The sequence below is a fragment of the Anolis carolinensis genome, chromosome 1 (genome assembly GCF_035594765.1).
Source record: "Anolis carolinensis isolate JA03-04 chromosome 1, rAnoCar3.1.pri, whole genome shotgun sequence".
NCBI lineage: Eukaryota > Metazoa > Chordata > Lepidosauria > Squamata > Dactyloidae > Anolis > Anolis carolinensis.
In genome coordinates, this window is record NC_085841.1 from 173,300,174 (window position 1) to 173,372,262 (window position 72,089).

Sequence of the window (72,089 nt, forward strand, 5' to 3'; positions counted from 1 at the left end):
ATGGTCAAAAAAAGGTTGGGAACCACTGCTCTAAATAAACTGCACTCCAATTCTATTGATAGCCACATTCAAATGGTTACAAAAGGGCTGCCCTTTTTTGTATTCCCAGCATACATAAACCTATTACCAATAGCTTTTACTGTTTACCTGACAGACACTTTGCATGCCTCCCACATCCAATCCTCTTTCCCCCTTTGCCCTCTGTGAGTGATCTTGAGTAAGAGGGAACTTACACGCACACACATTAAATGTCTCTACACACACAAAATAAAAAATAAAAATGTTGCCCCCTCCTCCTTGTGAGGCAAGACATGAGATCAACACTGAGGGATCAGAGAGTATAACTTGCTCAGGGTCACCCAGTGGATTTACTGGTTGAGCAACTATCTAAACTTTGGTCTGCAGTTGCAGTCCAGCGCTCAGACATCTATACACCATGCTGGCTCTTGTTTCAGTAAGACCTGCTTTGATTGTGCTTTTCCTGCATGTCAGTAGATTGGACTAGATGGCCCATGTGGTCTCATCCAACTCTATTATTGTTTGATTCTATGACCTTTAATCAAGATTCAAAGAAAGCAGTTTATACCAGATGTGCAGATATACTGTAGTATAACGTATATTTTGTATAATTGTTTGCACACAAATAATACTTCTTAGACAATTTTAGAGAAACATGTCTTGTTGAAAAACATTGTATTTATAAAGATCATATTCCAGCCAAAGGCCCAAATGAGTTGGGACAGTCAGGAACGTACTGTGATATCCACATGATGCATGGGGACCATTCGTCCAAACTCCCACCAAAGATGGTTAACAATGTCTTGTCTGGCATTTTAAAAAGTTGTGGGATGCTCTGGAGCTTCTCTGAACCTGTCCACACTTGGTGCTGGTATGAACAGTTGGGCTGGTTTCCATATGGAATTGGCCACAGCTGCTTAAATGGCCATCCCACTTTCCCCAGGATCCTGCAACTCAAGGACAGGAGATGGCACTTACTGTTTCCCTCTCTTTTGCTTCATTCTGTTCAGTGTCAGAGAATGCAGTATCATGCTTGGTGATCACTGCTGAGCCAAGGACAAGAGGAAGAAGGTAAAGGTGCTGGTCCAGTGGGTTTGGCACTGCTGGACTGTATTGACTGCAGCCAGCCAGCGGGGTAGTTCAGTGGATACAGTATAGACACCTTTAAGTTGCTGAACCAGCTTAGTTTCTGGCTGTGTGAACCCTTGTGGCACTGATCCAGAGTACACCAGACAGTGCTGCCTTAATGCATAGGCAGACAAAAATTTAACACTAAATTTCTGATCACACACCTAAAAATTCAAATCTCATGCTACCTTGGTAGGAGAAAAGTTATTTGTTGGTTTGTTTGTATTTGCAAGAGAAACTTTACTGTTTTTATTGCCTGCAACATTAAGGAAGCACAATATTGTAATGGATTCACAGGAGGCAATTGACAGCTGGAGACAATTGCTAACAGTGTGCATTTTCATTATTGGGAGCAGAGCCTCCGCTGTTTGTGTTCCAAGAATTCTAATAGTTTGATAAATGGTCAGAGGAAATTTAAGAAAATGAAGTGAGGAAAAAGAAACTGTATTAGTGAAGTTCATAACTAATCACTGAGCAAAAATGGAATACGTTTTGAGTGGGGCACAAAAGAGGAAATGAAGTGCAGAGGAGAAAGAGAAAACGAGCACTGATTTTGTTGAGGTACCAATAAATATAAGTTGACTTTAGCAAAAAATCATTTTTATTCCTGTGTGTAGTTGTGTAGGCAGGGCCCAGTGCCTTGGGGGGGGGGGGGGGCTATAATGCTGTTAAGATGACCCTGATCCTGTATTGGCATTGACGTATGCAGTCTGTCTATATGAGCCCTCTAGAAGTGGAAGTCCAATGCAGTCATATCATATCTTCAGAATATGCCCACTACTAGAATTTTGATTCATGAAATTCTAGTAGTGCTCTCTAATTCATGAGACTAAACTACACATACTTATTGAAATCTGAGGCCTCTACCTTTCTCAAAATCTTCATTTTTGAAATGCATAGCATGGCTTGGAATGTTTTCAAGTTTGAAGCATGTTTTCTATTAAGGCCAGTTGCCTCTAGCAACACAGATTGTTTCTAAATGGCATTGTTACATGCATTTGATTTAGTGGGAGCTTATTGTGTTATGTCTACTGTTTATATATCACATTTGTATCTTACTCTTTTCTAAAGAGCTCAGAATTTTTAAGCTGCTGCATGACATTGTTGGCTCAATGTTTAACTTGTTGTCCATGGGGACTCTTAAGATTTTTTTCACACACACTACTGTCGAGCCAGTCACCCCCCATTCTGTATCTCTGTGTTTCATTTTTTCTGCCTAAGTAGAATATCTTGCATTTATCTCTATTGAACTTCATTTTGTTAGTTTTGGCCCATCTCTCTAATATGTTAAGATAATTCTGAATTCTGGTCCTGTCTACTAGAGTATTAGCTATCCCAATTTGGTGTAGTCTGCAAACTTGATAATCGTGTCTTCTTACCCTTCCAATGATCATTCCAATCTATATCAACAACAAATCTGATAAGGATTAAGGTAAGAGGTAATTAGTTCCTCTAATGAACTTTATGACTCTGTAAGGATTTCAACTTAAAGCCCATAAGAGAAAGAAATGCAACATACAAGTATTTTTTTTTTAAAAAAACAACTTACCGTTGTTTCTCCTGTTCATTTTGGTAATTCTGATTAGGGGAACTCTACAGTTACATTAAGTGTACAAGGAAACATCAATGTTGACTCACCAAATTCCCATTTGATTAACTTGTCTACTCCAGTTGAATCTAAGAATTAGATTTAGACTGAAGTGTCTTAAAATGTGCTTAATTTTATTGTCATCTTAACATATTCTATTTATTCTGAACTTAGTATTAAGGGTTTTTTTCATATAAAGAACCATATGATGGCAGCAAAGGCACCATTACACATATATTTGCATAGCAAAATGTTGTTCAAGGCTTCTAAGGAAGAAGACCATATCATGTAAGCTACCAATGTCACTTGAATACAATTGACTAGATGAAACAATTTCTCCCACTTGTCAAGTGCTGACAGAACTGAATACAGTGCATATTTCTAAGGCCCTCTGCAACTATGAGAATGAGGCATTATTCACTCGAGGATAATGCACCACTGAATGTCATGTGCACCTCAATTCTGAAGGTGTGCATTATAAAAAAGGATCTGCTGTCAAATGTAATACAAGGCGGTGGTGGTAGCCACAAAAAGGCTGATGGGAAGCCTTTAAGGAAGTACACAAATTGAAAAAGAAATTGATTAAAGATTTCAAATTGAAAAACCGTTTTATTTAACAATTTATATTTTCAACACATTTAAAATAGTGTACTCTATTTAAATATGACTGACAACACTATACAAATATTTCTTAAATATATTTAAGAAAGTGTTTTGGTCTTCAATCTGAACAATAAATACAGGCACTTCTACATATATAATGACAGTCACTGGTTTGAATAACTGTTTGATGTAACTAACACAAATGAAGATATGGCAGGTAAGAATTAACAGTGTTATTCTCTGTCATTTTAGGCTTCACTTTAAAAGTATAGAGTTGAATAATCACATTTTCATGAGGCTGCAATCTTAGCCTCTAGAACAGGCCAAAATGATTTCTGAAAGAAGTAGCAATTCTTCATGTGTTAAATTGTCACGTTGCCATTTAAAAAATCACTAGAAAATACAGCAACAGACAAATGTTAAGCCGAACATTTAAACAAGAGACTGTGCAACTCTGATGCCGGTTTAAAAGGCTAAAAGGTTTGTCCATTAGTGAATCCATCAATGAAAGAAAAAAATTACCTCCAAAATCACAATTCAAGCTTTAAGTTTTATAACTTCTCAGTAACAGGCTCGTCTGGACTTTCAAATGCACTGTCATATGTAGACGGCATAATTGTCTCCACCATATTTAACCAAATACTGCTTTAAAAATCTTTCAGTAATGATTCATCATGTTTATGTATGTTACTTTCCAGAATTTTGAGTAAAAACAGTGTCTCAAGACAATGAAAGCAAATAAATCAGTGTTGATTCTACTATCACAACTGGTTACTAGCACTAGAAACAATATAACCAATCTCACAGGATAACCAATCATTTAATCAATAATTAGTTAATCACAATGTCTGAAAGCTATGGTTTTTCAGTATTTTATTATGTGAAAGCACTGAGAGTGTGACAGTTGAAAGGTAAGTACAGTATTTCCGTGCCATATCCTCATGGTGTGTGTTCTGGTATTGAGGAAACCTCACTTTAAGTAGTACTGGACAAACTATTTTAAGCAACTTCTGATTTAGAAAAGAAGCCACCAAATGAAGTCAGTATACTAATAGTTAAGCCAAGAAATTTAAACTCAAGTTTGGAAAAATCCTTTGGACAGATATATACTTAACAACTTAAATGTGGATTCTGCAAGTTTGTCCAAATCTTAATCATTTCTTGAGGTTTCCTACTGTGGACTAACATTAGGTTTGTGTAGGAGCAAATATTATTCCTTTGCTTCTCTTCAATATCAAATGTCTTAAAGCCTTTGTGTTTCTCTGGAGCAAGCCCAAGTTTCTGAAGGCACATTCCAATATACACATCATCAATAGGATAGAGAAGGACTTGGTCAGATATATTGGTTAACCTTAACGCTAGATCACCAGAATAGAGAAACCCACCGCCTCCTGCATATGGAGGATAAGAGCCTTCATAAATACTTTCAGGAATGTAGTATTTCAGTTTCTTATCGCGATGAGGTCCAGCATCTTTGATAACGTCTCCTATGAACAAGTCTTTGGCTTTTTCCTTGGTCAAACTTTTCAAGTAATCCAGGATCTGATGAGTATTCACAAAAACATCATCATCTCCCTTAAAAATAAATTGGGCATCTGGACAGGTACTACTGACCCATTTCAAAAACAGTACCTCTTTCAAAGTCAAATTGAAGAAAGTGTCTCTGTAGTTCCACAGAAGAATGTCTTGGTGGGTTTCACTCTCAAATTTCAACATATCTGAGAGGTCAGGATAGTGATCCTCTGGAGGGGTCAGGCCTAACAGAAATACCCTCACAACAGTCATGTCTCCGGATTTCATTTCTTTTCCCCAAGACTCACGGATCGCTTGTCTTCTATCAAAATGTGGGATGAGCGATTTGATAGCTAGGAGCAGAAAAGGTTTATGTTTGCATTTGTTTGGTTGGTCCATCAATAAAGAGTAATTTCTACACCTCAAGTAATGAAAGAAATCTTTAAACCGATCTGGCAAGTTTGGAAAACCATCAAGCTCTGAAGCTACAAATGGGTCAGCTTCACAGTAGTTTGAAAAGCTACCATTAGAAGATAACCTTTCTTCCACAGTCATGTTGGAAAGAAATGCAAGAACAGGATTGTACAGGCGTTCCAGTTTCTGCTGCTGTTTATTCCAATAGGCCTTGTGAGGAGTATATTTTTTCCAAAATCTGCTATCTGGTAATATAACATTTCTTTTTGAATTTTTCTCTTGGCCACTGCTCTTTGAGACTTCTACTATCACATATATGAAAAAGTTGACCATCATCAGAATTCCCAGCAACTTTAATCTTCTGCGTCCAACACTCATGTCTCATATCTAGAAAACAAAAAGTATAATTAGTAAAAATGTAAGAGTATATGAACATATTGTTGCAGATGAAAAAAATACAAGGATAGAAGAATTCAAAAGTCCACAAAAACAAAATCTCATCAGAGATCTCAGAACGACGGAATACACCAAGAAGCCAGCAGAGAACATGCAGGTGACCTCTACCAAACATTATGAATATTAAAGAGCAATGATAGTCTCAAAGAAGGGAAATAATGAAACTTTAAGGTTAATCACTTTAGAAAACATACTTCTATCTAAATAAGAGTCCCTTAGAACAAGAAATCAAACAAAACCAATGGAAATAAAATAGCTATATAAAAATTAATATAAGATTTGATACAGCAAGTAAACTGGTTCATTATATTGACATAGTACCACTTGTAGTTTTCATTACATGGTTCAAACATGGGACTAAAACCAACTGAAAGTGCAATCCAGAATAGACTCATTGAATAAACTGCTGAGTATAATTACTAGTGGTTCACTGAGTATAACTGTAGTTGAACTAGTAATAAGATTAAAGTGTTAGATTTTAAAAGGTCCATGTGCTGCATTACACAGTCTGCAATAACAATCATAGGATCATAGAATTAAGAGAGATCACAAAGATTTTCTCGTATTTTCAATATGAAATAAAAGGGCTGGCTGCATCCATTCTAATGTGATCATTTGACCATACTGCAGCATGTGAAAGAACTAAAATATATGCAGTTAAGAGGGAAACTACAAAAGTGCTGCTGCTAGGATATTCCACATTCTCCAGAACTAAATTTCACCTTTGGCTTGCTGGCATATTCCAAAGGTCCCGAGAGTGTGAATGGTTAGAATGGTACAATATTGCTTTTGCTTGTTGATTGGAAAAATTAGAGCATGTCTACTGCAATAAATGTAATATCCAGAGATTATTTATTTACAAATGCTGTGTTGATAACGTACAGGCCTTTTATCTATCAGAACCAACTCAAATATATATAAAAGGGCTGTGTGTGTAACCATTTGCTTAAAAGTTCTGTGCAAAGTTCAAAACTAGTGCAATGGATGAAGAATGAGTTTTACCTTCCTCATTTACTGTTGGTTTGCTTCATTCACATAGACCACAAAGAAACAACACACAAACTGTTTATGATGTGTGATAAAGTCATCCCCTAGAGCTATTACATAATATCTTTATAACTTGTTAAGCAATGCAGATAACAGCAGGTATTTAGATCAGGATTGAAATCTCTCTTCAGACCATTATGCCGAGGATGGGTCAGTCACTCAATCTTTAATGTCTTTTTATTTCTCTGTACTGTTACAATTGCTAAAAGAGACCACCAAAGTAGGAGCATAATAATACCTTTTGCCAAAATTTGCATGATCAGTCTCTAGATCAGCAGAGGAATCTAAGTAGGTGAAACTATAAACAAAAATGACCAGGTACAATTTTTTTTTTTTTTGCATTTTAGAACACTGACCACATGAAGCAACGAAAGCTGTATTACTGGTTTTGATATTCTAAATCCAGTTCTACTGCATAGTGCTAGTTAGAGGACAATTTTTACTCATGGTCCTGAGAAGATATGCAAGGGCGATGTTTACTATTTCATTTTTTATTAACAGTAAAAAAGTTTCAAGGATTTACCCTTTGACTATTTAAAAAATATTTATAAGCAGCTTCCCTGCCTATTCCAGTGTTCAAATCTGTTTCCACAATATCAAAAAAAGATATAAAACAGTAAAAATAAATCTCTTTTGGTTCCATAAATTGCACTTGTTCTTTAAACACATGAAAGTTATTTGAAGGCTGACTTTAGAGTACTAAGAATGTATCTGATAAAACAGATTCTAATCCTGACAGAAAAGACTCTCTTTCCTTGGCCTAAAATGTTAAGGGATTAATGGGGGAAAAATTGAGCTGAATCCTAATAACTGAGAGGATTTTGTACATTCTCCTAGGCCACCAAAATCCACTGTGCCCACTTCGAAAGGCTGATCCAGAAAGCCACAGCAATATTAGCAATGTCATAAGATGTTATAGCTGGAGGGGGAACAGTCAATAAGCATTTCCCTTTCTTGTACAAGTGACTGTTGGATCCAACCTATATCCTGCAGATAGCAGTAGCAAACATAGTGTTATGTTGATCCCTTCAGTTGTTCTATCTAGAGATGTCTTGCCTGGTAGGAAGAAACTAGAATGTCTTCAATCCTTTTCTTTCTCTTATGTCCTTCCTTCCTTAAATATCCATCAGAGAAGGAACAGGAAAGCTCCATGTTGAACCATGGAGTACATATATGATCCAGCCCAGAAACAATAATTCGAAAAGCTGTAAAGATACTGAGATAATTGCAACTGCAAGTGGGCAAACATCCTATATGGGCAAATAGCAAGAAGCTGAAAAGCTATTAAAAAGTACTCCCATAATAAACATGTTCAGATTTCTGAATCAACATCTTCCCAGAAAGATGTACAGGGTACTGGAGTGTGCTAGCAAATTATTATATGTTAATAATGCACTACTGCAATCCAGTTTGAAGAAGTCTTACAAACAGGTTTCCAGAAATTACTGACCCATCCAGTTCTACTAAAGTTAGTCACTGTACTATAGTGAAGAAATAGAACTATTTTTTTTATAAATATATCCCTCCTTGCTGGGCAATTTTTACTTGTCACAGATAAATGGACACATGGGTACCAATAAGTCAATCAAAAAATCACTATGAATATATGATTTATCAAAATTATACATGAAATAATACTGTGTCACATCAACTACTCTATAAAGTATTTAACCATCTATATACATAACAAAAGTGAAAATGTGTATGTGTGTATGTCACATGGGTGTCTGCTCACACAGACAGAGTCCCACCTCCACAAACAGACTATAGTTCCCACTAACCAGGAGACACCCATGTCCCTCCTTGGAAGGACATTGCAGGTTAGAGAGAGTGCCATGAACAAAGTGCCCTGCCAAGGTCCTCTACAAATGCCATACTGAAGTGAAGGCTTTAATTCGTGGACTATTTCCTCCTGGGTTTTCTGCTTTTTCTCTACCAAAGACACCTCCCAGGGTTCCTTTCTCTTTCCATTGGTATGGAATTTGCATGACTCCATCCACTGCCTAGACCTAACACAGTCAACTTTGCATACTGGCAGGGTTTGGAAGTGATTGACATTGGCATCAGGAAGTTATAGTTCACCTGTATTCAGAGAACACTGAACCCGGCTGATGATAAATCTGGACCGAACTTGGCACACAGACCCAAGATGGCCAACTGTGAATACTGGAGGAGTTTGGGGAGGATTTATCTATGATTTTGGGAATTGTAGTTACCCCATATTCTTATGCATTTTGTAATGGAAGCATTCATAAAATACAAAAGTAAAGCAAAGCAAGGTGTTACAAATTACTGAACTAATATTACCTAACATCAAAAAACAAACAATGCCTTTTTCAAATAATCTGGGTTCCCAAACTAGTTATTTCTAAAACCAAGATATGTAGTTTTACATACTGATATTTGTGCTTATGCAAAATGCTATACACATGAACACACAATCATTAACATAACTTACTTGAAGAGTCAACTGTAAATAGAAACTGTAGTTTCATGGGCAAAAAGATTAAATAAAATCTCCAGGAAGGCACTCCAAAATCATGCCTGCTCAAGTAGCTACTCTCAATATTTAGGGTTACAGTGTTCATAAGATAGGATAGGTAGAAACTGATGACTTAAAAAAATAAGGAAATCCATAGTTGAATTTGTATGTAAGCCAGAACAGACATATTTTTAAGTGTAACTACAGTTTGTCTGTCTAAGCTTTGGATAGCACAGGGAAGGGTTCTCGCCCCTGTGATGTTTGTTTTACTGTCTATGTCCCTGTTCAGAAGATTTCACATCATATTCTGTCCTTGCAGATTTTGAAAAATGTAGCTTGTTGTGGAAACAAGGATTGGCGAGAAAGCTTCTGTGGAGACAATTTTCCCCCATGATAATAACTCTTTCAAGAGTGAATTTCCGTTTTCAGGGGTAGATTTCTACCACTTCCTGTTGTTTCACCCCCATTCTTAACTAGGAGTCATTTGTAAATCAGATATTTGTTACTTGGGGACTGTATGTATACTGATTTTAAGAAGGTTTTAAAGATTTGATAATTCGTTTAATATTCTTATTTATGTTTCAGCAAGGATTGGCATTTCATTTGCATCTGATGAAAATGTAAACTTTCAGTCTGTATCAGCCATTACTTCAGGCAAACACTCACAACCTGCTTTGTTTCTGCAAAGGCAAGCCAAGCCAAGGAAAAAATGAAGCAAAGCAATAGCCCTGGAGAGAAGATGAAAGTGCCCACAGCTCATTGTCCCATATTTCCATACACATTTTCATAAAACCTCCTGAAAGCAGTAAACTGAGACCGCTGGTAAGAGTGACTTCTTCCAATGGCAACAATCTGGGTAAGAAGAGGGAAGTGGAATGGGGGGATATGGTGTGTGTGTGTGTGTGTGTAGAAGTGACCCAATCATATGTAGCTTTGACTTGACACCCTGCTGGCACAAGGCCCGCACAGAGTGCTAGCATAACAGTGTGCTCCCACACCGAGAAAAGGCTGTCCACCTCTGCTATATGGCAATGTGTTAAAGATGTTACATCTACAATCAATAAATTTAAAAAGTATGAATACTGTGTAACACACACAAAGAAATGATTTAGTACAGGCAGTCTCCAAGTTACAAACAAGATATCTCTGTACGGAGAGAAAAAGCGGGATCTAAATAAATGTAATAATAATATTCCTTTCAAGAGTTAGATTTCCCTCACTCCCTGTCGTCTCACCCACATTCTTAACTATCAGTCATTTGTAAGTTGGATGTTTGTAACTTGGAAACTGCCTGTAGTCATATTGATGTTATTAGGGAATATGTATGTAGTCTGCACAAGAAAATGTGATTTCAAAATGGTTTGAAAAGTTCTTTTCTTGCTAATATGAATCATGAATATAGGAGCCTCTCAGTTAACCAAAACTCAAACAACTGGCCAAAAAAAAATCAAATGAAGTAACACTTTAAATAAAAATCAAAATAATTTTTAAAGCAGAAATCTAGGCCTAAACTCGGTGGGCTGCACTGTAAGCCACATGTTACTGAAGTTCATTAAGTTTAAAAGTTTATTGACTACAATTTAATTAAAACTGCATACTGCATTCGCAAAGCTGTTACATTACATTTGTCTATATTGGTTTTAATTTATTTTAATTACAGTATTTTAATATTAATAACAAGTCAATACAGAGTTTACGGTACGGTATGGGGTATAATGAAGCCCCCGGTGGCGCAGCAGATTAAACCGCTGAGCTGCTAAACTCGCTGACTGAAAGGTCAGCAGTTTGAATCCGCAGAGCAGGGTGAGCTCCTGCTGTTAGTCCCAGCTTCTGCCAACCTAGCAGTTCAAAACCATGCAAATGCAAGTACATCAACAGGTACCTCTCTGGCAGGAAGGTAACAGCGCTCCATGTAGTCATGCCGACCACATGACCTTGGCGGTGTCTACAGACAACACTGGCTCTTCGGCTTAGAAATGGAGATAAGTACGAGCATTGAATGAAAAGTAATGCCTCCACCTTCGTAACTTCTCAACAGATGGCAGTACTGGTATGCGGCAGGTACTGACTTGTTCAGTAGACTCTCCTCTATAGTTCCATTTGGTAGGAAGCCTTAGCATTGAACGGTTGTGTTGTTAAAGTGCAAAGTATGGAACCCTGCGCTGACAGTCGGTTAATGCGACTTGAGCAACGCGCAGTCATTGAATTCTTGACAGCAAAAGGTTTCACCCCAAAGGAGATTCATCAGAGAATGCAAGCTGTTTATGGTGATTGTGTTGTGAGTACTGTGCGACGCTGAGTAAGTTTAAAGATGTTGAGTTGGTAACACTTGACTTGCGTGACAAACAAAGAGTTGGACGTCCTGTGACAGCAACTGAGTTTCACAAGCAAAAGGTTGACAGATTGATTCAGGACGATCGTGGCACAAAAAAAAGATGAAACGATTCAACATGTCTCAGCAATTTTTTTTATTCAAAACTAACAATATGCACATGTGAAATGAATCAGTCAGGTCTCCTAAGCCTTGGATAAGTAAACAAAAACATTTGAACCTTTTAAAAACCTTACAAAGGGCACCCAGGACAGAATTTTTCTTTTGCCATGCTCTACTTTTCTTACGATTCCCATTTTGATGGATAGATTGATGGATCAATACTTCTTTTCTTTTGTTTTTTAATATGCTAGCGATAGCTGGCCAAGCAGGTCTATCTGCTTCTCCCACTTTTTCTTGCTTTGTTATTCATGCATGCACTATAAGAATGTCTGAAGGCAGCAGTTCACCTTGCTTGTTTGCAGTACACTTAGCTACAGCAGGACTGGCTAGAGTAGACTCCTCACTTTTCAAGATCAAACTTTCTTTTTCCCACCCTTGACCTTCCAGATATATAAACCTCCCTTGCATAGTTTCCAATATACCTCACAACCTCTGAGGATGTCTGACATAGATGGGGGTGAAACGTCAGGAGAGAATGCTTCTGGAACATGGCCATACAGCCCAGAAAATTCACAGCAACTGACTTTCTTGCAATGTTTACAGGAAACATATTGTTATAACCCAATCCTGAAAGTCTCTTTCTCTAGCCCTCCTTTATCATCTTCTCAATGCCAATGCTGCTAAAAATGTTTCTAGCTGGAAAGAGAACAAAGAGACAAAGAAGATGGATAAACATAACAAAACTTTGTAAAAAGTAATTTCTTTTTCAGAGGACTTGTTAACATGCCTTTGCTGGTTTTCGATAGTAATCCTAAAAATCCTTTAAGGGTAATATGATTCTGTATGTATGTACCATATATACTCGAGTATAAGCCGAGTTTTTCTGCCTCTTTTAGGGCTGAAAAAGTCCCCTTCAGCTTATACTTGAGTGAGGGTCCTGGTCAGCTTATATTCGTGTTGGCTTATACTTAAGTATATAGGTAATCAGAGTTGGACAGTCTTATCTTAAATTACAGTTTTATGTAAATATTCAAAAACATTTAACCTACTGATGCCCCAATTGATGTAATTTTATTGGTGTCTATTTTATTTTTCAAATTTACCAGTAGCTGCTGCATTTCCCACCCTTGTCTTATACTCGAGTCAGTAAGTTTTTCTAGTTTTTTTGTGATAAAATTAGGTTCCTCTGCATATATTTGAGTATATATGGTAAGTATTATGTATATATAGCTCCGTAAGTTCTTTACTTTAAGAAATAAATTATCTAAAATGCATGGATTTCTGTAGGCAACCGTTTCAAAGTGACCTTCAAGTTTAGATCCCCTTTAACCACTTACCTATCATATGATCAGTTTATTATTTTGTTTTCTCCCCCACATGACTTCCTTGTCACTGCCTATCCTGCAGTTTAGTAGAGACAATCACATTGGGACTGAGACTAGAAATGCTGTCAAATGTCTGGTCTATTTAATGGTTCTATTCCTATTTCCAACTAGCAGAGCAGTGAAAAAAAAGATGAGGCTGGAACACAATGTTGGTGATTGTGTTTTTAACCCTATCCCTATTTGTGATGGTCCTGGGGAAATGCTGGCCTCCCCAGCTGCTATTAATAAAAAATGTCAACTTCTGCACAGTAGCACACTCTTCACGTCAGATATATTCAGAGGTTTGGGTTTTGTTTTTTTTAAAGTAAGTATTCATGCATTTAACATTACAGTAGAGTCTCACTTATCCAACATAAACGGGTCGGCAGAATGTTGGATAAGCGAATATGTTGGATAATAAGGAAGCATTAAGGAAAAGCCTATTAAACATCAAATTAGGTTATGATTTTACAAATTAAGCACCAAAACATCATGTTATGCAACAAATTTGACAGAAAAAGTAGTTCAATACGCAGTAATGCTATGTAGTAATTACTGTACTTACAAATTTAGCACCAAAATATCACAATGTATTGAAAACATTGACTGCAAAAATGGCTTGGATAATCCAGAACGTTGGATAAGCGAGTGTTGGATAAGTGAGACTCTACTGTATTTCTGTTTCAGCCTTGACAACTAATCTAAAGCATAAACCATTTATGATCTTTCCACAGCAGTTTTCTGTACACTCCAATTTCTTCTCTGCCAATCAGAATAACCTCTTCCTTGGAGCATAACTATGGGCCGTCTACAGAGACTACAAACCTCAAATAAGGCCAGAAGTCTTGGATATGCAGATAACATCTGGGGACTTCTAGTCTCTAACGTGGTGAGAAACCAGTTAACCTGATTTTGTCCCCATAAGCAGAAGTCAGATTATACTCTGGAGGTTCCCTGAAACTCCAGAGCTGCCTGCACTTTGGGGCTGGTGTGAAGAGTTGAACTGTTTCTCCCTGCGCTCTGTAGATATGGGACTTACCTGGGCGCTCAATCGCTACCACTGTGGTAGCGATGGAGCGCCACAGAGCTCCAGAGCTCCTGCCCATCTTCAGGTGCCTTTGCTGATGTCACTTTTGGTTTTTAATTTATATGTTTATTTTACCTTTTTTATGTTAAGCAGCATCAAATTGCTGCCTATTTGTAAAGCCATTCTAAGTCCCCTTTGGGGTAAGAAGGGCGGGGTAAAAATGCTGTAAATAAATAAATACTAACATTAGCATGGGTGCGCAGCTATGACAAGGTCTCCAGAGCTTGTGGCAACCAAGAATACATAAGCCAAAGTCGACCATGCAGCAGGGCCAAACTGGGTCAGGACACTGCTACCGTGGTTTAGCACCTCAGGAAAATATGAGGCCATTCCCTAGCTGCAGTGCTTCAGACCAGCTTTGGATCTGGATACCAGTATAAATGAGCCCTATGCTCCCTTGTGTAACCCTTTGTCAGTGTCACCCCAAGTGTTCATGGGAACAGTTCCCTTAAGAAATGCAAAACTTTCACCTGAATCTTCTGAATCAAATAACCCTACTAATGCATATTTAAAGAATGATAATGGAGATCAAAGTTAGGATGGTCAATATCTGCTAAACCATCAGAACTTTTTTCATCACATTCGCCTCCTCTCAACCCTGCATGACATTTCCTCTCACAACGTTTCCATAGGCTCACCCAGCCTTGTAAAGATGGATTGAATGGTGCTAAGAGGGCGCTGCAGTGGGACTGCTGCCCCCTGGCTCCTCCGAGTGAAAGGTGTTCCATCCACAAAAACACTCCACTGGATCTTGAACATAGTAGACATTACCAGTGAGGGGCCCTTTCTCACCACACAATAATAGCACTATGATTCCTTTGCAACTGTCATAGCAACATCCTATAGAATTCTGGGACTGCCAGTTTAGGGAGGGGGGTCTTTCAAATTCTCAACTTTGGAGCTCCTTTCGCACCTTCAACAACAGGATTTCACAGGTAAAGTGGAATCACAGTGATATAATTTTGTATTATGAAGTAGTCCATGCAATTACAACTCTTTTCAGCTAGAAAAAAGGATGTATTCTCACACATTTGTAGCCTTGGCTGCTGTAGCACCCTGGCTATTCAGTGCCCCCCCCCCCCAAAAGTCAGTTTGATATCAACAATGACCTCTTTGTGACATCAAATTAAGCCTGGTTTCTTGCCAAAGGTTTAATGGCCTAGGCTTTTATTGTTTTGCTATCTGTACCATACTTTAGATGTTTTGATACATGGCAGAATATACACATTTGGGTAAATAAAAATAAGCTCAGTTCGTAGTTGCAATTAACATTAGATATATATTTTTTAATATAGGCCATAAGCTGGATCTGCTTGCATTCCTGAGTGCAGTAATCTTTGGGAAACTTTCTATATACTTCAAGCTGTAAACTTGATTTTTTTTTGTAAGCAGCACCAGATGTTTTCTGAAGTAACTTCAAAGCATGTGAAATAAATTAAATGACTCGCCTTTTCAGTTTTAGGTAGAATATAAGATAAGTTTTGATCTCCATTTTACAAGTAATAAAGATCACAACAGACTTTAATTTAATTAGATTCATCCCATATTTAAGAAAACCTTAAATATTTCAGCCTTAAATGTTTAAGAAAACCTTAATGGAGAATTGTAATGATCTGATATTTTAAAAACAAAAGATGTGCAAAATTCTGGCAGCTACACGCCTATGAAAAATAAACAGAGAAAAATATGTTCTACTAGTCGATACAGAATCCATAGAAAATCTATCACTAGCTACATGGCTGACTTTCAGATTTAGTTAAAAATTCCACCTTCTTTGCATTTCTGATAAAGAAAAAGGATGTTGATATATGCAATGCATGTGTGCGTCTGCTTTCAAGTTGGCTGTTGCTTTATAGTGACCACATGAATTTCATAAGGTTTTCTTAGGCAAAGAATACTTACTGGAATATACCACCACCTGAAGAGTTTCCCAAAGATTACTGCGCTCAGTAATAGAGGGGCATGTTGTTGCACCTTTAGAACCAACAGAGGTGCTATAGCATGGTTGCTGTTATTTCCCATCAAATTAACTTTGACCAATGGATCTGCCATGAACAAGAGACCCCTTAAGAGCCCCAAGTCATCAACAGCCCTAGCCAGATGCTGCAAGCTCAAGGCCCTGGTGTCTCATGCTGAGGCCATCCATCTGTATGATGGTATTCCTTTTTGCATGCTTTACATGGTACTGAAATCTACTTCTCCATTGGCTGGCTATTGCCTTCATTGAAGACAACCCACTTAATAGTGATAAATTTAATCTCCCCTTGAGAGTGCTACAAAGGGGGTATCATTCTGCTACAGCAAATATACACAACTCATGAGCCATGGCTCATTTTGCCCTATCCAGGGTTCCCATGGATGCACATAACAAATGCAGCAACTGAATTTCTGAGTACACAGATGCCAAGACATCCAGCACACCACAGGGTCTGAGGAAACTGCATGCCTCTGTGCTAGGGAAGCACATCTGCATCGACCTGGAATGAAGCCTTTAGATATTTTCTGTGAGTAACTTCCAACTGAAAATAATGACAAGAAATACTTACTCATGTCTAACTAGGTTTGCATTAACCTACTGCTGATGAAATGATTTCATCAAGTTTGTGTCTAAAAAGAAAAAAAAAAACAGACAAACCTACTAACCTCATTGGGACTTATACAGTTAAGTACTAATTGCCTCTCAAGGGGGTGCTATTTCATTTTTGGTTAAAAATATAATAATCCAAACTTTTATTTTTCAGTCATCTTGTTAATAACATTTTTTTCCTATTGATACTAGTAATGTTGCAACTACTAAATGAGTTTTTCATTAATATTGAAATGATGCACTCTATGAATGATTTTGAAACATTATTAAGTGTGCCATTCAAAAACAAGTTGTAATGTAACTTGTAAATTTGCAGCTGAACTGTATTTCAGAAAGTAAGTTGAATAGTCATGTTGCTGAGTAGTCTTTGGTATAAAAGAACTTCACCAAATTAAAAGCAATCATGATATGTATAAACTTCTCTATGACATCTAGTTTTCAAATTATAGTGGTGGGGAGGGGAGTTGCAAATCATGTACGATCCAGGACGGTGTCCCCATCTCTGCAGAACCAAAATACAGTAGAGTCTCGCTTATCCAACGTTCTGTATTATCCAACATAGTCTGCCTTTTAGTAGTCAATGTTTTTGTAGTCAATGTTTTCAATAAATTGCAATGTTTTGGTGCTAAATTCGTAAATAAAGTAATTACTACATAATGTTGCCATGTATTGAACTGCTTTTTCTGTCTATTTGTTGTAAAACATGTTTTTGTGCTTAATTTGTAAAATCATAACGTAATTTGATGTTTAATAGGCTTTTATTTAATCCCTCCTTATTATCCAACATTTTCACTTATCCAACGTTCTGCTAGCCCATTTATGTTGGATAAGTGAGACTACTGTACATAGTTTCACTTACTCATGGATACAAGCTAAAAACTCTTCTCAGTACATCTGTCATTTCACATAATCATATCTTCATTTGCTCTCTGCCTGCACTGCCACCCTGTTTGATTTTCATAGTATGTAGTGACAAAATGACATCCCCTTTTCAAAATTCAGTTTGACAGAATACGAGTGGATGATGCAATTTGAGAACAATCTCTTCCTGTATCACTAGCCCATCCGGACCTGTCTGTAGTTCTGTTCTGCTACTGAATATCTGTATTTCGTCTCTCTAACCTTGCAGTGCCATGCTCAGCAGAGAGGCAGCAGAAACAGGGATTTGAAGAAGGTGGTGCTTAGGGAGAAGACATGGAGCAAGGGGAGGAATAGCAGGATTCAGCACACATGGGTCTCTCCAAGGTAAAGGTAAAGGTTTCCCCTGACGTTAAGTCCAGTCATGTCTGACTCTGGAGGTTGGTGCTCATCTCCATTTCTAAGCCGAAGAGCCGGCGTTGTCCGTAGACACCTCCAAGGTCATGTGGCCAGCTTGACTGCATGGAGCACCTATTGATTTACTCACATTGGCATGTTTTCGAACTGCTAGGTTGGCAGAAGCTGAAGCTAACTGCGGCCACTCACGGGGTTTGAACCTGGGACCTTTCGGTCTGCAAGTTCAGCAGCTCAGTGCTTTAACACACTTCACCACCGGGGCTGCTCCAAGCCATATGATAATTTTGAGATTTATGATTAAAATTCTTTGTGATCAATCAGCTTAAAATAGGAGCATCTTCCTGTTTTCTCAGATGTGTGAAAGAAAAGAGACAAATAAATTAATTAAAGGTCATCTCAGAAAGCCATCATACAGCTGGGATTGTCTACTCTACTGCTTCTTAAACTGTGGCCCCCTGTGACTCCAAATGACCCCTTAACTCAATGCTGGGGTCATGAATGATTTGGCAACAGTAAAAGGCCACCCACTCACATAAACCAGTTAGCCAAAGAGTCTAGTGTTTACTGTGGACTCTTCAGAAAATATCTCAGCTGTACTCCACAGAAAGGAAAATCAGCTATTTAGCAAGTCTTGTTAATGCTGGTTAATTATCAGTAAATGTTTGATTTTTATAGCTATTTTATATACTTAAATACCTGCGGTCACATAAATTCTTGGGCAGAAAGGGGTCAATAGTGGAAAAAATTTAAGAAGCCCTAGTCTACTACACAAATAAGAGGGGCAACTTCTAAGAAAACCAACTGGACAATTTCAAAGTAGGTACTAAAGAAAATGCAGATACCTTTGAGATCCTACAAGTGAATCTCACAAAAAAGCAAAAGCTGTTAGCAGCCTTCGTGATATCCACCAGCTTCATGAAAAAGACAGATACATGACTCACAGTACCAAAATACTTGTAATCACAAGGAATGTGATTGACTAATTTGGGAAAGTGAAATGGGTTACTTCAGGGGGTAAGAAGCCAACTAGGCTCCTACCTCATCTGTCTCACTCTATCCAAGAAATGGGAAAAATGGTCAAATTCCAATATAATTGTTTGATCTTGAGACATACACTGCTGTTAAGACAAATAAACAAGAATGGCAATCCATGGGGATAGGTTCATCACATACAAAATTTTACCAGTTATACTTTCCAAATCTGCCTTATCCTGCAAGGAGAAGATGGGGTGATGGCGACAGGGGATAGGGAAAAGGCAGAACTGCTTAATGCCTTCTTTGCCTCGGTCTTCTCACAAAAAGAAAGCCATCTTCAACCTCAGCAACATGGAATGGACGAAGGATTGGGGGAAATCCAACCCCAAATAGGGAAACAAGTTATCCAGGAACACCTGGCCACTCTAAACGAATTCAAGTCCCCAGGGCCAGATCAGCTACATCCAAGAGTATTGAAGGAACTAGCGGAAGTTATTTCAGAACCACTGGCAATTATCTTCGAGAGTTCTTGGAGAACGGGAGAAGTCCCAGCAGATTGGAGGAGGGCGAATGTGGTCCCTATCTTCAAGAAGGGAAAAAAGAACGACCCAAAACAATTACCGTCCGGTCAGCCTCACATCGATACTAGGCAAGATTCTGGAAAAGATCATTAAGGAAGTGGTCTGCGAACACTTAGAAACAAATGCGGTCATTGCTAATAGTCAACACGGATTTACCAAAAACAAGTCATGCCAGACTAATCTGATCTCTTTTTTCTAGAGAGTTACGAGTTGGGTCAATACAGGGAATGCTGTGGATGTAGCGTACCTGGATTTCAGTAAGGCCTTCGACAAAGTCCCCCACGACCTTTACAAACTAGTAAAATGTGGGCTAGACAAAACTACAGTTAGGTGGATCTGTAATTGGCTAAGCGAACGAACCCAAAGGGTGCTCACCAATGCATCGTCTTCATCATGGAAAGAAGTGACAAGTGGAGTGCCACAGGGCTCTGTCCTGGGCCCGGTTCTGTTTAACATCTTTATTAATGATTTAGACGAAGGGTTAGAAGGCACGATAATCAAGTTTGCAGACGACACAAAACTGGGAGGGATAGCTAACACTCCAGAAGACAGGAGCGGAATTCAAAACGATCTTGACAGACTAGAGAGATGGGCCGAAACTAACAAAATGAAGTTCAACAGGAACAAATGCAAGATACTTCACTTCGGCAGAAAAAATGGAAATCAAAGATACAGAATGGGGGACGCCTGGCTTGACAGCAGTGTGTGCGAAAAAGACCTTGGAGTCGTTGTGGACAACAAGTTAAACATGAGCCAACAATGTGATGCGGCAGCTAAAAAAGCCAACGGGATTCTGGCCTGCATCAATAGGGGTGTCGCATCTAGAACCAGGGAAGTCATGCTCCCCCTCTATTCTGCCTTGGTCAGACCACACCTGGAATACTGTGTCCAATTTTGGGCACCATAGTTGAAGGGAGATGTTGACAAGCTGGAAAGCGTCCAGAGGAGGGCGACTAAAATGATTAAGGGTCTGGAGAACAAGTCCTATGAGGAGCGGCTTAAAGAGATGGGCATGTTTAGCCTGCAGAAGAGAAGGCTGAGAGGAGACATGATAGCCATGTACAAATGCGAGAAGGGAAGTCATAGGGAGGAGGGAGCAAGCTTGTTTTCTGCTGCCCTGCAGACTAGGACACGGAACAATGGCTTCAAACTACAGGAAAGGAGATTCCACCTGAACATCAGGAAGAACTTCCTCACTGTGAGAGCTGTTCGACAGTGGAACTCTCTCCCCCGGGCCGTGGTGGAGGCTCCTTCTTTGGAGGCTTTTAAGCAGAGGCTGGATGGCCATCTGTCGGGGGTGCTTTGAATGCGATTTCCTACTTCTTAGCAGGGGGTTGGACTGGATGGCCCATGAGGTCTCTTCCAACTCTACTATTCTATGATCCTACTTTTTATATCCCAAATGGAAACTTGCAATCCCCCAGAGGGTTATGCACAAGCATGAGGTTAATTAGGGAGTTTTAGATCTTTCCAATGGCGTCACATTTGTCTTAAACTATACACACAGTAAGGAATGCACCAAAGCTGGTTTCTCACATAGCACTGGCCTTACATACAAATGGAGACTTTGAGCTCCCTTTTTTCTACATCAGAATATAAAATTGGAAGAATGTAAGATCTGGGTTATATGATCTCATTCAAAACAGTCTTTAGAAGTTGAGAGTAGGAAAAGCTATAAAACATTTGAAAGGGCTGGCCTGAGAGTGCAGCTTTACAGCCCTCTTAAGAACTTTAACTGTTATTTTTGTAAGGATTTCAGGCGCTCAGGTAAAGCTTATCATACCCAAAACACTGGAACTGTCATTGTTTTCCTGTGAAAATGAGGAGGAAAATGAGTTTGATGCAGAAGTTGTTCGTGGTTTAAGGTAAAATCACAAGCCATTCAATTGCTTTAGCTGACCCTTTGATTTGATAGCTGATGCTGCAATCTCTGTGATACATCCCACCAAAGCAGTCATCACAAATTTTGGAACTGCTGAATTTAACATTTTCTGTGGAGTCACGACTGTTCAAGACAAGTAACTCCTCTTCTCTTTCGATACCACATATTGTTACAGTCTCAGTAGGATCAATTTTTCCCACCTGCTCCAATCAACCAACAAAGTAGTTGACACATATTTTTTCCTCTAAACGAATTGCAGTTTTGCCTCTTCTGATTTAACTTGTCCTTCGCAACTCTGGTCCATCCTAGTAGTTTATAGAGGGGCATCACGGACCCTCACACAAAGAGCCCCTCTGGTGCCTCTAACCAAACTACAAATCCCAGGATCCCACAGGATGCTGCCATCGTAATTGAAGTGGAACCATAAAGCGATAATTGTGCAATGTGAAAGGGCTTCTGTATCTGAGAGAGGGATGAGGAGGAAGAATGAGAGTGCCTAGAAACATTTCCTGGAAGGAGATACTGAGAACAGACAGATAATAGAAAAACAAATAGTGGAATACGTTCAGCAGAGGGGGAAGGAGGGAAAGAAGCAAGAATGCAGATCTAACTGCTTAAAGCATACCTCTAAGCAACAGTTTAGTTAGCAGCTGCAAGGACTGAGCCTCTCAGGCCTGCCTCCAGCCAGTCACTGAGCCTTGGGATGTGGAAATAGGCCTCAGTCTACCTCATTGCCTGGCTTGCAGCTGGGGAAGGGGCAAGGGCCATGCTCCATGGTTCCCCCTGGGAAGTGCCTTTTAATCCCTCCCGCTTCTGCTCCTGGCACAATCCTCCCTTTTCTCCTCAGGTCCAATCCCCTCATTCAGCTATGGCAGCTCTGAAGGGACAAAACAGTCCTCGCACCCCACAGGGGCCCATAATGCCAAACCCAGCCACACATACATAGCGCTGGGTGGGATAGCTGGTGTGCTGAAGGTCCTAGGGCAATGATCTACTCAGACTGATTAACTGGATTCAGAAAATCTACTGGATTCAGTGAAGCTCCCAGAGGACCTGCCACTTTGTCTCTGGCCTCAGCCCCACATTCTCTATTGCCATTCTGTGAACAACTCTTGCTATTGGAACTGGGCCTCTGATGAAAGGAAAGACATCCCTGCCCACTCTCTGTGACATTGCGGGTCATTCTGTGTTGATGCACGTGAGGCCTACTAGAATGCCAGCCAGCCAGCCAGGCCATTTACTTCCCCTTTTCAAGGAGACGCCTCCCTGCCAATTATCTTCCTTCTGGAAAATAACGCAGCACTTAGCTTTCGTGTGTGATCTTGCTTAGCGTCCTTGCTTGCATACTGGGAACACCAGACGTAACAAAGCTATTTCACAACAAACTTCTCCTAAGCAGACAAAAATCAGTTTCTCAGAAGGTATGAGCCAAGCAAACAGAGGCTTTTGAAGTATATAAAATCTCTTATTTAGTCGTAAAGAGATTAGTTAGATTTTTTTTAAAAAAAGCTTCCACATTACATGCAAAAAATATTCAAGACATTGTTCAAATTGCCAACAAGTTTATTATCAATCCATTTAAAATCATCTCAACAACCCACCCACACAACTGTTGTTGTCAGAACTAAGAAAGAAGCTCAAATTTTCTTGTCATCTGTTCCTTACTGCAGGGATTCAGCTGGTGAATTCACAATGCAGATATCTAAGATTTATTCTATAGATTTATAGATTATCTACCTACCTACATCAAAGTATGTATGTATGTATGTATGCTATTTGTCCCACAAAGGCTGCTGTTAGGTGAAGTGGCCCTCTGTGGTGTCACTGGACTAGTTGTTGCTAGATGAAATGGCCCTTTCATAGAATCATAGAGTTGGAAGAGATCTCGTGGGCTATCCAGTCCAACCCCTTGCCAAGAAGCAGGAAAACCGCATTCAAAGTAGGGAAAACGTGAGATGTGTATGAGGGGAAGGGAGAAAGGTAAAAAAGAGCTACAAAGAGAGCCTGTCCAGTGTCCACCACTGCCAGAGCATTGTTACTGGGACATTGTGAGCTAGGCCTTCGCTGAGCTGGGATGGGAAAAAGTATGGGGATGGCGGTCCCAACAACACCTAGGCAACGCCAGGTATATATGCTATATGTTAATCGAATACAATAAACAAGCATATTTGTCTCAGAAATATAGCTTAAGCAATAGAGTGCATCAAACTATCACAAATGTTTCTCTGTCTTCAGTTGTTCCAATTTGAGCATTCCTTATCTAGAATTCCAAAGTCCGAAATACTCCAGATCTATCCTCCTGGGTGGCTGAGACAGTGACACCTTTTCTTTCTGATGGTTCAATGTACACAAACCATACTTCATGGACAAAAGTATTAAAAATATTGTATAATGAAATTACCTTCAGGCTATGTAAATTAAGTGCACATGAAATATAAATTAATTTCATGTTTATTCCTGAGTCCAAGATATCTCATCATATACAGTATCTGCAAGAACTGAAAAATCCAACATATGAAACATCTGATTCCAAGCATTTCAGACAAAGGATACCCAAGTTAATTTTATCAATTTAAATAACCTTTAACATACCCCTGGCCTTTACTTCTAAGTATAAGTATCATCTTGAAATTTCAATGTTTAATTCCTATGGAAGTCATACATGAGTAGGAAGTCTTGGACTAGCCTCCCTTAACCAGCCAGGTGTTTATAATACAATTCCCTGAACTTCTTGCCACTGTTTGGAACTGTTTGGAATAGCTGTTCTTCAGTGCCTGTTAAATAAGGAAACACCTCAATTATTAAGGTGTGGACTCCTTCACAGAAAGCTCCTCCTATGGTCAAAACCTCCCTTGCTTTGACCAGAATTCTTGCCAGTTAACCTCACCAGCCTCCCTTGTCCTGCAAGGTACTTTCTTCACAACCATCCTTTCATCTCTTTTGTTTCTCCAGATCCAGCAGCAGGCACTTAATCCCTTCATCATGCAACACTTCCTAGCATGTGGCAGAAAACTGGAGGATGAAAAGACGAACGTGTGCTATTTCTTTGCAAGTATTTCTGAATCACCTCTCTGCACAAGTTGATTTGCAGTAAAATGGCCCACAGCGAGTCCAAACAAAATTAAATCAAAGCCGATAAAATATTAAAAAGGGAAAGTTGAAGCAAAAGGGCACTGAAACAATAGTCTATACATATGAAAGCAAAGCTAAAAATGAAAGTGTCTAATCTCCTGGAGAACCGCTATAACATGGAAAGATTCTGTCTCACGTACCCATCGACATAATCTCGCTAGAACAGGGGTTCGCCAACTAAGGCCCATAGGTGGGATGCGGATCTCCGAGGTAATTTACCCAGTCCTCGCCCTAAACTTTAGACTTATGTTCACCCTAAGTCTGAAACAACTTGAAAGCACAACAATAATCTTAATTAATTTCACTATCTTATAAGCCAAAACTAGGGCCATATTTCCTATTGAAATACTGGCAAGTTTATGTTGTTTAAAATTGTTCTTCATTTTAAATATTGTATTGTTCTTTCATCATCATCATCATCATTAGAATCATAGAATGGTAGAGTTGGAAGAGACCTCATGGGCCATCCAGTCCAAACCCCTGCCAAGAAGCAGAAAATCGCATTCAAAGCACCCCTGACAGATGACCATCCAGTCTCTGCTTAAAAGCCTCCAAAGAAGGAGCCTCCACCACTATCCCGAGGAGAGAGTTCCACTGTCGAACAGCTCTCACAGTGAGGAAGTTCTTCCTGATGTTCAGGTGGAATCTCCTTTCCTGTAGTTTGAAGCCAATGTTCCGTGTCCTAGTCTGCAGGGCAGCAGAAAACAAGCTTGCTCCCTCCTCCCTATGACTTCCCCTCACATATTTGGCTATCCTGTCTCCTCTCAGCCTTCTCTTTTGCAGGCTAAACAATCCTAGTTTTTTAAGCCGCTCCTCATAGGGCTTGTTCTCCAGACCCTTGATCATTTTAGTCGCCCTCCTCTGGATGCTTTCCAGCTTGTCAACATCTCCCTTCAATTGCGGTGCCCAAAATTGGACACAGTATTCCAGATGTGGTCTGACCAAGGCAGAATAGAGGGGGGAGCATGACTTCCCTTATTATTATTACTATTGTATGACACAACAAACAAGATAGATATGCTGGATTTTGTATCACTTCCCAAGTGTTTAGGACTGTGTGATTTATTTTCGGATGGTGCGTGCAGATCCCAGTAGGGTGGCCTTTTGCAGTTGGCAGATCATAATTTTGTCAATGTCTACTGTTTCCAAATGCCGGCTGAGATCTTTCGGCACGGCACCCAATGTGCCAATCACCATCGGGACCACCTGCACTGGTTTCTGCCAGTCTTTGCAGTTCAATCTTGAGTTCCTGATAGCTGCTGAGTTTTTCCTGTTGTTTTTTGTCAATGCGACTGTCACCTGGGATGGCAACATCAATGATCCAAACCTTTTTCTTTTCCACAACTGTGATGTCTGGTGCGTTGTGTTCCAGAACTTTGTCAGTCTGGATTCAGAAGTCCCACAGTATCTTTGCATGCTCATTTTCCAATACTTTTGCAGGTTTGTGATCCCACCAGTTCTTTAGTGCTAGGAGATGGTACTTGAGGCATAAGTTCCAATGAATGATTTGGGTCACATAGTTGTGCCTCTATTTGTAGTCTGTCTGTGCGATTTTCTTACAGCAGCTGAGGATATGATCAATGGTTTCATCGATTTCCTTGCACAGTCTGCATTTTGGGTCATCAGTTGATTTTTCGATATTGGCTTTAATTGCATTTGTTCTGATGGCTTGCTCCTGGGCTGCAAGGATCAGGCCTTCTGTCTCCTTCAGGGTCTCATTTGTGAGCCATAGCCAGGTCTTCTCCTTATCAGCTTTCCCTTCAATTTTGTCAAGGAACTTTCTATGCAATGTTTTGTTGTGCCAGCTGTCAGCTCTAGTTTGTAGTGCGGTTTTCTTGTATTATTATTATTATTATTATTATTATTTGTACTACAAATAAGATACATGCTGTGTGCATAGGAATTCATTCATGATTTTTTCAAACTATAGTCCGGCTCTCCAACAGTCTGAGGCCCCTGCTTAAATAGTTTGATTATCCTTGCTCTAAAGGGTGAATCCCTTAACAGAGTTTCAGGTATTTAATGCAAACTCCTACAACGTGTTCACAAAAAACATGGAAGTTCACCAATGGCTTCCTTTGTCCTGGAGAGAGGGGGTACCATGGGCTTCTGTCCTATGATCATTGAGCTGGAAGAGATCACAAGGACCATCCAGTGCAACCCCCTTCTGCCATGCAAGAAAACACAATCAACGCACCCTTGACAGATGGTAAACCAGCCTCTGCTTAAAAACCTCCAGAGAAGGATACTTCACTCGACTCTGATAAAGTCTATTCCACTGTCAAACAGCTCTTACCGTCAGGAAGTTCTTCCTAATGTTTAGGTGGAATCAGTGGGCCCAGTGTTATTTAAACTTCTATAAATGGCTTATATGGAATAAAAGGCCATGCTGATCAGGTACCAAATTAGGAGGGGTGGCTAAATCCCCCAGAGAACAGGATCAGAATTCAAAATGAAATGCACAGACATGGGATGGCTTCACAGTCCATGTGAAAGGCATTTAGGAGTTGAACATGTATCAATAGTGTAATGTGGCAGGTAAAAAAGCCAATGTAATTCTAGATTGCATTAATAGTAGTGTCTATATTGAGGGAAGTCATAGGCCTGTTCCACACAGCTGAATAAAAACCCCACATTTTCTGCTTTGAACTTGATTATATGGCAGTGTGGACTCAGATAATCCAGTTTAAAGCAGATATCAATATCTGCCTTGATATTCTGGGTTATGTGGCTATGTGGAAGGGCCCATAGTCCCACTCTATTCTATTTTGGTCAGAACTCACCTTGAATACGGTGTCAAATTCTGGGCACCGCAATTCAGGAAGGATATGAACCAGCTAGAATGTGTCTGGGAAAGGGTGACTAAAATGATCAGAGGTCTGGAAGGCAAGCCTTATGAGGACAGGTATGTTTAGCTTGGAGCAGAGACAAATGTCATGTTGAATATGAAGCATGCTTGCTTTCTGCTGCTCCACAAGACATGGAGCAATGTATTCAAACTACAGGAAAATAAATCTCACCTAAACATTAGGAAGAACTTCCTGGTGGTAAGAGCATGCTGCCTCAATGTGTGAGCAGTCTCCTCTGGAGGTATTTAAAGAGTCTGGATGGCTATTGTCCAGGAGTGTTTTGATTATGTGCTGCTGAATGGCAGAATGGGGTTGGATTGGATGATCCTTGTGGTTTCTTTCATTCTATGACAAAGTAGCATTTCAGATATTGTGGCCCCACATCACTCAATTTTTTTGTTGAACTATTAGATGCATCATAACTTACAATCTACCAACATTTAACTTATTATAGAAATGCAATCTATGCACAAAACGAAATCTGAACTATCTCTATTTTGGAGTATGAAAATTAAATGTCAACCAATGTAACACTGATGTGACCTTCTGGACATGGAATATATTCTCAATTGCTGTGGAGTTCATAGATCAGAAAGACCAGTTAATTAATTATGTCTACTTGTGAAAAGGTGTATGCATTAAATACAGAACAAAAATAGGTTTCATAAAACTTATTACACATACAGTACTTGTTACTGATCATTGGTAAGGGGCTTGATTATGAAAATAAAAGACTCAATGATCCTCTTTACTTGTTGAAAGCATCTTGCTAGTCCATTCTTACCAAGGGTCCTTCCACACTCATATAACCCACAATATCTGCTTTGAACTGGGTTATCTGAGTCCACACTGCCATATATTCCAGTTCAAAGCAGAAAATGTGGGGGTTTTATTCAGCTGTGTGAAAGGGGGCTGAGTTAGATTCTGTTATTATCCAGCTGAATCCATGGAGTTAATCATTGAACAAATTCTCTGTGGACTAATATTTGGAGGTCAGTCTAAGGGGAAGGGGGGGATTAGGTAACTCTTACTAAACATTTTTGTTGAATGAGTATCTGCATTTAAACCAAAGGATATAATGCTTGATTTACATGGGACAATGCTTATGTCTATAGGAAGTTCTCTCTGCCCGAAAACAACTTCTAAAATAAGTCAGTTAAACATGATCTTGTGGAAAGTGCAACACTCTAGCCAAATAGCCTTCCAAGCAGCCTCTTGTAAAGCAAATTATAGTATCAAAATCGCAGGAGGGATTTGAGTACAAAACAAAAAATCTTACACTTTACAAACAGCGGGCTTAATTATGGACAGGAGATGGTTAGAAGAACAGCAAACTCTAGGCAGCCATTCTATTTCTGGAAGCTTTTTGCAAGGATCCACCCTGCCTTGCAAGCCTTGCCCTGAGAACATATAAGGATAAAAGCAGGACATATTTCTTTCTTTTTTAAAAAAAACCAAAAACATTGAAACTATTATAAGGCTATAACTAACTTTTGTTAATGTTTCTACAGACAACCCAAAATATTTGTAAGTATTTTCTTTTTCAGAACTTGTGTCTAAAACTGGCAACAAGTTCTGAATTCTACTTCTAAAATAATGATAATAATAATGTTATTTGTTACTCGCCTCTCCTAACGAGAAGAGGTATAAATGAATGAAAATAAATGTCATCTGGCAATGAAGAGCCTAGGTTTTCTCAGGGTTGTTGTGAGTTTTCCGGGCTGTATGACTATGTTCCAGAAGCATTCTCTTCTGACATTTAGCCCACATCTATGGCAGGCATCATCAGTGATGGTGAGGTCTGATGGAAACTAGGCACATGGGCTTTGTATATCTGTGGAATGTCCAGGGTGGGAGACAGAACTCTTGGCTGTTGGAAGCAAGTGTGAATGGTGCAATTGGCCACCTTGATTAGCACTGAGTAGCGTTCAAAGCCTGGCTGATTCCTGCCTGGGGGAATCCTTTGTTGGGAGGTGTTAGCTGGCACTGATTGAGTCATGCCTGGAATTCCTGTGTCTTCTGGGGGTTGTTCATTATTTACTGTCCTGATTTTAGAGGTTTTAAAAAATACTGGTAGTCAAATTTTGCTCCATTTTCATGGTTTCCTCCTTTCTGTTGAAACTGTCCACATGCTTGTCGATTTCAAGTATTCTCACTTCAGCCCCCTCCATACAGCTGTATAAAGTCCACATTGAATTGGATTATATGGCAGTGTGGAGTCGGATAACCCAGTTCAAAGCAGATATTGTGGGTTTTCTGCCTTGATATTCTGGGTTATACGACTGTGTGGATGGGCCCCTCAGCATGAAGCTCTTCCTGTGTTTCAAGTTTTCCCCAAGACAACTGGAGGAAGCATGTGCTTCTTTTTGCCCCGAAGCAGGGCGTCAAGGCCCTTTCTGGAATCACAGAATTGGAAGAGACCAGGGGCCCTTTCACACAGCCATATAACCCAGAACATCCTACAATTTCTGCTTTGAAGTGGGTTATCTGAGTCCACATTGCCATACATCTATCCCAGTTCAAAGCATATAATGTGGGATTTTATTCAGCTGTGTGGAAAGGGCCCACGTGGGTCATCTAGTCCAATCTGGTGAAACGTCAGTTTTTCTGGTGTGGATTTGACGGCCCTCCTGTCTCGGTCTCCTTCTGCATTTCGTTCATGTCCATATAAGGCTTACATAAGCCCTGTTTTCCTAGTGTGGGGGGGATTTCAATCCGATTCGACAGATGAAGCCGAAGCAGAAGAAGAAGGGCAGCTAGGGGAGGAAAAAGAGGCAGTTGTGGGTAATGGGGGGAAAAAGAGGTCGACCCACAGCGCCGACTTCCACGCCAACAAGAGCCACGAGGGAGAAAGAGAGAGAAAACTCCACGCCGCACGCTGAAGCAAAAAACCGCTCGCCTTGAGGAAGGCTCGGCGGGGCGCGCGTGCAGGACCCCGCACCCTGAAGGCTTCCCTCCTCCTCCTCCCTCTGTCTCCTAGGCAACGGGGATGCCTGCCGTCCCCCCTCCCCTCCCGCCGAAAACCCCAAGTCGCGCGCCGTTCCTTTACCTTGGCAGACAATGGCCGACCCCCGCCGCCGCTGCTCCTCCTTGGATGAAGCCGCCTCTTCCTCGCCCTTTCCGCCGTGGGCTCCGGCAGCATCTCTCAGGTGGCGAGGGCCTTTCGGGGGCCACCCATCAGGGAGGAAGGAATGGAGCTCCCTCGCGTCCACCGACGGCCGCAGAGGGCGGCTTTAGGCTCGAGGGAGGGAGGCGGCGTTGGCAGTGGCGCTGTTGCTGCTGTTTCCGTCTCCTGCCTCTCCCTCACGCCTCAATGACTCACCCGGCGGGCGGGGAAGCCCGAAGACTACATAGGCGGCGAGAGAACAGAGGGCTCCTAAAACCCCCACGAGGCGGCCCGCCTGCAAAGAGGGAGACAGAGAGAAAGCGCGCGCCTGCTTGCCTACCAGCCTCTCTCTTACAGACGGCAAAAGCGGGCGCGAGGCCAGCTGCAACTAAGCCCCTCCCCAGGGGGCGGGGCCTCCGGCACTAATGAGGAAGGGCTGCTCCTCAGCCGCGCGCCCGCCCCCTCGACGGCCAGGTGAGGGTGCGCGCGCACTCACACCTCTTCCCCAATGCCTCCCGCGCGCAGCCGTCCTCGCGCCCTTCTCTCTTCCGCCGCCGGAGGGGAGGGGAAGGGGAAAGGGGAGTGAACCCGACGGAATTCTCCTGCTAAGGGCCCTTCCACACAAGGCATGCTTTGAACTGGGTTATATGGCAGTGTGGACTCTGGGGACCCTTCCACACTGCCATATAACCCAGTTCAAAGCAGATAATGTGGGATTTTTTTCAGCTGTGTGGAAGGAGCTTCAGATAATCCAGTTCAAAGCAGATATTGTGGATGACCTACCTTGATATTCTGGGTTATATGGCCGTGTAGAAGGGCCTTTAGATGCACCCTGAGATATTTTGGTGGTTGGTCTTCTGAAAAGCAATATTGCTCTCTCATATACACACAGGCACACATAGACACACGCTCAGGATATAGATAAGGAGTTTGTTTCCAAAAGGTGCCTAATCCCCCCCAAAATGGGAAAAATTGAGTTATAGGTGGCAGCACATTGTTGCCTAGGAGTAGAATATTATGTGCAGATCTGAAGCTACCGCTATGTATCAAACCACTTTCGTACGGGGCTTGGAAAATGGCATTTTATATTGCTTCAGCTGTGTGTGTGTGTGTGTGTGGGGGGGGACTTGCCTTCAAGTCACCTGGTGATTAATTTTGTAGGTTTTTCCCCTCCTTCAGCAAGGATTATTCAGCCCCCTTCCACACAGCTGAATAAAATCCACATCGAACTGGATTATATGGCAGTGTAGACTCAGCTAACCCAGTTGTAAGCAGATATTGTGGATTATCTGCCTTGATATTCTGGGTTATATGGTTGTGTGGAAGGGCCCTCAGTGGCGGTGTTCTTCTGAAATATGACCTATAGCACCTGGGATTCATTGCTGTCAACGGCCTGACTAGTGGGTTGCAGACTGCACGAAAAAAAGTATATAAAAGGGTTGTTGTTTTTTTGCAACAATACAGCAGATACTGTACATGTAATCTTTTATAACTGAAAAAAACACTTTTTGTAAGTCCAGTGTACAGGTATTGTATCAATATTCCTAAAGGGATAAAACTGTGCCAATTTCCTTTTATAACCTGATAATGTGCATGTGGTCCAGTCAGATCCATCATTATTACACAATTATAACAATGATATGTTTTTATCTGCCCATGTGACGAGCATGCACTGTTGTTTTCATTACTGTTGGGTTTTTTATAGTCCTTGATTTTGTAACTACGTTCTATGATAAGTACGGTAGGTAAAAGGTAAAGGTAAAGGTTTCTCCTGATGTTAAGTCCAGTCGTGTCCGACTGGGGGTTAGTGCTCATCTCCATTTCTAAACCGAAGAGCTGCCATTGTCTATAGACATCTCCAAGGTCATGTGGCTGGCATGACTGCATGGAACGCTGTTACCTTCCTGCCGGAGCAGTACCTATTGATCTACTCACATTGGCATGCTTTTGAACTTCTAGGTTGGCAGACGCTGGAGTTAACAGCAGGCGCTCACACCACTCCTCGGATTCGAACCTAAGACCTTCTAGTCTGCAAGTTCAGCAGCTCAGCACTGTAACACAGTGCACCACTGGGGTCTCAAGTACGGTAGGAATGACAATTTATAATATTAGAACCCGCCCCTCCAATCTGACAGGTTTGACACAGGAGGAGTTCCATGGGGGTGGAACTTAGGCCCCTTCTACACTGCTATAGAACTGCTTTGAACTGGATTGTATGGCAGCGTAGACTCATATCATCCAGTTTAAAGCAGATAATGTGGATTATCTGATTTGATAATTTGGATTATATGGTACTGTAGAAGGGGCCTAAGGCCTCTTCTACACTGCCCTATATACCAGGATCTGATCCCAAGTTTTCTGCGTTGAACTGGATTATATGAGTCTATACTGCCAGATAATCTGCAAACAGATAATCTGGGATCAGATCCTGGGATATAAGCACAGTGTGGAAAGTGCCTAACTCATCCAAGTACTAACCAGGGTTGACCTTTCTTAGCTTCCAAGAGCAGATGCCTTTAAGGTATTTTGGCCAAATTGGGTATGTGTGCATGCACACACATATACAACCACATAAATTGCCAATTTTTCAAAATCCAGTTATCACAAGGACAGAAAGTGAGGTGATATCTTCTGAACAGAGGCATGGACAGCATAACAAATACCACAGGGATGTTAACCCTTCCCTATACTATCCAAAGCTATTATATATTTGGCCGGAGTTACACTTCTACAGAACCTATCTTGTTCATTACTTTGGGACTACCTATATACTACTGAATAGCAGGGGAGTGCATTGAGACCACCACAATCCTAAAGACAACCAGAAAAACTTCAGATCAGAAGATGCAAAATTCAGTTATCTATCTCTATATCCATATCCATCCATAATAAAAGTGAAAACCCGTATGTGGCACGGGTGTCTGCTCACACAGACAGCCTCCGACCTCCACAAACAGCCTACAGTTCCCAGTGCTGAGGAATCAGCAAGTCACTCTTTTCCACTGACATTGCGGTTACAGCGAGCTCCATGAACATGTAGCCTCAACCCCTGCCAACGTCCTCCCCAAACACTACGGCCCACCACCCAAGGAATGCTTTCAGTTGGGGACAATTTCATACTAGATTTTGCATTTTCCTCCACCACAGGCAGGCATCCCAGGGTTCTCCATTGCTGGGGGATTTGCATGACCCCACCTACTGCCTTTCCCTTTCAAATCTGTCTCCATAACAAACACAGCAGAAGAGTTTAGGGGATTGACTTCACATGGTGGAAGTTGTAGTTCACCCTGCATCAAGTCAGAGCACAGTGACTCCTACTGGGGAATGTAGAGGAGTTGTAGTTCACCTACATCCAGAATGCTATGAACCCAAACAAAGATGGGTCTGGGCCAAACTTGCCATGCATACCTGATATGCCCAGATTTGAATACTGGTGGGTTTTGAGGGGAATTGACCTGGACATTTGGGAGTAGTAGGTACTGGGATTTATAATTCACCTGCAATGAATGAGCACTCCGAACCCCTCCGATGATGGACCAGGACCAAACTTCGCACACAGAGCCCCCATAACCAACAGAACATATTGGACAAGTTTGGGGAAAAGGGAATTATAGTTCACCTGCATCCAGAGAAACAGTGGCCCCCACCGATAATGGACCGGGACCAAACTTCACAGAGAAGCCTCATGACCAACTGAACATACTGCAGGGGTTTGTGGGAATGGGCCTTGATTTTGGGAGTTGTAGTTCACCTGCATCCAAAGAGCACTGAACCCATCCAACGACAGATCTGGACCACACTTGGAACACAGACCCAACTTTGAACTGGCAGGGTTTAGGGAGGATTGACCCACGATTCTGGGAATTGTAGTTCACCCACTCCAAACTGAGAATACCTAACATTCCAATACAAATAATACCTCTTTCAAATAACCCAGGCACCGCTGGGTCCCCAAGCTAGTTAGTAAATAAATGTTTGATCTTTTCCAGCTGTCTTCTGCTCCTCTTTAATTTGGAAAGATGGTCCAAAGAGATGAGAGCACCTAAAGCAAGGCAGTCATATTCCCCTTCTATTCTTCCTCTGTTATTGCAAGCTGAGACCCTGGAGGAGCAAGAGAGAGTGAAAAAAATGTTGCCCCATGAATCAATAACACAGGAAGGTAGAACAGAATGGGGCATGAAGCCCAAACTGATGCCTGCTTTGCCCATTTCTACCTAACATCCAGAATCAGTAGGGAAAGACCATTGCTGAACTGGCTCCAGTATCCCAGGGCAGGTTACAAATAGAGTTGGGAGCATTTCTCCTATCCACCCCTGCACAAGTATGCATGCACATTATCTGTGTTCATTATGAGGCATTCTCAAAGCTGCTTCTATTAAGAAAAAGCAGGGGAGCTGATTAAGACTCAATAGGAATTAAAGATGCTGAATTTTCTTGCACATTGAAGTTTTTTTCTGCTGTAAACATGACAATAATGTTCTATTAGCTGAACATCAGCTAAAATGGAGAATGGGATCATTTGAGAGCAACTCCCAATGACCCTAGCGAGCATGGCCAATGATTAATAGTTCTGTGAGTTGCAGTCAAACAACATCTGGAAGTTTGCATGATTCCCATTTCTAACATTTAGGATATATACATCAATGCATATTTTCTTTAAGTCAATAGGTGGATATATTACAAAAACAGTTAGAACAACAGAAAAGGCAAGCACATTTAGGATAGCAGCTTTGCAGGAAAACAGATGTTTTTAACTGCTAAATACACAAGAGAGTCATACTTAGGAACTTGCCAAAATAACATTCATTGTAAGATTGGGGGGAAAAAAACAGACCACAACTTTTATTGTTTACAACTTTGAATGTGGGTTGACCTTGCATGCGTCCAGATGCAGCATCAACCAACCCACTTGCTGAATGATGTGCTTGATACCTTAGCCTACTACTTGAATTATAGGGCAAGCAGGAATGATCAACCAGAGCAGATTCCCTCTGCATGTTCTTCATGCCATTGGAGGGGGGGGTGGAGTGCAGGAAATGTGCCAGGTATTGAGCTGGGCCATACACCCCTGAGTGTCCTGAGGGGACTCTCTCGGTTAACAATGCCACATACATTGTGGTTTGAAACCATTGGCTGCTGGTTCCATATTCCTTCCCAGGGCCCCACTCCCAGACCCCTGGGAAGAAGAAGCCGGCAATCTGCCATGAAGATAAGCCACCTGGGCTACACTGATCTCTGGATCCTGCAAACCAGCAGCTCAACAAGTCATTCAGTTCCCCTCCCAGAGCAGGCAAAATATAATGTATATTGAATGTACTGCAAACTAAAGAAAATTCTATTTTTTTAAAAAAAAAATTAATCCCTTAGTTTTTTAAGAGTTTACAGCTCCTTGGCTGGTAAGATGTATGTTGGAAATGTGAAAATGGAAGCTGAGAAACAACCCACAAAGAAATAATGGATTATTGGCACAAGTAATGTATGTGATGTATTGCTAAGATTCAGAAATAAAGCTTTTTAATTACGTTTGTTGAGATTATCACTGTTGGTTTCCACCATCATTATTGAAACGAAGCACATTTATTTTACGGGACCAGAACCTGCAACAAAACCCTATGCTAATAACAGGATGAATTCGGAAGAGCTGAATATCAATGCCATGCAAGGTAATGTCACAGTATATAGTAATCATGCTGCTAAAACAGCTCAGGGCAAAAGAGTTCAGAGTACAGTTGTCAACAATATGAGCTATATGTTTATTTGGTTTTTTTAAAAAAAAAAATCTGTAGTAAAAAGCTGAAGAAGCTTACTCATTTTTGTTTTCTCTCTCTCTCTCTTTGAGACACAAGTTTTTTTAAGCTTAAAAGGTTTTGATATTCCAGTCTATTTTCAAACATTGGTTCCCATATATGCAGTGCTGGGGATTATGGAAATAGCCCTGTGGTGGTATGTTTTTGCACCCAGACCTTAGATTGTGGGTTAAGATTGTTTTTAAATGAAGTCTGTATTTCCAACTTCAGCTGAAAGTATATAGGAGGCCTATTTTTTGAGCCTAATCTGTGGCATTACTTAAAAAAATATTGTAAAGACTGCCAGCTTGATATAGTAACCTCTGAATTACTACAATTGTAGACAGAACATACGGAGAAGCTGTACATCATGTACAGTTCTCGTAGTCTTTTGGGTTCTGGACAAGTTGTCTTGGTTTTCATATTTTTTAGAAAATGTCTAGTCCTGTTCGATCAATCTATCATTTTATTTGTATCCTACCTTTCAGACTCAAGGAGGCTTACATAATAAAAACAGTTACAAATTCAACCGCATACCACTAGAATCATACAAAGTTAAAAATAATATTAAAATGTTTCTAGAATTAAAACTCTTGTGTGACTTCATGTTCTAGTGACTCTAAGCTTTCTTGTCATGCGATTTCTTGCAAAAATTTGTTCAGAGAGGGTTCGCTATTGCCTTCCTCTGAGATGGAGTGAGTATGACATGCTCAAGGCTCACCTACTTGGTTTTCAATGCTGAGCGATGATTTGAACCCCAGCCTTCCAGAGTCTTGCTCCAACATTAAAACTGTTAAAACAAGCTTTCTCTTAGGTTTCTTCCACACAGACCAGAAATGTGCGCCAAAGTGGGTTTTTAAAACCTGCTTTGGCACACATTTCTGTCCCCACAATCCACCCAAAACCCAGGCCTTCCTGAAGAGGGTGGCTATATGCTATCCTGATTACTATCGAGATGGCATGCAGCCACTCTGCAACCCTCCAAAATAAGACCTTAAAAGAAAATAGATACCCAGCCGCCATTATCTTCCTTCTCGTACTCTACTGGCAGGATTTAATGACACACCAAGAGATCTGAAAAACTGAGATGGCTGTGTGGATTGAGCTCAGGATCCCATGACGCAGTCCCCAGGCCCAGTCCACACAGGGCCCACACCTGGTAAGACCCAAATCTATCCTAAGATCCAGATCTTACCAGATGTTTAATTAATTTGGAATGAAGCAGGGAAACTCTGCTTTGTTCTGAATTAATTTGGACGCCTCCAGTAACACCGCAACAGGTCCGGAGATATAGGTCTGTCTGGATGGGCCCTTAATGAAAACCATATAAAGCACTAAAGGCAAGGTTAAAAAAGAATTCACCAGTAAAATAGTGAACCATTTCTAAATGCCTACTAGAATAGAAAAAACTGCACTTGATGCTGGAAAGACGGCAAGGAGGGAGCCTGCTCAGCTTCTCTAGGAAGGGTCTGCCGGAGTGGAGAAGGAACCGTGGAGAAGTTCTTTCTGTTTCCCCACTAAACATGTCTGCATGGGATTGAGAGAAGTGCTTTCACTGAATATCTTAGCATTTGGGCAGGCTCATATGGGAATATGCAGCCCTTCAAATAGCTTGGCCTCAGGACGTGTAGGGCTTTATCCGTCATTACCCACACTATGAATTGTGTTTGGAAACAGTCTGTCAGCTATTGTAACGAAGGATTTGTATTCCCCCTGTAACCAGCCCCAGTTAACAATCTGGCTGTAGCTCTTTGGGCCAGCTGAAGTTTCCACACATTCTTCAAAGGCAGCCCCATGGAGAGCATTTAATCACAGTAATCCAAACCGGATGGAACGGAGGCCTGCGTCATTGTGGCCAAGTCAGACTTCTCAAGGAAGGGGCACAGTTGGAATACTAGTTTTAATTGTACCAATGCACTTCTAGCAACTGCCAAAACTTGAGCGTCCAGTTTGAAGCCTGAGTCCCAGACTGCAACCTGTGTTTTCAGAGAGTATAGGCAGTCCCCGAATTACAAACATCTGGCTTACAAACAACTCACAGAGGTAAGACAACAGGAAGTGAGAGAAATCTATTCCTAAAACAGAAAAATTAGAGCTATCATGGGGAAATGGTGTCTTCACTGAAGCTTTCTCACCAATCCTTGTTTCTACCACAAGCTACTTTTTTCAAAATCCAATTATCACAGGGACAGAAAGTGAGGTGAAATCTTCTGAACAGGGGCACAGACAGCAAAACAAATATCATAGGGATGTTACCATTCCCGATGCTATCCAAAGCTAAAAGATCTATTTTTTGCTATAGCTACACTTTAAAATGTACCTGTTTTGACTTACATACAAATTAATCTTAATAACAAACCTACAGAACCTATCTTGCTTGTAAGTTGGGGACTGCCTATATAACGCCATCCAGCACAGATTCAGTCTCCTCGCATTTACCAATCTGCCTTGTGACTAACCAGGAGCACCTCTCTTTTGTCTGGGTTAAGCTTCATTTTGTTTGTCCTCATTCAGTCCATTACTGTCAACAATTCACTGAAGCATTTAAAAATCTGTGGGCCAGGAGATTCATAGTAAAAGTTCAGAAAGCTACCATGGTTTAGTGTATCTTTACTTCGTATGGATGTCCTTCTCTGCAGAAATTGATGAAACTGACCAGATGTAGAGATTATTTTTATATTTATTTGGGCATGGTACTACTTATCCTTTAGGATTCATTTCCTCTGAGAAGGTTGCCCTTTTTAGTGATAGGAAAATATGCTTTTGTTTCCCAGAATTTTAATTCTGTTTATGGTTTTTTTAATGCATGCTGATCTTGTTAGGTTGCACTGTCATTTTAATCATTATTCTGTCACTCAAAGGTTGCATTTATATTGATTTAAAAATGCATTTTAAGCTTTTTTGGGAAGTTTGTTTTAAATGGAAGAGACAATATTACATATTCTAAATAGATACATATAAACACATCAGAATTATATTAGGTCTGAGATAAAAAAGAAGTGTTTCTAATACAGATTGTACTAGAGAGCCATTCAGTCAATAGTAGACCTTTAGCAAACCTATGATTCTGAGCAACATAGAAAAAAATGACAGTATTATCATGAATTTTTTAAAAAAATTATTAAAAAAAAACCCAGAGGAAAAAAAATCAAGTAATTTCAATTTATAATTTTCTTCGAATTCAGCATTCTATTCTCCTAGCTAAGTTTTTATAATACCTGCTCTCTTAAGAATTCTGGCAATTGGGGTGCATTCCTACACATATTCACCATTGAGCAATTGCTGTTGAACTCAAGAGGATTTGCTTTTGAGGAGGTATGAATGGATTTTCACTCTGACATTCATGCTTATTAATGTATTATATAAGTTTGTAAATTTCAGCAGAAAAGGAAAGGTTATTATTACTTAAGGCAATGAATGAATGCATTATTTGGTGCATCAGTAATTACGGTATGATTCAAATAGGACTTCTTTTGGCAAGATACCACAAAAAATCTCTCAGATTAAGCATATATAGAAAACCCATTTCTGTTTTTACAGTGCACAATCTTGTAAATGTGTTTAATTCGAATGTTTCATTTCACCAAAGTAAGCCTGACTATTCTCACCTCCTGACATTTCTGTCACAAATACGTATCACACAGGATTAATTTTTCTTTTTAAAAAATCATAATCCTAATCATTCCTAATCAACTGGCATTTGAACAGATTAAGAAATGACAACACTACAGTTGCATAACATTTTAATTAATTCAGTTTATTATTATGTAGGAAGGTTGCATACAGTAATACTTGAATATAGTGTTTGAACAATTTTTTTTGCATTTAGGCGATTCCTTGTTGTCCGAGTATGATGGCCCTCCAAGTGTAGTGTCTTGGCGGTTGGTATGTATGTGACTGTGGAGTCCTATTCTTGACCTACATGTTCTTCCATAGTGAGGACATTGGATCTCCAGGTGAAAGGCGGTCCTGGTTGGCTTGACACACTTTCCTCTTGGCACATTTCTCCCTTTTGCCCTCCATTCGTGCCTCTTCGAATTCCACTGCACTGCTGGTCACAGCTGATCTCCAGTTAGAGCGCTCAAGGGCCAAGGCTTCCCAGTTCTCAGTGTCTGTGCCACGGTTTTGAGGTTAGCTTTAAGGAGTACAGTAACTGCTTTGGGAGACAGTGATCTTTGGGCATTCGGACCACATGGCCAGCCCAGCGGAGTTTATGATGTCATCAATTCAAACAAAGTGCTTGAACATCACCATCACAGTTCTATGGATTTTAGCTGAATTCTTAATATGAATTATATTTAATTCTGTTTCAAAGTTTGTATATTTGTAGATTTTAAACTGTATTGAAATGTTTTAATATAAGCCATTCTGAGTCTCCTAAACACCACAACAGCAGCAGCAGCAGGAGCAGGAGCAACAACAATCCTAATTAACTTGATGATATCCTCAGCCCAACACTTCCCAATGAAATACTGGCAAGTTTAGTTCAAATTGTTCTTCATTTTAAATTGTTCTTTCATGTTATATTTTGTACTACAAATAAGATGTGTCCTGTGAACATAGGAATTCGTTCATGTTTTTTTCAAACTAGTCCAGCCTTGCAACAGTATGAGAAACCATGAACTGACTCTCTAGTTAAAGAGTTTGAGGACCCCTGCTTTCTGGTGTATGTGGGGCAGCTGCAAAGCAGACTACTCCAGACTATTTTACCTGTTGTAGCTGCAGCTTGGGTGATTTCTAACTACTGGTAATTCTATTTCAGGACCCTTCTACACTGCCCTATGTCCCAGGATCTGATCTCAGATTATCTGCTTTAAACTGGATTATAAGAGTCTCTACTGCCAGATAATCTGGGATAAGCAGATAATCTGGGATCAGATCCTGGGATATAGGGGCAGTGTGGAAGGGGCCTCAGTCCTTATTCTTTCTCTTCTTAACGAAACAAGATATTTACTGTTTCCTTGTGCCAAAGCACATGACAGCTATAATATATTTGGAAATTTTCTTTTGAGTTATTTATAGAATGTTGCTTCAGAACGTCACCAATATATATATATTTATTAAATGCTAAAGAATGTCATAAATAATAAAGTAATGTGTCTGCCCCTGCGGCCTATCATCTGACTATAAATAAATGAAGACATACAAATGAGACTCAGGTCATGCTGATTTTGTTTTTCAAGATCCTGTGACTACAATTAAGTATTTCAGGCACTAACTGCCCTGAATAATTCTAGAATTAAACCAGAACATTTTAAAGCAGGACCTTGTGGCTTCCTCAGACACCCCTTATTGCTCTTACAGAGACTTCTTTCATTATTTCTTTGCTTAGGGACAAGCTGCTTTCTTTTGTAAACAGAACTGCATTCTTTCCACTTGGACCATGTTGTTTTTCCCATGTAAACCAAGGAACTTGGATTTTGAGGTTTCACTGTTGATTGAAGTTTCCATTCAGCCGTGAGGGGAAGAACAGGTGTTGTTGGACTTCAATTCCCAGTAATTCTCACTGCTGGTAAAAGCTGACTAGGGCTTTCAGATGAGATCTGCAGTCCAACAATTCTGGCCACCCTTATTTTTAGCAGAGTTCTGCTCAGAAGACTTTCCCACAGGCAGAAAGAGCAGAGGGTAGATTGCCCATATTGACGGAATCTACTCTGGAGGGTTGGGCACCATAATGACAAGAGCTATGGGTTAGGGAATAGTAGGTAAGTCAACCATATCACTCAGAATGACATAAGTTATGGGTGCTTGGGGTCTGATCCCCCTGAGCAAAGTCTTGGCTGGCATCAGGTTCAGATGTCCCTGGGCCACCTGAACCTGATGAATATGGGATGGCAATGCTAACAGCTGCAGGAGGTCCCATCTCAGAATTGGCCCAATGGCTTTTACGAAGCTAAAATCATGGTTTGCTACAGCCTCTCAGGGAGAATTCAGAGCAATCTACGACTTTTGTTAATACAGTTCAAGGCTGTGTTAATTCAAATCAGCTCTATGTGGCATGCAGTTCCCACTGGAGCTGATTTGCACTTTCCCTTCAGGATAAAGATAAGTCAAGATGTCTTGGTTATCGATTAGTTAGAACTGGATATCTCAATTCTATATTCCATTCTTGTTGTAAACCTTGCATTTCATATTTCTCAATAGATAACTTAAAATTGTATAAATTGTTAGTCTGGATACTTGGTTGGTCTCAATGAATGTCTCTACCTGTTGTGATGGAGCCTTCGAGTAGAGATACTACTAGTTGTATTAGAAGAGGCAGGAAAACTGCTCGTGAGCAAGACTCTGATGAGGAGCAACAAAGGAAGAGAATCCGGGAAATACTTATGGAACCCACTGATGATGAATCTTTTGAGGGTTTTGAAGGGGATTGTGGGGCTGGGAGTCAGGAGGATGGTATATCGGACTCTGGGAGTGAAGTGATGGATTGGACTAGGGTTCAAGAGATCTGGGATGTTTTTGAGGAACCCACAAGCAGTGGTACATTTGAGGGATGGCACAGCGAAGATACAGCTGGATCTCAGGGAGTTATGGGTTTGGATAGAAGGTGGACTGGCTGGAGAGATCGTAGAAGGGCAGCAGCTGGAGGAGGGATTGGTGGGGTGTTGGCCGACTCCAGCTCTGATGAGGATTTGCACCAACAAGGTTCAGCTGTAGATAGGGCATTAGCTGGCTCAAGCTCAGAGGAGGACTTGTAAATAAAAGTAAGTTTGTTGCTAATGTAACCTTGCAATTGGCAAGGTGTTTGTTGGGCGCTTTCGGGATCTCTGTTTCAGAAGACGTGTTTGGAAGACTACTTTGGGACATAAGTGTTAACCTGGGTTTTTAGTGGCAACGGGGGCTGGCATTGTGTGGGTTTGTGCTGGATTGTCGTGTGTTGGTTTTATGCATTAGCTGCCGGCTTGCCTCCGTCGCTTTGGCTCTTTGTGATCGACCTTGGACTGGAATTCAGTGATTGGGACTTCTCCTTAACGACGCGGATTGGAACTCGATGCCTGTGACTTCTCCCTAACGACGCGGACCGGACGTAGCGACTGTGACTTCTCCTTTACGACATGGATTGGCTTCAAGGATGTTTTGGGGCATGGTGTGGCCACTGGTTGCTGCGGGTTGTTGCTGGTTGCTTTCCTGGGTTTGCTAAGCTCCAACGACTAGGTGGAGCGAGTTTCCAGCTGTTTTGGCATAGTTTGTTTTAAACCGGATTATTTTCCAGGATAATCCGGATTATATCCCAAATTGAGGTTTTTTGAGTTCTTTTTGGACATTATTATTTCACACTGAAGAGAAAGTGTTTTGAGCCCTTTTTGGTTACTTTCTAGGCACTTTTGTGTTGTTTTGCAATAAACTGAGTTTTTTATATTGGCTGGCGTCTGACTCGTAACACTACCATTAAGGAAACCTTGTATGCAGTTAAAGGTGAAGAGTCAAATTTGCATTGTATCAAATGTTTCAGTTGTAAATAATGCCATTTATTTGGTAGAGGTGCAGTAGTTTAAACTGCTCCTGCAAAACTGAAAAAGGAAAACACCAACTATCTAATTTAAGGTAACAATGCTATCACTGGCCCAGGTTCAGAAGAATTTTTACTTCTCATGCTTGATAATTTCCTTTAAGGGTAAAGGTTTCAAAATATACTGTTGCTGTGATACACTACGATGAGAAAAAATAATTCTCCATACCTTTAAAAATTGAACATATATTCTTGTAGACAATAAGTATAATTTTTTCTTTCATCCTTCAAAGCTGAAATAACATTGTGTTGCTGTTGATCATTATGGTAACTCATCAGAATCTTGTTGGGATTTCCCTCATTTCCCCATATCCTTGGCATAGACACCTCAAAGCCAGTTCTGCTCGTTGCGAGAGAATATTACACAATTCATATGTAACCTTTGGCATTTCTTGATAAGCTTGTTCCAGTGGGGAAACAATGTCCAGAGTATTCAGCTGATTGTTCAACAGCTCACTTTTGAAAATTTAAAGACTTTAAAAATAAGAATAAGCAATGATTCTATCCAAAATGTAGGCTTAATATGCTTCCTATTCAAATATTGTATAAACTCACAGTACCTTCATTCATTTAAAAACTGTAGTCAGATCTGTTCATCATTTAGATGTGAAACATTAAAATAAAAGAGATTAAGGGAATAAGGAGCACTAGAAAAGTGCAAGCACTAGAAAAGTGGAGTATGTTAGATCATACTCCAAAATATTATCAAAGATTTAGGCTCCTTCTACACTGCCATATAAAATCCAGATTATCTGCTTTGAACTGGATTATATGGCAGTGTAAACTCATATATAATCCAGTGCAAAGCAGATAATGTGGATTAGATGCTTTGAGAATCTGGATTATATGGCAGTGTAGAAGGGGCCTCAGTTTTGCATGTGTCTATGTTACTAACCAAAGATGCAAAAATTAAGAAATTATCTAATGATAGATTAAAGAGAATAAGGTACATTCTCTATCTCCTGATGTACAGTTCTTGATACATCAATTAAACTATATTCGTTCATATATGGTTGAAAAAAGCTCTTACCATGGTTTGTTTTCTGGGAGGTGTACTGTTGTTTTCAAAGGATCCACAAATTTGTTAAAATTATCACCAACAGCCAAATACATTCTAAGAATAACTATATTCCAAGTCAATGAGGTTACTTAAACAATTTTGAGAAAACTCTGGTACACCACAATTATGCATATAAACAATAAAAAATTTTTTTCAAAAAGATCTTAAATGTAACTCTAAAAAATCCACCTGGATCTATTATTATAAAGATCTTTGTGAATTAGGAATGCCACATCTTTACACCATTTAGAAACATTTGCAAGACAGCTCACTGACCTAATTTTTGAAGGCAGTTCACTTCCTCTGTCATCAAATGGGTTTCTTCTAGGAATGCAATGTCAGCCTTAAATTCTTTTTACCTAGAAAGCACCCATTTTTGTTTGTTTAAATCTTGCAGCTCATTTACATTCCATGAAATTACATTAAACATCAAACTACCTGTACATTTTTGCATCTACATCACAGCCATAAGCCCCAATGTTATAGAGCTTGATAAAAGGATTGTATAAAGTGGCACATATTTCCTAAATTGTGATCTGTAATGATTAATTCCATAAACCACCATTTACACTGTTTATACTGCTTATGTTAATCTTACAAACTTTGAGGAGAGGAGCACAAAGTTACATTTCTAATGAAGAAATCCTGGGCCCTTCCACACAGCCATATAATCCAGAATATCAAAGCAGAAAATCCCACATTATCTGCTTTGAACTGGAATATGTGGCAGTGTGGACTCAGATAACCCAGGACCCTTTCACATAGCCATATAACCCAGAATATCAAGGAAGAAAATTCCACAATATCTGCTTTGAACTAGGTTATCTGAGTCCACACTACCATATATTCCAGTTCAAAGCAGATAATGTGGGATTTTATTCAGTTGTGTGGAAAGGCCTCCCCCGTCTATTTCGGAATTCTGATACAGATTGTTATGCTACTTCTGTGAGAGGTGGATGTAGACTCAATCATAATATTACACAAGAAAGAAAAAACGTTTTCTATCTCAACTGAATTTTATGAAACAAATCCTTTTTTAAGTAAAATGTGTCAGAGGGAGAAAATTCCATACATATATTTTAATGAAGGTTATCCCTGCAGAAAAGCAGAAATTGGAATGTAAATTATGCATCAATGATGCGGGATGTTCAGGAAAGCCTTATTTACATTAAGTCTGTGTGGCCAACCCACATTTACACTGGAAATTTTTAACTCTTTACCACAAGCCAGTTTTCTTGTCTAAGTTTCATATGGCAGTGTGGACTCAGATAACCCAGTTCAAAGCAGATATTGTGGGGTTTTCTGCCTTGATTTTCTGGGTTATATGGCTGTGTGGAAGGGCCCTTTATTTTCACAAAGAGGAGAGGAAGATAGGCTCATTGTTTGTGTGTATATATACAAGTAAATAAAATTACCTACCTCTGAAACATTTAATATAGTATAGTTTAACCCTGACTGAACTAAACCTTTCACACAATTACTATTTATTAAAGTAACTAGGCAGAAAATGAAGGTGGTTACTTGGGCCAGACTCCCATGGGAAAGAAAAATCTGATTTATGAACTGTGCAAGGAGCATTGGACCCCACAGAAAGAGCTCTTTGAGATTTTATTTTTAAAAGATAACACAACTAAAACAATATATAAAGGAAAAATGAAAGATCCAGTTTGGAAACATTTACATTAAGGGTGATTCCACACAGCCATTTAATCCAATTCAGGATGTGGATCCAAGAGACCAAGTTCACTTTTGAGTGCCTACACAGGCACCCTGGGAACCATCTGGATGCTGGAAAGGAATTCACACATATCCACAGATTGTAGATTAACTCAATGCAAGAACTATTTTTTTCTGGCAAGATTCATTGCAAAGGAACAGCCTATCCAATAAGGATCAGCGCTACAGCAATTCAAGATAAAACAGCAAAGGAAAAGCTGAAGCCTTTTCCTCTAGGCTCAGGGATGAATTTTGGTGTATGCCCAAGCTATGAATTTGAGATTTTCGAGGGAGTACAAACCCATCCAGGAAAAATTGAATCCTTATTTCCCAGTCGGCCTTCCAATAATCTAGAGGCACCTATGAATAGTCTGGATTAAGCTTCTTTGCCTCACTACAGCCCCTTTTAGATGGGATGGGAGCCTGCCTTGCTGCAGCAAGACAGTCCCCTTTCCTCTCCAATCCATTCTGTCATCCCTTCTGACTGTGTGAGTCCAGTGCGTAGGTGGTGGCTGTCACTTCTCAAAGGCTGCTTACGGCTGACTCTTGCCTCACGAAGGACAACAGAGTGTGCTTGGTGTCTCGAACCATTAATGGAGCCCCTAAATGACAAGTGCATATTTATATTCTGGACATATTTGGAACAGCAGCAGTTTCAAAAGATTTCCACTGGGGATTTTAAATAGGACGTGGAATGTTAGATGCCCTGCTTTTTCTCTTCTTAAAACTTTTATGTGTTTTGTTTTGAAATTCTGAGAATGGATTTGTTTTCATTACAGATTTTCACTAGTATTTTCCATTTGCACTTTGTTTTGTTTCAGTGCTATCAATGACAAAGTCAGGAGTTTTTTATTTGCCTGCAAATGCTATATTTTCTATAAGGGTTGCATGATTTTTGGTGGTTCTCCTATCTATTTTCCAAAATATCAGATTTTCTAGATTCCAGGACAAATAAGGAAAAACTGTCCTAATGCCTCTCTAAATGAATAGAAAAAAACTGGTAAACTGGAAGACCAAAATAATTGTGTGTGCACACGCAAAATAATCTTGTCCTCTTATAAGTTACTTCTAAGCTCAGTGGACGTGCCTACCATCCAAGATCAGACAGGATCTGGTGGCTTTATGGCAACCAAAAATGTGGGGAGGAACTGTGTGTTACTTTGTTCACATAAAAAGGGTAGCAAATGGGAAACTGACTCAATGCTTTTGATCCCTCTGTTTTAAATAGAAACAACAATAAAAATCAAGTTGGCAGCATAAATTTTCCTAAACCTAAATTTACAAAAGTTTCTGCTTCTAAATTCTGTCTCTGGCCCCTTCTACACTGCCATATAATCCAGTTTATCAAAGAAGATAATCCACATTATCTGATTTGAACTACCTTATATGAGTCTATACTGCCATATAATCCAGTTCAAAGCAGATAATCTGGATTTTATATGGCAGTGTAGAAGGGGCCTCTGTTAGCCTCAAAGGTTCTACAGGATCTCTTTCCATACTGATCAGACCAATATATTTTTGAATAAAATCAAGGTAGATGTTATCTAATGTAGGCAGAGGGGAGCATGATTTTGACAAAGTAGAATAAGAATAAAATACAAAAAAAACCCCAAAAACACAGAGACGAGGGAAATAGCCTTGTTGATGTCCATCCCTTTGTTAACACTAAATAGGTACTCCAGCATCACAGAAACATATTGTGGTTTTAGAGAAACCCATGAGATCTTTATTTAAAAATCAAAAGTTGTGGGGTTACGAGAAAATAATAATAAATCACATGGAAACGGAGGAGGAGTGGGAATATTTTTGAAACTACTGTATACACATAAAGTATCAATCACTTCCTTAACTCTCTGGCCAGAAAGATCTTCAACAGTTCTAGAAGAAGGCAATAAATTCAGACGTTGATGAAGTCTGGAACCAATAGCTTTTAGAAATCATCAGTCACAATTCATCCGGTGGATAAAAAGAGTAAGGCCACTTCCACCCAGCTGTATAAAATTCACATTGAACTGGATTATATGACAGTGTGGACTCAGACAAAGCAGTTCAAAGTGGATTATGTGCCTTGATATTCTGGGCTATATGGATGTGGAAGGGCCCTTCCACATTCCTTATCATTATGTCAGTAACAATGCTTTTAGATGGTTACAGTGAGAGCTCTGCTAGAATTCACTAGTGGAACATACAGAAAATGATTGCTTTTGCATGTTGTAAATGTTTTGCATGGTTGTAAATGAAAGAAATGCTTATTTGCTCACAGGTGCTTCTTTCACTTCTTGTAAACTGAGTGTGGCACATTTTATTTAATGCACACTTTAATGAGTTATTTGTATGACAACGGTGTTAACTGCTATGCTCAACCTTTAAAGAACACGAGGCTTTTGAAATCTTTGCTAGTGTGAATGAGAGCCGTGAATTATAGCAGAACAGGTGTCTGTGAGACAGGATCCAAGTTCCCCACCAGATTACAAAACAAGATTCTGTGTAATGAAAACATTGCAGTTAAAACTAAATTAAACAAATTTGACTTGCAATCAGCAAGGAGGGAAGACGTTTTCAGATACACTCCAAGAGCAAATCCAAGAGTGATAATGATATTCATGATCCTTGGTGGAGGTCTGAAGTTGTATAGGAGTGGAAGCAGAAGCAACACAGAGGAGGTGACAGTCCAATAGTGTGATCCTGGGTAATCTGGGCAATAACTCTGGATTCATCATATAAATTCTGCATCCAGGGCTGCTCTAGGACAGATTTATGCCAGGCTACTCTGCCTGATGGCTTGGCCATGAGAGTAAAGACAAAGATCCATCCAGAGGAAAGGTATTCTTACTATACATCAAGAGAACCACTGACCGCATAGACAAACTGATGAAGAAACACAACCTACAAACTATTTACAGACCCACTATAATAATAATAATAATAATAATAATAATAATAATAATAATAATAATAATAATAATTTATTTGTTTGACCAGTCATATGACCATTTCAAAGTGCAACATAAATAAAAACAAGGCAAAAAGGATGGGAGGACAGGCAGCTGACCATCTGTTTGCTGACAAAATCTTATTTTCCTGATTCTTCTTTCAGGAAATGTGCTCTTTTCTTGATAGCTTTCAGGGTAAAGAGGCTGACTCTAATTATGGTGGATCTTTCTTGTCCTTGCAAGAGGACTGTCAGAAGATCATTTCTGTTGGGAGACCTAAAATTAGATAGTAATGGATGTAAATATCTGTGTCGAAGTTCGGCATATGCTGGGCAGTCAATCAAAAAATGTTTGATGTCTTCCACTTTTTGATCTCCCCAGACACAGAATCTCTCATTTCTTGGGATGTTACAGTAGCAGCCAGTTTGCATCATAATACCGAGTTGTTCAAACCTGGCCCTGGTGTATATTCTTCTTAGGGGTAACGGAACTGGAATAGTCAGATAGTGTTCTAAATGAGTATTCATTTTGTGGGAGGCTAAAAACTTTGTGGCAGAAGACCTACCTATACTTGCTAGGTCCAATTGAGCATAGATATCATGAGTGCGTTGCATGAGCACGTGTTTTGCCCTAGGTCCTAGATCATTCAAAAATTGTAAAGGAAGGCCAGTTTTAGCCATCTCATTGATTAAGGCCACTACCCATGATGACTTGTGGGCACGCTGGTCTTGATCCTCTAAACATAGGTGTGGAAGTCTACTGGAATTCATCTGATTTACTTTTGACCAGTAATTGAATTGTCTCATTAAAATTTGAACTTTTACTGGGAGCATTCCTAGCTCTGCCCTTACAGCAGCCATCAGTGTTGTTCTGGAAAGTCCCAGAAGAGTGCGAAGCTGCTTAACTTGGAAGGCTTCGATCTTGGCCAAATTGGTGTGCCCCCAAATTTCGGCCCCAAATATGAGTGTTGGCATTATTTTTCTTAAAGACTTCCAGGGCAGGCCTGATTGTGCCTGGGTATCTATGATGGTACAGCTTGTAAATGGAACCTGCTGCTTTTGTTGCTCTTTGTATACTATGAGTAATATGATTAGACCAAGCACAAGATGATGAAAATGTAATACCTAGATATTTGTAGCTATTAGTTTGTTCCAAATGTACACCATTTAGGGACCAAGTGTACCGCTTCCTGTTTTTTCCAATTACCATAATTTTGGATTTATCCTTGTTCAAAATGAGGGAATTTAGCTCACAGTACAAATTGAATTTTGCCAGAGATCTTCTCAGTCCCACTGGAGACATTGCCATGATCACCATATCATCAGCATAAAGTAAGATGTTGATAGTTCTGATCAGAACTTTAGGGCCATGTAGATTGTCAGAGGATAGTGTTTTCACGATATCATTAATATAGAAATTAAAGAGAAAGGGGGCTAATATGCACCCTTGTCTCACACCAGTTGACGTTTTGATTTCATTGCTCAGGGCTCCACTGGGTCCAAGTCTGACTTTCAGTACTGTGTCAGAGTACAACGAAATGATTAAAATAAGTAGTCTTCTATCAATGTTTGTGGCAGCCAACTTTTCCCATAATGTGTTGCGGCAGATTGTGTCAAACGCTGAAGACAAGTCTATAAATGCTGTATACAGACTCATCCCCCTTGAATTATACTTTTGGATTATATGCTGCAGAACAAAGCAGTTATCTATGGTTGAACGTCCCTGTTGGAAGCCTGATTGTTCTTCACAGAGTATATTGTTTGCATTGGACCATTCCTCAATTTTAATCAAAAGATATTTTGCGTAAATTTTTGCTGTGATATCAATCAGGCTTATAGGTAGATAGTTCTTAGGGTTGGTTTTTTTCTCCATTTTTATGAATAGGGACGATAATGCTCATTTGCCAACCTCTAGGTATACTGCATGAATTGTTAATGTGTGAGAACAGCCCTGCTAAAAGTTGGGCCCACCAATCTCTGTTGTTCTTAAATAGTTCAGCCGGCAAAAAATCTTCCCCTGGCGCTTTATTATTTTGAAGTGTGTTGATGATGTCTATTACTTCATGTGGCTCAACTTGTGGCCAGGCCAGGAGAGTGTCAGGATTATAATACATAGTTACGTGTTTTACATTGCTTGAATTGTTTGAATTGCCTACCTTGTTGAAGAGGTCACTATAGAAGGTTTCCCACTGAGATGCTAGAACTGGGGAGTCTATTGAGAATCTGACTTGTCTCAGTTTTGAAGAAACTAGTTGCCAGAAGACCACTGAGTTCTTTAAATGTAAGGCAGAGTCCAGTTCACTCCAGATTTTTATATTGTACTAGCTGTGCCCGGCCACGCGTTGCTGTGTCTGAGTCTGGTGGTGTTGTTCAGTCTACATTAGGTTGTATTGATGCTGTGACCTCCACCTTCTTTATACTCACATTAGTAATAGTATTTGAAGTCTATTACCTGCTTCAATTTTTGTGTTGATTGATAATTGCTTGAGATCCCTGTTGTCTTTGGTTTGTTGTTAGTTGTAATGTCTGATTCTGCTGAGTGCGGTTTATATTTTTATTGTGGTACAATAGTCTTTTTTTTGTTTTGCCTGTGTAGGTGTTTATTATTGTTGTTGTTGTAGTGATTATGAAGGTTGGATAAGTTAGATGCTACTGTATTGTTTTTTGGAGGCCCAGTGTAGCACTGACTGGCCTCTCAGCCTCAGTGCCTGGCTGTTTCTTGCCTGTGATGGTGTTGACTCTTATTGTTGTCGTTGTCATTGTTATTATTGTAATTGTTTTTTTTGGAGGCCAAGTGTGAATGTAGGGATTGGGGAGGTGGATGAGTTGTGTTGTCAAATTTTGTATTTGTTATAGACACAATGCGTTGTTGTGAGTTTTGTGGGTCCGGATTGTGGTTTTGTGGTGTGGTTGTGTTGTTACAACTGAGAGGCAAGGCTTTTGTGTTGTGTTGCCAAGTTTTGTGTTTCTGGGCCGTTTAGTTGTGTGCCAAGTTTTGTATTTCTGGGGTGTTCAGTTGTGTTGTTATAGTCACGATGCACTGTTGTGAGTTTTGTGGTGTGGTTGTGTTGTTACAATCGGGAGGGAATGCTTTTGTGTTGTGTTGCCAAGTTTCGTATTTCTGGGGCGTTTAGTTGTGTTGTTATAGTCATGATGCGTTGTTGTGAGTTTTGTGGGTCCAGTGTGGTTTTGTGGTGTGGTTGTGTTGTTACAACTGGGAGGCAAGGCTTTTGCATTGTTTTGCCAAGTTTTGTATTTCTGGGGCGTTTAGTTGTGTTGTTATAGTAATGATGCGTTGTTGTGAGTTTTGTGGGTCCGGATTGCGGTTTTGTGTTGTGGTTGTGTTCTTACAACTGGGAGGCAAGGCTTTTGCGTTGTGTTGTCAAATTTTGTATTTCTGGGGCGTTTAGTTGTGTTATAGTCACGATGCGTTGTTGTGAGTTTTGTGGGTCCAGTGTGGTTTTGTGGTGTGGTTGTGTTGTTACAACCGGGAGAAAAGGCTTTTGTGTTGTGTTGTCAAGTTTTGTATTTCTGGGGCGTTTAGTTGTGTGCCAAGTTTCGTATTTCTGGGGCGTTTAGTTGTGTTGTTATAGTAACGATGCATTGTTGTGAGTTTTGTGGGCACGAATTGTGGTTTTGTGGTGTGGTTGTGTTGTTACAACCGGGAAGCAAGGCTTTTGCGTTGTGTTGTCAAGTTTTATATTTCTGGGGCGTTTAGTTGTGTGCCAAGTTTCGTATTTCTGGGGCGTTTAGTTGTGTTGTTATAGTAAAGATGCATTGTTGTGAGTTTTGTGGCCACGAATTGTGGTTTTGTGGTGTGGTTGTGTTGTTACAACCTGGAGGGAAGGCTTTTGTGTTGTGTTGCCAAGTTTCGTATTTCTGGGGCGTTTAGTTGTGTCACGATGCGTTGTTGTGAGTTTTGTGGGTCCTGTGTGGTTTTGTGGTGTGGTTGTGTTGTTCCAACTGGGAGGCAAGGCTTTTGCATTGTGATGCCAAGTTTTGTATTTCTGGGGCATTTAGTTGTGTTGTTATTGCATGATGCGATGTTGTGAGTTTTGTGGGTCTGGATTGTGGTTTTGTGGTGTGGTTGTGTTGTTGTAACCTGGAGGCAAGCCTTTTGCATTGTGTTACCAAATTTCGTATTTCTAGGATGTTTAGTTTTGTTGTTATAGTCACTGCGCAAACAACTTTATCATTTTATATATATAGATAAGGACTTCTTCTGGGAAATCAGTTTTTTATATGATCTTCTCAGAGATAGCATATTGTTATGCAGATCTTGGTTAGGATAACGTATAGCTTTCCTCATGCTCTTTCTTAGTGACTTTCTCAGTATTTTGCAATCCTGGTCAAACCATGGGTTTGTTCTATCGATGTAATCTTTTCTTGTGTTGTGTGGTGTATATGTAAGCAGGCTTTTGAGATTAGAGCACAAAACGGAGAAAGTTTGGAGAACCTGGATAGAATTAGATGAAGATGCTTTTATCACTTCACCACATGCGACAACTTGCGGGTTACATAGATATTCTTCAATGGCTGTTAAATTGACTGACTGCCATTTTAATCTCTTACATTGAAGTGTGGACATAGAGTGTATGAATTTCACATCCAAGGGGTTTGTTGGACGTATATCGGAGTGACTGTAAGAAAATCCAACAAATGCTACTGTCAGCGAAGGACAAGAGGGATTCTCTCACCTCTGCAGGAGTCTCATATACCATGCAGCTGTGGACAAGTCTACATAGGGACCACCAAACGCAGCGCCCAAACACGAGTCAAAGAACATGAAAGGCACAGCAGACTAATTCAACTAGAGAAATCAGCCATAGCAGAGCACTTGATGAACCAGCCTGAACACAGTATATTATTTGAGAACACAGAAATGCTCGACCACTCCAACAACTATCATGTCAGACTACACAGAGAAGCCATTGAAATCCACAAGCATGTGGACAATTTCAACAGAAAGGAGGAAACCATGAAAATGAACAAAATCTGCCTACCAGTATTAAAAAAACTCCAAAATCAGAACAGTAAATAAGGAGCAACACTCTAAAAACAGAAGAATTCTAGACATGAATCAATCAGGGGCAGCTAATAATAAAGGATTTCCCCAGGCTAGGAGGTGAAACTGGGAAGGCCATTTAATGCTAATCAAGGTGATTAATTACAACATTCAGACTGGCCTCCAACAGACAAGAGTTCTTTTCCCCACCCAGGATCTTCCACAGATATATAAATCTTCCTTGCTTAGTTTCTCCATATATCTCACAACCTCTGAGGATGCCTGTCATAGATGTGGGAGAAACGTCAGGAGAGAATACTTCTGGAACATGGCCATACTGCCCAGAAAATACACAACAATCATTGCAGATGTTTAATTTTCTCACACCACAAGTGACTTGCAGTTTCTCAACTCTCTCCTGACATGAAAAAAAAAAGCCTGGACAACACCAGCCTATCTTGGGTATTGTCTATAATAGAACAGACATCTTATAATGCAAGCTACAATACAACCCCTCCAGATGTACCTGGAGCTCTCAGCACTCTTTGGCATTGGCTACACTATGTTGAGTTGTGAGGATCTGCAGTTCAAAAACATTAGAAAGCCACCTGATTCCCATTACTGATCTACCTACTGACTTGCAATGGCTCCCAAATTGTGGGGTTCCCTGGGGACTTTTCCAAGGCCCACCTTGGAGATGCCAGGAACTGGGGTTGCCAGATTGAAAGTCCTCCTGTCTTTTTAATAGGGATATAGAAGAGAGACTTTCCACCGGTATTGCTTTCATACAACAGGTAACAATTGCTGAAATTCTGACTTCCACACAACCATTAAAGGGACATGGGCATCTTTATAAACTCTGGCAACCCTACCAGGGATTGAAGCTTGTGTATTCTAGACACATGACTTTTTCACATTAATATTTGATACATTAACGAGGATGGGTTAATATATATTCATATGCTGTTAGTCATAATCTATATTAACGGTCTTTCCTGTCACCTTTGGAACAAGGTGTAGAGTTAATAGACAATGAGTAAAATACAAGCAGAGAATGAATCCACTTATCACATGTTTAATAAAATAAACATGAATATATTCCATACTTCAGGTCATAACCCATTATAGTCATCATCTTTGTCTTGCAACAAAGCAGATGTGTTTCTTGCTAATCAGAGACAAAAAGACTGAGAGAATTTGCCTATAATTGGCTTTAAATAATCAGGGTTTTGTAATGTTAATACAAATATCACAGGACATTAGCTTCACAGGAGGAGAAGTGCATTCTTCAGGCACATTGCTTCTGCTTTGCAATTTAGCTTTGCAGGAATCCTATTATACTCACATGACTGTCTTTACTCAGCCCCATTACAATTAGTTAATAAATCTCTTTTTACTGGAAGCCAGGGCATGCTAGCAAAGCTTCTGCACTCCAACTTAAAAAAACAAACAAACAAAAAAAACAAGCACAATCAATATTCTTCATTAGCACTCACAGATTAAGCAGCATTGGGGAGAAGGTAGATGTTTCCTTCTTACTTGTGAGGAACAGTTATGTGAGAAATTTGGCAAGGTGCAGATAGAAATAGACCAAGGGCCCTTTCAGACAGGTCCTATATCCCAGAATGTGATCCCAGGTTTTCTGCTTTGACTGGATTATATGAGTCCGCACTGCCAGATAATCTAGGATAAACAGAAAATCTGGGATCAGATCCTGAAATATAGGGCCTGTCTGGAAGGGCCCCATGGCCTTTCATTGATATCAAGATTATCCATTCTCCTCCACAGGGATTTCCCACATCTAGGAGCATAGGCTCTTTCACACTTCACAATTTTAGCACTGTGATTCTAGAACAACTGCCTTAACTTCATTCTATTGAATCTTGGGACCTGTAGTGTAGGGAGAGGCATTTAAAATTCTCACCCTTATCTATCAAGCTAAATGTCCTATTGTTCGTTAAAATGGAGACATAGCGCTGCTATTATGGCACAGTGTGAAAGGGCCATGTGTCAATTACACTGGGTCAGTGGACCTCTTCACATGGGCTGAAATTTGGCGGTGGCAATGGGTTTTTTCTACTTTCACCATGGAGTCTGCTGGCTCTCATCACACACTGGAAAAGTACTTCTGTGGTGGCTCCATGGCTGAACTGTTGCAAAAACCCTGTAATGAGGTAGGGTGGAAGTTAGGGCAGCATGAGGACACAGGTCCCCACTCCCCCTGGGCGGGCACGGCCACTTTCATCATAATCCACGGCAATACTCAGCGATTCTGGCAGTCCATGTGAAGAGGTCCAATGACGTTAGGAAGCCTTGTAGATACTAGGTACTCTTCTCAAGGGATACAATGATGTAATTTTCAGCATGCAGTTCTGAAAGTATTCATCAGTTTGATTACAAAACTGAAAAACTCAGAGACAAACTCTTTGGCAGTTCACAACAAATTCAAGAAGTGCGAGGTGAGGTCAGCTGGCTCACGAACAGAGAAAACGATCTTTGCTCCCCTATTTAGGGATCACAAGGTAAGTTGCATTAGTGTTCCTGAAGTGTTGTCCTCAGCATGCTCACCCTTGCCTCCCCAATCTGTCATTCTATTTCTGGAGTCTCCTTCCGCCCCCACCCCCCCTGCTCCCTGGTTCCTGTGTGCGCCTAAGGAAAGTGCTTGTATTTCTGAGAGGAGGATCACCCAAGATTTTCTAATGAAGGGACCGGACAGTAGCATCTGTGCAGATGAGCAACCTCTGGACTCTGTTTATCTGGTTGCTCTAGGGGTCCTTCCACACATCCCTATATCCCAGAATATCAAGGCAGAAAATCCCACATTATCTGAGCGTAGACTCAGATCACCCAGTTCAAAGCAGATATTGTGGGGTTTTCTGCCTTGACATTCTGGGATATAGGGATGGGTGCAAGGGCCCTAAGACAGGCCTGTACAACCTGTGTCCTCCAGGGATTTGGGCCTCCAATTTGTAGAAGCCCTAACCATCTGTTCCAATGGTCAGGAATTCTGAGAGCTGAAGTCCAAAACACCTGGAGGGCCACAGGTTGTGTAAGCCTGCTCCAAGATTTCAATTATTGCAATAGTCTGTGGCTCCTTCTACACTGCCATATAATCCAGATTTTCAAGGCAGATAATCCACATTATATACTTCAAACTGGATTATATGAGTCTACACTACCATATAATCCAGTTCAAAGCAGATAATCTGGATTTTATATGGTAGTGTAAAATGGGCCTGTGACAAAGCTCTAAATATCCTGCACTGCCAGCACTATATTGTTTCCAATACTTCTAACCAGTCAAAAGGCTCACATTCTCTAAAGGTGAGCGGTTTCTTTTTAAGGACTAGCATGAGCATGCTTCAGTTTCCTGTTGCTGAACAGTCTGCCGTGGCATCCCAGTAGGCTTCCTTCGTGGCATCCTGGTGTGTTTTTATCAGGACCGTGGTCTGTAGATGCAGCTTTTTCCCAGGAGCATACCTCCATGACTGGGCAAAAATTCACTGCATTTCTGGAAGAGACGCTAGTGCTTTGTCCAAGATTGCAACTCCCCAATGCTTCTTCCAAGGGAGAGAGAAATGCTTACACGTGAGAATGCCAAGAATGAATTCAAACAAAACATGACACTACCTAGTCTCCAAGGCAAAGACACTTTTTGTCAGTCTTTTTAAAAAGCCATTCCCAACTATGCCTCTGCCTGAGTCTTACAATATTTGGGGCAGGGCTTTCACTATGTTGTGAATGCATTTTTACTGTTTTAACAATGTTTTTATTGGCGTTTTTATATATTATTTTAGTCGTGTTTCAACTTATATTGTAAGCTGTTTTGGGTTTTATATTTGGAGAATGGTGAGATATAAATTAAATTAAATTAAGCAAATAATAAATGAGACACTAGAAATTAGAAGCTCTATCATGTCCAAACACCCTCCCCCTCCTCTCAGTACTATGTAATTCCCAGCCACCAGAAGGTATATGAGCACAATGCTTCTGGCCATTTAATTTTCTGCTGGGAAGGTGGATGAGGTAGTATGTTTCCCGCCTCCTCACCAGTTTCACCCTCCAATAAAGCAAGAAGTGAACAAATCTTTAATTGAACATGCTAAAAGCCTGATATCCATTTCTTGGTAGGATGCTTGTACACAGAAGCTGGCCCATGATTTTTGGCCCTTCTCTGATGTTCCATCTCTTTCTTTTCATAGCCACATTGTATGATGGTGCTAAAGAAGCCTAACTATAGGGACTGTGCATGATCAGGATAGATGTAGAAAGAGACATAATATCTGGGGCAGGGGCTAAAAGTACAATGTGCTCCCGTTTCAGCATGGAAAAATGGCCTGCACACGAGCAATATGTGTGAAGAGTTAAATATCCTGGTGATGTGGGCCCATGGTGCCTTGAGCTGTGTGCATTTCTGATCCATGCCTGTTCCTTCCCAGCAGACTCAGCACTCCTTTTAGAATCACAATGTGACATTGACACTGAAGGATGGGAGCTCTGACACTTGCCATCAGGCATGCCTCAAGCACTCCATAGATGGGGAGTGTTCCTATTCAGTGCAATTTGAAGCAGATCTCCAAAACAAGGTATCCCTGCTGATCGGGAAATATTTTACCAGAAATAACACAGTGGGATAAGAGAAAGAAACATTCATGAAATGCAAGCACTTCCCTGAGAGAAGATGGGTTGTTTTGCTTGTACCACAAAATAATGAATTGCATAACTGTTGTGCTATGCAGTGTGACATGGAAAGGCCCTTAAGCCCCTTAATGTCAGGGTAGCTTTGTGTCTCGATTCTTATTAGACTTCATTAATCAGAATTTTTAAAAAGTGTTCCCCCCTCAAGCCATTAATCAAACTTTGCCTTATTTTTTCAAGAGAAGCAGCTTCACTCCAAGTTTTATCTATACAATAGAAGACCAGAACCAGTTTAGATTGAATCTGCTTTATTTTCAAATAAAATGAAAATGGTGCTAATCTTTTTTAGATGTGTTGTTGAAGATTTTTATGGCCAGAATCACTGGGTTGCTGTGAGTTTTTCAATCTGTATGGTCATGTTCCAGTAGCGTTCTCTCCTGATGTTTCACCTGCATCTGTGGCTGGCATCTTCAAAGATCTGTTGGGGTTGAGGCAAGTAGAATATGTATATATTTATCTGTGGAATGTCCAGGGTGGGAGAAAGCAAGCAAGTGAGATTGTTGCAATTAGCAAACTTGAATAGCATTGAGTAGCCATGAAGCTGCAAAGTCAGTCAGTCAGGTATCTGCATAGAGATAGTCTGGCTGTTATTGCCTGAAGGCATCATCTGTTTGGGAGGTGTTAACTGGCAATTTGATTGTTTGCTGTCTGGAATTTCCCTGTTTTTGAGTGGCGTTCCTTATTTACTGTCTTGATTCTGGTGTCTTTTAATACTGGTAAGCAGATTTTGTTCATTTTAATGGTTTCCTCTTTTCTGTTGAAATTGTTCACGTGCTTGTGGATTTCCACCCACATTTCTTTTGGGAGGGGTGGGTGAAAATAACGGTAAACCATTTCATATATTTTAGTTCCCCTGTCTTAGTTTAAAGAGTTTTCTGTCTGTACAACACAGAAAGAAAACACCTCCTGTCCAAGCAGCTTCACGGTTCTTCTACGGAGGAGAGATAGCTTCTCTGCTCTTAGGATAAACTCCAGATATACATGGAGGTGAATGGCTGCTGGTTATCACTGTGCCCCTCAAGAAGGGCATCTTGATACCCTCTCCCAATGTTTAGATATAGATTGCCTCCCCACTAGTAGGAAAAATCCCAATTCCCTTTCTCTGGTGTCAACCAACTTTCACCCTGGGAAAGAGAAGGAACAATTCACCTCTGGTATAGAACTTCTTGCTGAAAAGGGACTGTTCTCATTTTTTGTCAAATGTTCTTTTTTGCCTCATTAAGAATAATGCTTTTAGATTCGATTCTACTTTATTACCTGTTGGAAAAAAAGAGCTGTGTACAGATTTTAAAAAGTTGATCTTAAACACACATAAAGAACGAAAAGATAAGATAGTTCTGGTGAAAATATGACTGACAACCAATTTCTGGTTTTTCCAGATCAGCCACATTACCACAAAACTGTCATAATGAAACAACCTTTAAAAGGTTTCCAGAAGTGAAATCCTCCCTCAAGAAAAAAACAAAACCCCAGACCATTGTGCTCAATGTACAGGAGCATCCTATTTGTGCTATTTTAATTCCATTAATGTGATGCAATTATCTTGTTAAGAATGGAAGATGCTCTGTGTCTCGAGGACTGTCATGAGGCAGAACACCAGGGCTTCGTCTGTAAAATAAAACAGACCAGCCCTAGAGAGCTTCGTGGAAGAACAATGTGTCTCCGTAGATATTCATTCTAAGAACGGAACATGCTCACAGTCAGCCATCTCACGTATTTGCCAATGTTATGCTCTCACTCAAGGCTACTTGGCTCAAGGGGCAAAAAGACTTTTCTCTATTATGTCCCCAGCCAGGCAAAGAGGGAGATGCCTAAAAGAAAGAACCATTTTATTGGTTCCATTTCTGATTCCTTTCTACCTTTTGCACCTGACTGAACATCAACATGTTTGGCATGTTAACACACTGGGCAGTTGTCATTGCTGCTCCTTCTCCTTGTCACACAGGTATAGAAAATGAACACAGTCCAGTTTTGTGTTGGACATAATAGGATGGCACAAAATGGGAAAGGGGATGGGGAGAGGGGAGGGAAAGCAGGAAAATCAGGCACAGGGCAAATGGAGGGGCCCTTTTGCAGAGTGGCCCCTCTTGCCAGGCTCTTGCCAGGAAGGCTGTGGGCTCTTGACAGCAGATGGTTCCCGGTGATGGAACTGGTTTTCATCTGGTGCAAGAGTCTGACTTCCTGTATGTCCCTAGTACAGTTTGATGAGTGTGTTTTACATATAGGCAGGAAGCTAACCCACAGCTCTGCTTCCTGCCTAGGTTTCCTCAAACCCATATCTGATTGAAAGAAAAAACAGGGAGGCCATGGAAGTGGAGAGTTTGGCTCCTGGCAACCTGATATCTCTTTGGTCTAAAACAAACAAAAGGGAAAAAATGTAGATATGCTTTATAGGTTACCCAGGAGGACCTAGGTTGAAACAAATGCATCATGGTATGCCACTTACTTCAGGTTCACAGCCAAATGAGCAGTCAGTGTGCTCGTGGCTGGCATGTTTCCTAGGCAGTGCACTGTGCGTACTAACTAGAAATGCAGGAGGGCACCACTATCAAAGATATTGGACTAGTTGGCAGGACATAGTCCTCCATTCTGCATTTTATGAGGGGTGGATGACAGTCTCGAGCCTACCTGTGATATGGTCGTCTGATAACAATGAAACTTCATGACTGTTCCACATAGTCCCCCTCCATTTCAACACACCTTTCCCATCTGCGCTCGAGGTTAGCCAACCCTTGGAAAAAATGGGTTGCTGTGCGTTTTTTTGTCTGCATGGCCATGTTCCACGGCAGGTATTCTACGAGGTTTGTTCAGAGGTCTGTTGGAAAACTCACAGCAACCTAGTGATTCCAGCCACAAAAGCCTTCAAGACCTTTGAAAAAATGTTTACTTCTGGTCATTCAAGGCATCCATGACAGTGTTGTTGGATAGGAAATGCTTTCCTTTCAGTTTTTTTGTCACAGAGAGCGGCATGCATATCTTTGTTTGAAATTTCCAGCTCATCAGCTCTCAGTCGCAGTGTAACTTGACAGTCCTGCATGATCACATTGTGCACACATACCACATTCTCATCTGTTGCTACATAAGCTGCAACATGGTTCTCAGTACAGGGAACTACCATTTTCCTGACATTTCTCCTGCCATCAGAGAGCAGCACTTCCCATGCAAGTGAAATTTAGTGGGAAGTATGATGAAGAGTTGCTCTTCCCTAGAAAATATTTTGGTCATACCATAGTGGCTCCATCACAGATGGGCTCAAGACTTTTGATCCATTCCTCATAGCTTGGCCATACACATTATGTTTCTGATTTATGGTGACCATAAAATAAACCAATCATGAGTTTTGTTTTTTGTTTTTGTCAAGAATTGATCGGGGGGGGGGGGGGGGGAATACCCTTGCCATCTTCTGAGATTGAGAGAGCATGACTTACCCAAGTGGGTTTCCATGGCTGACTGGAGATTTGAACCCTAGTCTTCAGTGTCATAGTTTCATGCTCCAACCACTATACCATGCTGGCTAGTTCCATTCAGGCATAAATTTCAATTTTACACAAACAGAAGTAAGTCAGGACCATTTACACATTTAGAATCAAGGAGTGCCATGCATGTTTTTAGTGCTAACTACCAACAGAGTAGTGTAGATTACGCTGTAAATGGAGAAATATGCGGACACCAAACATTTCTGCATTTTGGGATAACTTTCTCACTGCAGTCCAAAACGGCAACTATGGTTACATTTCCTCTTTAGCATCTTGTACCACTTCCCCACAGCATTGCCCTGATCACATAATTCACATTTTCCCATCCTTTGCTGGTTGAAGCCAATAATAAGGTGTGTGTGTGAGAGAGAGAAGCGGGGGAATGCACATTATGTTGTGAGGATGTATCACATGTATCAGCAATTATAAAAGGGAATTTCAAAGCATAGATGTCATTTGGCTGACAGAACACAGATGCATTACATTTAGTGGAGTTAACAAGGCTTTGAAACTTACAGCTCTGTTAACATCAGCTTATAGAAGACATAATGCCTTGTTGCATCTCCTCTGAAAATGAGCTGAGAAGGATTGCTTCGCATCTATCTGGATGTGTTTTGGGAGGCACAATACATGGCTAACCTATCCTTCCAAGAAACTGCTCTGACTTCCCCGAAGAAAGTTTGTGACAAAGAAGCTCAAGTTAATGTGACCATAGGAAAAAAAAGAACCAACGACAAAATTAATTAAGATTTTCCCGCTTAGAAGAAAAAAGGTTCTGTTCTGAGAGGAGAAATGAAAGTAATAGGAGGAAGTATCTTTAATTACATTACAGTTGAGATTGGGGAATTGAAACTAAAAATGGACCAGCAGAGAATCAGTCTTGAAGAAAGATCAAGTGTGCCTCTTTAACAGGACTAAAGAAATCTTATGATGTTTCTAGAAAGGGCTAAATGCTTTCCCCCAGTTATGGCTATTTCTTCATATTTCCTACAACAATCTGTAGTTTCAGTATGTGTTCTTCTTCTCTTCCCCTCCGCACAGGGCAGATGGTAAGGGATGAAATGTAGCTATTTACTTATTATTATTATTGAGCCACGGCACTCCATCCCCAAAAGATTGAGAACAATGAGATTTCAAATAAAAGATGTGATTTTTTCTTTGTTTTTAAAACATTTTCCGCAGTTTCAAAGTTTCAAAATGTGGAAACCGCTAGAGGCTCCAAAAGGACCTAGCAGGAACTGTATCCCAACTCTATCAAATCTAAACCTTTTAATATATGTATAAAATGATACTTTATGTGTAACTTGTATTGCTTGTATACTGTATCAATTTCTAAAATGTATAAACTTGTATCAAGTATATCCTGAAGGCATCTGCTATCCATGTTCCCCTTGTTTGCATAAGCTTCTGGGAACAGAGATAGTTATATAATTAACAAAATCTATAAAGTCAAAGCCTTTTGTGTATATATGTGAAGCAGTCAATCCTTTTGGTTACCAAGATGAGTTTAAGATGTTTTCCTGTTTAGAAGGCTGGAGGCTCGCCACTCCCACAGAAGAGAAGGCTAAACAAATATGAATATACGGTATTAGTCTTCTGAATAGGCAGCCAAGCCCCTGGTAATTTGGGATTGTCACACTTAGTGTTTTGAGTCTTGCACCTTTGTCTCACACAGAACTGAACACTAAAGTTAATTGAGGAATCATCTGTCACCACTTCCCCCAGTTTTGCACCCTCCCAGGGGGCATCTCTGCAATGAACTAGACCTTTAAACTGTCCACCCATCAGCAATTCTTCTTCCCACCACTGGGATATCCTCCTTTGGGCTGTGACATCAGAGGAACCTCCAGCCAATCCCTGCGTGGATCCTAGTCAGCCCTGCTTTTCAGTCAGTCCGGGGAGGGAGCATGGAAGTCAAATGGCTGTCAGAACTGTACAAATGTCTTGTGTTCTTCAATTAATTTGTGTTTGTACCTTTTAAAGCATGCTACTTGTACTTGCATCCCTTTTTTTTCCAAACTGCAATAAACCTCTGTACCTTTGCCTTCAATCTGGAGTGCTTGTTTTCAGTTCTGGCTGATCTGGTTTAGTGGAAGCTTGCCAGGCACGGACATCCACAGCCATGGTCCTAGCTGAAATCTCTACATCGGTGGTTCTCAATCTATGGGTCCCCAGATGTTTTGGCCTTCAATTCCCAGAAATCCTAACAGCTGGTAAACTGGCTGGGATTTCTGGGAGTTGTAGGCCAAAACATCTGGGGACCCACAAGTTGAGAACCACTGCTCTACATTATGAACCATTGAGTAAAATCTGAAATAGGTAACTTATTTTCTTATGTATTGTCTTATAAACAAGTTAGATATATATACTGCATGGATCCTCTAGGTGAGATGTCCTTAAACCTTTTAAGCAGAGGTCCTTCAGATTGCAGGAGGGCCACACTATAGTTTGAAAAAAAATGAATTCCTATGCACATTGCACATACCTTATTTGTAGTGTAAAAACCCATGAAAGAACAATACAATATTAAGAAGAACAATTTTAACCAACATAAACTTACCAGTATTTCAATTGGAAGTGTGGGCCTGCTATGGGCTGATGAGATAGTCAATTGTTGTTGCTGTGTGCCTTCAACTCATTCCAGATTTTGGATGACTCTAAATCTAAGGTTTAAGCCAGTGGATTGGTGAATAACCTTGGAGGGTCACATTCAGCCACGGGCCTTAGTTTGGGGACCCCTGATCTAGATATTATTGAATTGCAATTTCCAGCAGCCACACTCAGCATAGCAAATGGTGAATGCTGAAAATCCCAGCATCTGACAGAAAACAGTACTTATTTGCTAACATGAAACAGCCAAATGCATAGCCTCTAAAGGCCGTCATTTAACTGGGCCTGGAAGGATGACACTGCACAAATGTTACAGAATTAACAAATGTACAAGACACTTGTGAAGATGGCCTCATCCTGAAAGGTAATCTCTTGTGCCAAGGCCAAATGGAAGTCTTTCCCACAAATGTGTTGTTCATAGATAACATGCATCCTTAAAGCACATCAGTTCACAGATGAAAATAAAGACATGTGGGAATTTCTACGGCAATCTGAGGGTCAATTGAACGGATGGGGTCAAAGTGGAAAAGTTGTTTATGAGAAGAATTTGACAAAATTGCAATGAAATCTTTTTTATATACTGAATTAAGAAAAACCTGAAAATCCTGTCAGCATGTGTGAGTCTGTGTTTAAGCAGCATGGCTTACAATAAACATTATATTCCTATATTTCACATTATTGTAAAATCAAACTCCTTTTATCAGACCCCATTGAAAATGGCAGCTTTCTCTCAATGTAATGGGCTATGCAGAAGTTTTCTGTTCAATGCACAGAATATGTTATATTAAATGGTCACCTTGAGATAACTATAGCCACTACTTAATAGGATTGTTATTGGGATACATATAGATTATAGATGGGGAAAATAATATGTACGAATGGAATCAAATTAGTTAAAATATATACAGTTGGCAAAAACATAAACCAGTACATTCCAATATTTTGACATGTTTCCTTTAAACAACAATGCCATACTTAGAATCATGGAAATTGTAGGCTGAATCTACACTGTCATATAATGAAGTTTCAGAAAGCTGATTAATTGCATTGAACTGGATGATACGGCAGTATAGACTCATATAATCCAGTTCAATGCAGTTAATCTGCATTCTGAAACTACATTATTTGGCAGTGTGGATCAAGTAGCAGTTTAACAAGGTATTTAGCTTTCTCTGCCAAAGAGTGCTGGTTCCTCACCAAACTACCGTCTTAGGATTTCATAGCATTGAGTTATGGCAGTTAAACTGATGTCAAACTTCATTAATTTTACAGTGTAGATGCACCCTAAATCCCACTGAATTTTCTGTGGCTAACTTTTGAATAAATAAATGATTTATGGTTAATGGAAATGGAATATTGCTCTCCAGAATTGAAACCCATCTCAGCGTATTGGACCTATAGCTAATTATGGTTCTCTGCTAAAAGAGCAACATTGCAACAATTGTTCAACGTTAAGACAACACTTACATAAATCTCAGATATTTGGTTTTGGTTTCATTGAAACTACCAATTAGTCTTCCATCTTGGATTTTAACTGCAGATGAAAGAAAAATAAATACAAATTTTGTTATGTGACCTTCCACTTGCAGTCTGAGGTAGGTTTGTGCACGGATTTGGAGTAGTCGGATTCGGAGTAGTCGGTTCCTTTCGGCCAATTTGGCTTGTTCAGCTTGGCCAGATGGCCATAATGGTAAGGGCTTAGCCGTCATGTATTTCCTCCATTACGGGACCATGTGGCAGCCGATCATGGCTCCTCCTCCCCTATTCAGCACCATGCAGCATGGAGAGGCTGCCGTGTGCTGCTCGCATGGAGTTTTCCTGTGAGCCCTGCCTATTGGGCCAATCAAAATAGAAGAACGCAGTGATGTATCTTACACAAGCTGTGTCTAAGGAAAGGGTCACAGGAAGGATGCTTCCTTAACCTCGTTCTTCAAACCTTGTCTCTCTTGAAAGGAAAATAGGAAAAGCTCCTAAGAAGGATGCTTCCTTAACCCTGTTCTTCAAACCCAGACTCCCTTGAAAGGAAGAAAGGAAAGGATCCCAAGAATGGAAAGGGGAGCCTTGTAAGTTTCCCATTCCGAGCAATGGGCCAGATCTTCCCAGATCTTTCGGGTACAGACCAGAAATGGCTATTCAGCAACCCGCTCGTTTTCGGGAGGCAAGTGAAAACAGATCTGTGGGTCTCCCGGAATTTGGCCAGCAGAAACGGATCGTGGTTCAGCTGAAATGCACAAACCTAGTCATATAATTCTGATTATCAAAGCCGAAAATCTACATTAACACATTTGAACTGGATTATATGAGTCTACATTGCCATATAATCCAGTTCAAACAGATAATCTGGATTTTATATGGCAGTGTAGAAGGAGACTGAGCTAATGCTGCTCAGATTCAGGTGTTTCACATTGTTGTATACTGGGCCAAAGAATAATTCTGCAGTTTATTAGATCTTCTTCACAGGTGAGAGCTGGGGAATTTCGTTATTTTAGCCTTTTAGAAAACTTTCTTCCTGTTAGACCACACTGTTTTATTTCCATCTGTTTCTTTCTGATACTTTTGATTACGGAACTAAAATGCTATCAGCCTCAACACAGGAAGGCAGTATTAGCAGCTCTTGAATCCTCAAGACTGAGAATAGCACATAACGTCTTTAGGTTTGACAAAACCACAAAAAAAAGCAAATGTGGATGGCCACATATACTGAATTTTCTTTGAATTTCTCACAAACTGTCTATTCATTTTGGCAGACGATAAATTGCTTAGCAGAAGTTAAGAAACGAAAAGTGTGATGTTTTAATCTTTTGGTAATAGTGATGATACAGGATTTTCAAATCAGGTAACCCATACCTCCCTGAAACCATAATTCCCATAGTTTCCGAGTCAGATGCAGAGAAGATACATTTATGAGCCAATTACTATTTCACTTAAGATTTTTTGGAGCATTTCAAAGAAGAAATTGCACTTTGATCAGTCAAGGCCTGGAAAATGCGTATTAGAGTGGAGAAACATTGTAAAGAGAAGAGTACTGGAATGAAACCATAAACATTTCCTTTTAAGTATTTTCCCACTGTTTTGTGATTAGCTCATGTTTTTTCTTTCACAGTGTGCCAAAGAAAAGCTTTCCAGAAAACAGCAGTCTACCATTATGTAACTCAATTTAATGATATACTTGCTTTTGATTCAAGATAGGAGCAGCATTGACAATCAGCAATATCTGAGAAAGAAGTAGAAAAGACTTTCTTGGTAGGCATTTAGCTGTAAGAGGCCATGCTTTGTGAAGAAACTTAGTCAGCATGGTGTGCTCCCAGTTCTCCCCAAGATGTGGAGATAAAGCTTTTAGGATTTCTGCCATTCTAGATTCTGATTAGAAAAGGTGGTATTGTTCCACTATCTGAGCGGAGGCCACAAGGGGTGCACGAGAGAAAAGGATAGTCCATTTTACAAGAGGGGAGTCGAAGGAGGAAAACCATTTCCCCGTTTTTGCTTGTTATTCTCCCTCCCTTCTTCACATATCATAAAGGAGGCTTGTTTCCACAATGGGGACATGGATGGGGGAAATAACAGGAAAATGGGGGAAATGATTTTTCATCTTCAACCCGCACTCCACTCCCATCAAATGGACTATCCTCTCTCTAGCACCCCCTAGTGCCTGGATAATAGAACAGTACCGAAAAGGCTTTGGCATCACAATATTATGTTGTTTCTTTGCTACTAGGAGGCAGTAAATGGGGATCTGGTTATGGCTGCCTTCAGGATGGCATTCTGAGACTGAAGGACCTTGATGGGTTCAAAGGTAGGCTCCTCTCCTTCCCTTTGTAAGGAAGCACATAGATTTAGCATAGAAGGGTCATTGGTAGCTGCTCCTGATGTTGGTTCTGCCACCTTGCATGTTGTATATGTTCAGGGGATGTTCCCGTTACTGAGAGTTCATTGACTTCCCTCATGTTGGGGAATGTGGATGTCATTAGCACAGAGCTTGACAGTGTCTCTGGGGACAGTTTAGTTTTCTCAGCATGTTTATATTTGGAGGTTGTGCAATCCCCCCTTCTCTTCTCTGATTAATTGCAGTTGGGATATTTCTCTTCATATCATCTCATGATACCACTATAATCTACATAAATGTAGTCAGCATACTTATAATTCCAGATTTAGGAAATATATTTAGTCATGATTTTCTTCTAAATCTTCTAAGAAACTCAAAGCAAAGTCAGTGGGATTCTCTATTTTTCTCTATTGCAGCTGGAGTTAATTTACACATCTTTACAATGTGGTTTTAATTACTGAGGTGTTATTTTAATGGTTATCCTGTTGATTTGGTTTTTAAATTGTTTTGAATTATATGGATACTTTTTTTGGAGAAAGGTATGATGAAAGTGTAATAAAACGTGGATCAGAACGCCACATTGCTGCTGGGTTTGTGAGTGAGCTGAAGGATGTACCAGGGCCTCTTTCCAGTCCTTCCTCCCTGACTCGACTTTTACCTAACAGAGTATTCGGCTTTGTGGTGCCAGATTCCTCCAAACTATGGGATAGAGATTCTAGACTGAAGCCCCTTCCACACTGCCCTATATCCCAGGATCTGATCCCAGATTATCTGCTTTAAACTGGATTATATGAGTCCCTACTCTCAGATAACCTGAGATAAACAGATAAACTGTCATCAGATATAGGGGCGGTATGGAAGGGGCCTGAACAAGTGAGGTTCAAGGGCTGTGTGATAAATTAATAATCATTAAGGGTTTGGATAGGGCATACTCACTCCTCAGAGCCAGCATCCAAAAGGTGCTTCCAAAAGGTGTAACCTTGTGACAAAGTGGTGGCCAGTTAACTGGATCTTCACATTTACAAGCAGGTCATCAAAGAATTGAACATTTCCCATTTATACTTAAAAAAAATTTATTAGAAGTATGTGATCCTCTTTATCTTCTGGAGTTGGGATATACATAGCCTAAATATTGCATTTCTGCTAAATGCTGAAGCCAGTCACTTAGGAGATTATCTCAATACACTTTAAAGAGTTACTATCCCACTTTAAATCCTGTGGCTGCTTCCTGTAGAATTCTGGGGTTTGTAGTGTTATCCGAAATTGAGACCCCAAAAAGTTGGGGGTCAAATAAATGACCTCTTGCTACCTTGCTCAGCTTTGGAAGCAGGAAATACTTCCTGCTTGGCTACTATGACAGCTTCTTATTTTCCCACCACCACAGAATGGGCTCAAAGTTCCGGAATTTTCTCTTCAGCCAAGCCCTAGATTCAATACCAAGACTGGAACGCAGGTTCACTCAGGAGACATACTGATCTCATGGAAGCACAATGGATTCGGCCCAGAGGAATCCTAAGCCCATCATCTGTTTGTTGTCTCATCAAAGAAATCTCTCCTCCCCGACAGTGATCAATGATAATTGTTCCTCATAGCACTCATTTCCCTTTTCAAAAAGCCCCTGCTGGTTCCACTGGCGGGCACATAGATGAACTTTAGATTCTTCCAATAAAGACTACATTAAAGACACTTTACATTAGCCACAGACTGTAAAACTGGACAACAATGAATGTACTGTGAACCAATAAGGCCACTGATCATAATTTGTACAAATCAGAGCAAAGTCTATTGTTTTAAAATGTCTATAAAATGTCAATGTCTATAACCAAAGAGCATGTCTGGGAATTTCCCCTGGCATCCTTCTTTGATCAACGAAGCAATAAACCTCTGATTCTGACCTCATCTCTTTATTGGGAAACACTGGAGCTGGCACATCGGAGCAAAGCCTGGGATTCGGGACAACTGGAGTTTACTGAGGCCCAGAACTTCTCTAACTGAGAATTTGAACGACCCCTCTGTAAACTGCAAATCCCAGAATTCTATAGGAGACAGCCATAGAATTTGGGGAGATAAAACAAGATATAATAATAATAATAATAATAATAATAATAATAATAATAATAATAATAATAATAGAATTTAAAGTGGAACAGCACTCTTTAACAGTGTAGCGTGATACTCTCTTTAGGATTACTTTTGCATATCTCAAAAATCCTATCCACATCGGGTTTTCAGGAGCACCTTGAAACTTCCCTAGTTACGTTCCAATACAAGATCTATCGGATAGCCCTTTCCAAGGATCAGTTCCATCTTCCAGCAGATGAGTGGAATATGAGTTATAGGGACTTGCTATTGGCATATAAAATCTCCTTAAAAGGCCCTCTCTATAAATGCCCAGTAACTCTCCTCAGCTAAACTAAGCTATCCTTGCTAAATATTTAAAACAGAGGGACTTATAAAAATGCTAGAAAGAAAAAAAGGGACATGTTCAGGAGAGAAGCATGTGGAAACTTGGGAAATTGTATTAGTATCATCTGTCAAGATGAAATACTTGCCCACATTTCCTATTAGTAATCCAAGAGGCATTCAGATTTCTTTGTTTTAACCAAGCAATTTAAAAATTAACTCAGTTTAAATAGCTTATTCAAGCACAATGGTGATAGGTGTGTCCTTTAAAATATACTTTCTTTAATTCCTCATAATTTTGAGTTACCATATCCTACTAGAAAAAATAATCCACAGAAAAGTGATGTTTTCATTAAACTAAAAATGTATTAGCCAATTGCACAGGAAAAAAATGTCTATCTTGCAGGAAGAAAAAAGAACAGTTTAGAAGACCAAAACAGTAGGCAGTATTTCACTGCCTCACCACCTCTATTGTTGTTAAAATTGTAGGCCAAGAAACTAAGTGATCACTGGAAAAATGATTTCTAAGATCTACTTTATGTCTGTGAAA

At 40.2% G+C, this 72,089-nt stretch overlaps 1 protein-coding gene across 1 annotated transcript; it reads right to left on the reverse strand.

The window, feature by feature from the left end:
• Positions 1 to 3,316: 3,316 nt before the first annotated feature.
• Positions 3,317 to 30,928, reverse strand: b3gnt2 (UDP-GlcNAc:betaGal beta-1,3-N-acetylglucosaminyltransferase 2). Its single transcript, XM_003215193.4, has 2 exons — positions 30,464 to 30,928; positions 3,317 to 5,650 (listed from the first exon to the last, which is right to left on the reverse strand). The coding sequence occupies exon 2, from the start codon at positions 5,639 to 5,641 to the stop codon at positions 4,448 to 4,450; it is 1,194 nt and encodes a 397-aa protein (XP_003215241.1). The 5' UTR covers positions 5,642 to 5,650; positions 30,464 to 30,928; the 3' UTR covers positions 3,317 to 4,447.
• Between the last annotated feature and the right edge of the window lie 41,161 nt (positions 30,929 to 72,089).

Coding starts and splice junctions, on each gene's coding strand:
- b3gnt2 (XM_003215193.4), bottom strand. CDS start 5,641: ATGAGTGTTGGACGCAGAAGATTAAAGTTGCTGGGAATTCTGATGATG.